General features: G+C 35.8%; 2 protein-coding genes across 2 annotated transcripts; one reads left to right on the top strand and one right to left on the bottom strand.

Moving 5' to 3' along the window:
• Positions 1-31882: 31882 nt before the first annotated feature.
• On the bottom strand, positions 31883-67716 carry LOC121391356 (titin-like). Its single transcript, XM_041523015.1, has 5 exons — positions 67686-67716; positions 66289-66585; positions 49798-50445; positions 47878-47984; positions 31883-32104 (listed from the first exon to the last, which is right to left on the bottom strand). Exons 1-5 carry the CDS (start codon positions 67714-67716, stop codon positions 31883-31885), a joined length of 1305 nt encoding a protein of 434 aa, XP_041378949.1.
• A 93-nt stretch (positions 67717-67809) lies between these two features.
• On the top strand, positions 67810-71009 carry LOC121391357 (putative nuclease HARBI1). The gene is made up of 4 exons (XM_041523016.1): positions 67810-67986; positions 68109-68335; positions 68512-68778; positions 70904-71009. Exons 1-4 carry the CDS (start codon positions 67810-67812, stop codon positions 71007-71009), a joined length of 777 nt encoding a protein of 258 aa, XP_041378950.1.
• Positions 71010-72089: the final 1080 nt, after the last annotated feature.

Raw genomic sequence — 72089 nt, 5'->3', positions numbered from 1 at the left:
CCTTGAGATGTGTCATAGAACTCATTGTCCTCCAACACTGGAAACAACACAAATACAAACCTGGTTCTTTTTGTCCCTCTACACCACTGCCTTGAGATGTGTGATACAACTCATTGTCCTCCAACACTGGAAACAACACAAATACAAACCTGGTTCTTTTTGTCCCTTTACACCACTGCCTTGAGACGTGTAATACAACTCATTGTCCTCCAACACTGGAAACAACACAAATACAAACCTGGTTCTTTTTGTCCCTCTACACCACTGCCTTGAGATGTGTAATACAACTCATTGTCCTCCAACACTGGAAACAACACAAATACAAACCTGGTTCTTTTTGTCTCTTTACACCACTGCCTTGAGATGTGTAATACAACTCATTGTCCTCCAACACTGGAAACAACACAAATACAAACCTGTTTGTTTTTGTCCCTTTACACCACTGCCTTTAGATGTGTAATACAACTCATTGTCCTCCAACACTGGAAACAACACAAATACAAACCTGGTTCTTTTTGTCCCTCTACACCACTGCCTTGAGATGTGTAATACAACTCATTGTCCTCGAACACTGGAAACAACAAAAATACAAACCTGGTTGTTTTTGTCCCTTTACACCACTGCCTTGAGATGTGTGATACAACTCATTGTCCTCCAACACTGGAAACAACAAAAACAAAACCTTTAGAAGGTTTATATCATAACAACTACAAAACATTCCTCATTGATCGAGGGTAAAATACAAAGACCTGTCACTCAATATGTAAGAAACAAGTATTACTATGATTCTTTGAGGCAGTTTCCACAAATTAATAGAAATATTTAGCAGTCCTCTATGTTAACTGTTCTGTCAGTGTCTACAGGAGCCTACATGTACTTCTATTTTTTAGGTGCCAAATAACAAATTTAAGAGCCATACATACACACACACACACACACACACACACACACATGTATATACAGTATATACACGTACATACGAAGGGCAGTCCAAAAATAAGTTTACATGACACACAATGTCACTAAAACAGAGCCTAGACAATTCGGATAATGGCTGAGGAATGATTACTTTTAGTTTAAAGACTTCGCATCAGGTAGCAGCACTGTACTGCACCTGATTGGTGACGGTCATTAGTTAAAAATGTTGGGTTAACTGAAGCAGTGTCCAAAGATGACATCATGTCGTGATTCGTTTGTCGATGAGCATTGTCAATGGAGATGAGACATGGGTTCACCAAGACGTCTCAGAGACGAAACATAGTGTGCAAACATTGTTGGTCCGCATGAACGAAGAAATTTAATATTGTCATGTCTGCTGGTAAAGTTACGGCTACTGTGTTTTGGTACCATAAAGGTGTGTTGCTGGTTGATTTCATGGAATGAAGAATGACAATCAATGCAGCTTCATACTGTGCAGCATTAGCTGCCATTACAAGAAAATGCACTGGGCTGCTGACGGAAGGACACACATTTCAGCATGATGACATGAAGAGAGCTGTGAGATGGTGGTTGAACTGGCAGGACACTGAATTCTGATATGAAGCAATCATAAAACTAGTCCAACATTGTGGCAAATGCCTCAACTGTAGTGGGGACTATATTGAAAAATAAAGATACGAGCATAGAATAAATGTGTATTGCTTTTGTTAAAATTTGACATATATATATACTCCAGAATATGTGTCTTTTAAAACTTACTTTTGGACGGCCACTATTATATATGTGTGTGAGAATGTGACACTATGTAAACCAATGGTATAAATATAAAAAGTTTGTTTTGTTTAATGTCACCACTAGAGCACATTGATCAATTAATCATCAGCTATTAGATGTCAAATATTGAGTAATTCTGACATGTAGTCATCAGAGAAAATCTGCTACATTCTTCCTAAAGCAGCAAGGGATCTTTATATGCACAGACCACGGCCTTTGACCATTTGTGGTATACTGGTTGGAACGAGAAAAAACCCAATCATTTGAATGAATCCACCAAGGTGGCTTGATCCTGTGATGCAAGCACCTCAGGCGACTGAGCTAAATCCACCCCCAAATATAGTGAGACCATATTGTTCGTTTCTCTCAGAGACATACATGTAATTGTGCAATATGTACTTAATGAGTAGCATGTCTATTATGTCAGGACAGTGATAGAAATAAGCAAAACTTTCACTTGTCCACCGGACAAGTACAGCTAAAAATCTGCTTGTCTATAAATATTTCCACTTGTCATAGGTGTTGGAAGCAGGGGTTGGGGGTGGCAGGGGTGCACAGGCCCGCTCCCAATGGAAGTCCCCTCACCCCCGTTGAAAGGTGGTCTAAATATGGATTTGAATTGATATATATTTTAGAAGGGTAAACATTTGTGTTGTTGTTGAGCCATTTGCATTGAGCTGGCTCGGGTCTGTTAATATGTGTATGTAAACAGGAAACCTTCCAGGGCAAAGAATGAATGAATGTTTAACGACACCCCAGTACGAAAAATACATCGGCTATTGGGTGTCAAACTATGGTAATCCAGGGCAAAGAAAGCGAAGGCGTTCTAGTAACAGTTCTTGTATAAGAACGTGCATACTGCATGCTATGGTCAAAATATGATTTTAATTATGTATTTCATAATGTACTGCATTGCACAGCTTCAATAGAAAATGATTGTTAATATTAAGTTTGTGACTGTCAAAGTTTGACAAATGACAAACTTGTAGAAATCACGATTGGCCTTTAGCCTGTTTTTTGTTGATCACTCGTAATGTTGTATTTTCATCGATCAAAATTATGAATCTGCTTTATAATTTTTTGCTTGTCTACAGAATAACCAATGAGTTATATTATGCCTGTCCGAGTAAATTTTCACTTATTTCGATCGCTGCAGGACAGAAGTAGATTCTACCATAATTACACTTTATGAAAGCCTTCGTGAGGGCATGATTGTAATAATCCAGATGACACAACTTTACTCTAATGTCATAATGGAGAGTGGCAGTCTGCCCATATATGAAACATATCAGTATTTCATTGATGTATGCTGTTGTAACCTTAAAAATGTCTCAAGTCGGTGTTATGCAGAAATAAAAGTTTCAAAATGAATTTTTTTTCATGTAATTAGAAAATTAAAGAATATTATTTCCCAGTTATCAATTTTTCTGTTTTTTTAATCACTATGACATTGTCGTAATGTTTTATTTGCAATGATTATTTGATTTTAAAAAAATGTTTAATTAAAGGTGCAAAGAAAAAAGTTACCCAGTTTATTTTGATATTATTATTTTGTTAAAATTTGACTTAAAGTCATTTGACAAACACGTCATTGCGATGTTTTGTTAGAAATGATTTATCGATAATTCCTATAAGACTGAAATGAAGGTTAATAAGGTGCACAAGTGTTCTACAAGATATAGTTTAGTGGTATAGTTTCTTCGCACAAATCATACATGTATGTGACCCTTGCTGATCTGTTTATATTTGACTTAGTGATCGTAAAACGGTTTTAGTCGCAAACACGTCATTGCGATTTGTTGAAGTGGGTGTTGTTTATGAAATTTACAAATTTGAATTATCGATAATTTATAAAATTTAAATAGAAATCTAACCATGAAAAATTGAAAGTCTATTTTCTTCTAGAGTTTTGATTAAGATACATTGTAATTCTGAAACTCAATACAATGATTCAAACAGAAGTCTGTCTTCTAGTGTTTGAATTGGATAGTTCTGAAACTTAGCATAATGATTCTCATATGAAGTCTTCAAGAACTAATAGAGAGATATTTTGGAAATTTTGAATTTGGGAATTGTCATTAAAAAAACAACAAATAGAAATTTAGTTTGATCAGAAAATTGTATGTGCTGATCGAGCTAAACATTATTGGACAAAAAATTACGAAATAAATTTAAAAGTTAAAATACTTCAGTGTTCATGCCAAAGCCTCTATCATTAAACTTATTCCAAAGTAAAAGTGGATTTATGAGGAAAACATTCTTAATGTTGACATTCTTTAAGAATGCTATACATACAATGCATTTCAGAAAAATTGCAGTTGCTACTGGCCAACCATCTTGATTGTTACACATACAATATACTGACCAAACTTGACAATCTTCTTTCACCAAGATAAAATTTGTTTGTTAAAGTTTGTTTTGTTTAACAACACCACTAGAGCACATTGATTTATTAATCATCGGCTGTTGGATATCAAACATTTTTCCATTACTAGCAAGGGATCTTTTATATGCACAATTCCACAGACAAGGTAACATATACCACGGCCTTTGGTATGCCAGTCATGGTGTACTGGCTGGAATGAGAAATAGACCAATGAGCCCACTGACAGGGATCGATCCCAGAGCACTTTACCAATGGGCTACGTCCCACCCCTTCACCAAGATATTCCTACAACTAATTGTTAATGCCTGATGTAGTGCTTTATTTTTTTTGGGGGGGGGCAATATATATTAGTTACTTTTTTAAATACCAAACCAATGTATGTTTAAATGTCTATTCACCAATGCCTGATTGAAAAAACAGCATACATACATGTACATGTACCTGTCCCTTACAGTTACATACCTGTCCCTTTATGCCTTCACAAAGAGAGTACCGGCCTCGGTGGCGCTGTGGTTAGACCATCGGTCAACAGGCTGGTAGGTACTAGGTTCGGATCCCAGTCGAGGCATGGGATTTTTAATCCAGATACAGATTCCAAACCCTGAGTGAGTGCTCCGCAAGGCTCAATGAGTAGGTGTAAACCACTTGCACCGACCAGTGATCCATAACTGGTTCAACAAAGGCCATGGTTTGTGCTATTCTGTCTGTGGGAAGCGCAAATAAAAGATCCCTTGCTGCTAATCGAAAAGAGTAGCCCATGAAGTGGCGACAGCGGGTTTCCTCTCAAAATCTGTGTGGTCCTTAACCATATGTCTGACGCCATATAACCGTAAATAAAATGTGTTGAGTGTGTCATTAAATAAAACATTTCTTTCTTTCACAAAGAGAGCACAGCTACACACGTGTCTCTTTATATCTTCACAAAGAGGCCACAGCTACATATTTGTCCCTTTATGCCTTCACAAAGAGGGCACAGCTACACACTTGTCCTTTATGCCTTCACAAAGAGGGCACAGCTTCACACCTGTCCCTTTATGCCTTCACAAAAGAGGGCACAGCTACACACCTGTCCCTTTATGCCTTCACACAGAGGGCACAGCTACACACCTGTCCCTTTATGTCTTCACAAAGAGGACACAGCTACATACCTGTCCCTTTATGTCTTCACAAAGAGGGCACAGCTACATACCTGTCCCTTTATGTCTTCACAAAGAGGGCACAGCTACATACATGTCCCTTTATGTCTTCACACAGAGGGCACAGCTACATACCTGTCCCTTTATGCCTTCACAAAGAAGGCACAGCTACACACCTGTCCCTGTATGTTTTCACAAAGAGGGCACGGCTACATACCTGTCCCTTTATGCCTTCACAAAGAGGGCACAGCTACATACCTGTCCCTTTATGTCTTCACAAAGAGGGCACAGCTACACACCTGTCCCTTTATGCCTTCACAAAGAGAGCACAGCTACACACCTGTTCCTGTATGTCTTCACACAGAGGGCACAGCTACATGTACATACCTGTCCCTGTATGTCTTCACACAGAGGGCACAGCTACATACCTGTCCCTTTATGTCTTCACACAGAGGGCACAGTTACATACCTGTCTCTTTATGTCTTCACAAAGAGGGCACAGTTACATACCTGTCCCTTTATGTCTTCACAAAGAGGGCACAGCTACATGTACATACGTTTCCCTTTATGCCACCACAAAGAGGGCACAGCTACATTCCTGTCCCTTTATGTCTTCACACAGAGGGCACAGCTACATACCTGTCCCTTTATGTCTTCACAAAGAGGGCACAGCTATATACCTGTCCCTTTATGCCTTCACAAAGAGGGCACAGCTACATACCTATCCCTTTATGTCTTCACACAGAGGGCACAGCTACATACCTGTCCCTTTATGTCTTCACAAAGAGAGAACAGCTACATACCTGTCCCTTTATGTCTTCACAAAGAGGGCACAGCTACATACCTGTCCCTTTATGTCTTCACAAAGAGAGAACAGCTACATACCTGTCCCTTTATGTCTTCACAAAGAGGGCACAGCTACATACCTGTCCCTTTATGTCTTCACAAAGAGGGCACGGTTACATACCTGTCCCTTTATGTCTACACAAAGAGGGCACAGCTACATACCTGTCCCTGTATGTCTTCACAAAGAGGGCACAGCTACATACCTGTCCCTTTATGCCTTCACATAGAGGGCACAGTTACATACCTGTCCCTTTATGTCTTCACACAAGGGCACAGTTACATACCTGTCCTTTTATGCCTTCACAAAGAGGGCACAGCTACATACCTGTCCCTTTATGTCTTCACACAGAGGGCACAGCTACATACCTGTCCCTGTATGTCTTCACAAAGAGGGCACAGTTACATACCTGTCCCTTTTTGTCTTCACACAGAGGGCACGGCTACATACCTGTCCCTTTATGTCTTCACACAGAGGGCACAGTTACATACCTGTCCCTTTATGTCTTCACAAAGAGGGCACAGCTACATGTACATACCTGTCCCTTTATGCCTTCACAAAGAGGGCACAGCTACATACCTGTCCCTTTATGTCTTCACAAAGAGGGCACGGCTACATACCTGTCCCTTTATGTCTTCACAGAGGGCACGGCTACATACCTGTCCCTTTATGTCTTCACAAAGAGGGCACAGCTACATACCTGTCCCTTTATGTCTTCACAAAGAGGGCACAGCTACATACCTGTCCCTGTATGTCTTCACAAAGAGGGCACAGCTACATACCTGTCCCTTTATGTCTTCACAAAGAGGGCACAGTTACATACCTGTCCCTTTTTGTCTTCACACAGAGGGCACGGCTACATACCTGTCCCTTTATGTCTACACAAAGAGGACACGGCTACATACCTGTCCCTTTATGTCTTCACAAAGAGGGCACGGCTACATACCTGTCCCTTTATGTCTTCACAAAGAGGGCACAGCTACATACATACCTGTCCCTTTATGTCTTCACAAAGAGGGCACAGCTACATACCTGTCCCTTTATGTCTTCACAAAGAGGGCACAGCTACATACCTGTCCCTTTATGTCTTTACACAAAGAGGGCACAGCTACATACCTGTCCCTTTATGTCTACACAAAGAGGGCACGGCTACATACCTGTCCCTTTATGTCTTCACAAAGAGGGCACGGCTACATACCTGTCCCTTTATGTCTACACAAAGAGGACACGGCTACATACCTGTCCCTTTATGTCTTCACAAAGAGGGCACGGCTACATACCTGTCCCTTTATGTCTTCACAAAGAGGGCACGGCTACATACCTGTCCCTTTATGTCTTCACAAAGAGGGCACGGCTACATACCTGTCCCTTTATGTCTTCACAAAGAGGGCACGGCTACATACCTGTCCCTTTATGTCTTCACAAAGAGGGCACAGCTACATACCTGTCCCTTTATGTCTTCACACAGAGGGCACAGCTACATACCTGTCCCTTTATGTCTTCACACAGAGGGCACAGCTACATACCTGTCCCTTTATGTCTACACAAAGAGGGCACAGCTACATACCTGTCCCTTTATGTCTACACAAAGAGGGCACAGCTACATACCTGTCCCTTTATGTCTTCACAAAGAGGCCACAGCCACATACCTGTCCCTGTAGGCCTTCACAAAGAGGGCAGTTACATACCTGTCCCTGTAGGTCTTCACAAAGAGGGCAGTTACATACCTGTCCCTGTAGGTCTTTACAAATAGGGCACAGCTACATACCTGTCCCTTTATGTCTTCACAAAGAGGGCACGGCTACATACCTGTCCCTTTATGTCTTCACAAAGAGGGCACAGCTACATACCTGTCCCTTTATGTCTTCACAAAGAGGGCACAGCTACATACCTGTCCCTTTTTGTCTTCACACAGAGGGCACAGCTACACACCTGTCCCTTTATGCCTTCACATAGAGGGCACAGCTACACACCTGTCCCTTTATGCCTTCACATAGAGGGCACAGCTACACACCTATCCCTTCATGTCTTCACACAGAGGGCACAGCTACATACCTGTCCCTTTATGTCTTCACAAAGAGGGCACAGCTACATACCTGTCCCTTTATGTCTTCACAAAGAGGGCACAGCTACATACCTGTCCCTTTATGTCTTCACAAAGAGGGCACAGTTACATACCTGTCCCTTTTTGTCTTCACACAGAGGGCACAGCTACATACCTGTCCCTTTATGTCTACACAAAGAGGACACAGCTACATACCTGTCCCTTTACGTCTTCACAAAGAGGGCACAGCTACATACCTGTCCCTTTATGCCTTCACAAAGAGGGCACGGCTACATACCTGTCCCTTTATGCCTTCACAAAGAGGGCACGGCTACATACCTGTCCCTTTATGTCTTCACAAAGAGGGCACGGCTACATACCTGTCCCTTTATGTCTTCACAAAGAGGGCACAGCTACATACCTGTCCCTTTATGTCTTCACACAGAGGGCACAGCTACATACCTGTCCCTTTATGTCTTCACACAGAGGGCACAGCTACATACCTGTCCCTTTTTGTCTTCACACAGAGGGCACAGCTACATACCTGTCCCTTTATGCTTTCACAAAGAGGGCACAGCTACACACATGTCCCTTTATGCTTTCACAAAGAGGGCACAGCTACACACATGTCCCTTTATGCCTTCACAAAGAGGGCACAGCTACATACCTGTCCCTTTATGCCTTCACAAAGAGGGCACAGCTACATACCTGTCCCTTTATGCCTTCACAAAGAGGGCACAGCTACATACCTGTCCCTTTATGCCTTCACAAAGAGGGCACAGCTACATACCTGTCCCTTTATGCCTTCACAAAGAGGGCACAGCTACATACCTATCCCTTTATGTCTTCACACAGAGGGCACAGCTACATACCTGTCCCTTTATGTTTTCACAAAGATGGCACCATTACATACCTGGCAACTCAATTTTCTTCGCACCACCTGATGAGAAATACAAGTCGTTGTCCTTCAACACTAAAATAAAACCACAAGATGAATGTCTATATTAAAATGAACATGGAACTGTTCAAATTTATGGTGCATAGTAATAGTTTTAAAGGTAATACACATACATGTAGCTGATAGATACATTAACAGATTTGTTTTAAAGAAGAAAAAAAGAAACCTCAATGTTTGTTGTCAAACTTTTTTAAAAGAAACCAGACAAAAAGAAATCATCAGGTGTTGACTTTAAACGAGGCAAAGTATGCACTGATCACTTTAACACTAACAAAAATATTACATATCACATGAACCCACAAAGAATCTTTGCATACTTAATTCAAGAAAATCAAATTATAAGAAGCTGCCAAGATATATAATGTACACAGAAAATATTCATCATGCTTCCACTAAAATATCGACCAGTTTATTTTAAATATAGAAATGTAATTCAAATTCAAATTCAAACTGTGATGTCACATGTCAGTCACCCTTAATGGATTTTGCAATAATATAAAGTTATAAAATAATAGTAAATGAAATTACCTTGATATAATTTTTGCAGACATAATCTTTACATTTCACAAGAAAAATTGATAGACATTTTACATGATTATGGGTGTATACTACCAAATCAAATCCAATAGACGACAATAGTAACATATGTGGCTAAAACTCTTACCTACAGTGTATCAATCGGCATAAATGCCACAAATATAAATACTACCACCCTTCATCCTTAAAGTGAATCAGAAACAAAATGGGGGTCAAGCTCCTCATTTTTGAGATAACGGGTAGCGTCTATGACTACCCTAGTTCCACACAAAATTAGAGTACTTTTGTTTTTTACAGGTACCCCATACATGTTTCAAGCACAAAGCTACTTGACACAGTGATACTAGATGAAATAATATTGAATACATTTTTTGCCCAGATGAAACTAATTCTTTTTACAATCAACACACTCAGATTTATCACCAATCACAGGACTTGTGGTGTTTACTTCTCTATCAAAAGTTGGGTACACCTCGAACTATGACCCAGCCGGAAGTTATTTGGTTTAGTACTACCTTATGCAAATTTGAATCAACCCGTTAATTTAAATGTACATAATCTAATCTTTATTTAAACAATGTAGTTTGGCTGAACAAAATACAATGTATGTCTTCAGACAAATGTTGTGATATAATTATCTGATATGATAGTTGTAGAAAACATCTGGGCCGGTATTTATAAAGATTCTTAAATGCTTAAGAATTCTTAAAAGTAAGAAGATTCTCAGAATTCCTAAGAATTACTCTTAAATATAAGAATTTTAAAATAATTCTCTTTCAAAATTCTACGAATCTTTATAAATACCGGCCCTGGCCACTGTACTAAGAAAATCTGAGACCACTAATCTGGTACTATTGCACACCAGTGGTGGGGAAAAGCCCTTTTTTCCCGGTCTGGGGCCGATTCTCGATCTCTGAGACCGAAATTATTTTTTTAAAACGTGTGTTTGTCGGTCCCACTTTTGTCATTCTTGTCGGTCCGAAGCACCCGTCCATTTCTATTATTGGAACAAATTCTTATCAGTCAAGTAGACCGGCCTGCCCAGACATCGATATCTCATGCATGATTTAAAATAATAAATAAATGGTGGCTGGTGTTTCAGACATCTGTGATTTTAAAGTCTGTCAAAGGATTATGGCCAGTCACTGAAGTCGGACCTACAGTAGTGTCAATCCACTGCCACTAGGCTAGACTGTAGGCATTTGTCGAAGTCGCTGAGGCGGTCAAGAGATACGTAGGCCTAAACAAAAACATCATTCTTGGTGAGAGAGCCATCAGGGTATTACACTCCAATTAAAACAAAGGACCCAGAGTTTGCAACTGGTTACAATCAAAACCTGTCAACACCTGTGTACGGAGCTCTGTTGGGTCGACTGTCCTAGTCCGAAGCAACAGGTTTATGACAATTATGTGCAATACAAACTGCTTGAAATAACAAAATATACTATAAATAATCTATAAATGTATTTATTGTTGACTGTTCAATGTAGTGTATCCAATAATTATAAAGTATTTTAAAATTAACAAAAGGTTTCCACTTTTTTTGTTAAGAAGTGGGAGTGAGCAGAATTAATAGCTCCACGTACTGGATATCTCTAGAGCCAGTAGAGGTCAAATTTTATCCAATCAGTGATGACGTTATTAAGCTCTTTGTCTAAACATGTACAAGCTCAGGCTGTCAAACACTTCATCGGTGCATCTTTTATTAATTTTCTTCAGGACACAGTACGGAATACTCGTACTTTTTATACAAATATGGGAATTAAAATTCATAACTTTTATTCCTTTTTTATATTATTTATTCCATTATGTAAAATATATACAATTTATGGGGTTTTTTTTTTCACTGTGATCAAAAAAAAATTGTTTCATGTTTATTGTTCATGATTCAAGATAAAACTATACAAAGATCACTTGATTTTTAAAAAAAATATTTGGCAAATAACGTCCCCCCGGTAGTGATGACATCGAGTGGGACCGATTGACAATTTTGTTTTTCCCCCACCCCTGTTGCACACACAAAATATTATATCATGGATTTTTTTTTTTTTTTTTTTTTACATATTTTCACAAACAAATATATACCTGGCAGCTTTGGTTTACTTGCATCATCACCACATTTTTGTGCTTCACCACCACCAGACATGAAATACAACTCATTGTCATCCAACACTGAAAAAAACCCCAGAATCAAATAAAAAATCTATGATATCAACTTTGTCCAAACGTTAATGTACATGTACATACAGGCAATTCTTACAAACTTTTAAATTTCATAACAATTCACAAACTCACAATTTCACAAAATATTTATTAATTTGAGAAGACAGCCCTTGAGAATCATTGTATTGAGCTTCAGAACTATCCAATCAAAACTCCATAACAATATAAATGTAAGATGGACTTTCACATTTTAAATGTTAAACTTAGATATACATTTTTATTATTTAATAAAAATTCACAATTAAAAACTTCCATATCTGACTATAAGTTTGTGGAGACTGCTCAAGCTAACCAACCAAGTTTCAGAACTATCCAATTAAAACTCTAGGAGACATTTAAATATTATGTCATGGGGTTGGGAGGATTTAGGGGGAGTTGGGTTTTGTTTTTGTTTTTTTGTTCTTTGTTTATTTCTGTTCTTTTGTTTACAGACCTTTTTCATAAAAAAATACATACCTGGCAGTTTTGGTTTACTTGCATCACTACCACCACCACCAGACATGTAATACAACTCATTGTCGTCCAACACTGAAGAAAACAGAATCAATTGAACATTTTAACAATAAACTTTGTCCAAAAGTTAACATATATATGCAGGTGATTCTTAGAGGCTTGACTTGAACAACTTTAATATTGAAAAATGTAAAGCTGGTCAGAGCTGTAAATGTGATACTAAATTATTTCCTGTAAAATCTACTTTATTATTATTAATTTTTAATACACTTCTCCCTTTTCTATCTCCTTTGAATTCCATCTTTTGCTGACCAGCTACTATTTCCCCTCAACTTTAGATTGTGGCTTTATCCGACAACTTCTGAGAGTTTTCAGTGGTTATTTGTGGCATTGTAAAGAGGCTACAGCTTACAGGCAATTGTTTCTTAATGTTTTATTAGCTTTATTAGTGGCAGAGGACAGGTAGATGCTGGGAAGTACACAGATACTACACTCATGGAGAAAGTTGAGACAGGTATGTGATGGTGTGGACATTTCAGAAGACATTAGAGGAAACTGGTAGATTACAGGCAATTGTTTCTTAATGTTTTATTAGCTTTATTAGTGGCAGAGGACAGGTAGATGCAGGGAAGTACACAGATACTACACTCATGGAGAAAGTTGAGACAGGTATGTGATGGTGTGGACATTTCAGAAGACATTAGAGGAAACTGGTAGATTACAGGCAATTGTTTCTTAATGTTTTATTAGCTTTATTAGTGGCAGAGGACAGGTAGATGCTGGGAAGTACACAGATACTACACTCATGGAGAAAGTTGAGACAGGTATGTGATGGTGTGGACATCAGGGAAGTACACAGATACTACACTCATGGAGGAAGTTGAGACAGGTATGTGATGGTGTGGACATCAGGGAAGTACACAGATACTGCACTCATGGAGGAAGTTGAGACAGGTATGTGATGGTGTGGACATCAGGGAAGTACACAGATACTACACTCATGGAGGAAGTTGAGACAGGTATGTGATGGTGTGGACATCAGGGAAGTACACAGATACTGCACTCATGGAGAAAGTTCAGACAGCTAGGTATGTGATGGTGTGGACATCAGGGAAGTACACAGATACTGCACTCATGGAGGAAGTTCAGACAGCTAGGTATGTGATGGTGTGGACATCAGGGAAGTACACAGATACTGCACTCATGGAGGAAGTTCAGACAGCTAGGTATGTGATGGTGTGGCATCAGGGAAGTACCCAGATATACAGCACTCATGGAGGAAGTTCAGACAGCTAGGTATGTGATGGTGTGGACATTTCAGTAGACAATAGAGGAAACTGCATGATAGGACAGTGTTGAAACAGATTGAAATTGTAGTAAAAATAGGATACTTTTTTAGTATTAAAATATTAAGAATGATGGGAAGGGGTTAAAAAAAAAAAAAAAAAGATTAGTGTGGGCCTTGACAAGACAGAACTAGCAGTACTAGCTGTCATCAGCTCGACAGTCCACTGAACCATGGAAAATCTTACTTCTTCAAAATAATTAATATACTTTCACATTTACATTAAATATTCTAAAATATATAGTTAAAGTTATTTTTAAAATGTACATAAATTTTAAAATACCAATTAAATATTTTTGTGTAAAATTTAATAGAAAACCTTTCAATATTGAGGAAGAATTTAATAATAATGTATGTTGCAATAAAACATTTGCTGTATGCTTGTTGAATGAATCCTCTCTTTTTTTGTAATGTGCATATATTTTTAGGCTATTTTTAAAATCTCTTTTATGAACATGCACTAAGCTATGGCAACAATATGTAATGTACATATAGGTACATGTAGTTATAGACAAATGTATACATGAAATAACGACTATAAATCTCGAAGAGTTGAATTTCGGAATTACATACCCACATATGTTTCTAGATATAAATGGCATCATATTATTATACCCATCCACTTAGGACCCAAACTTAATTTCCGAACTGTCATGATTTAGAGAATGCCGCTGAATAAAATGTCTAAGTTCAAGCTCTGCCCATCAAATACAAATGCATTGTTTGTAATGTGGCTTATTTTGTAAAGGTTACATATAATTGAAGAATACAAACTTACCAGGCAGAGCTGGAAGATTTTTAGAATCTCTGTTCGTATGACTGTAAAACAAATCACAGTAAATTATTCCTTGATAAATGTAGTATTATTACATACTTGTAATAACTATAACCCAGGCTAATCAGTTTGAAATACATTGTATCCCAATCTTAACAAAGTTGAAACAGCACAGCCAACAATAACAAGCAATACATGTACAGCAACATGTATTATTAAGAATTAAATTAAGAGAAAAAATTGATTTAGTGTTCCACTATGGCATTCACCTGTGTCAACACATGACAACTGGAAACCATAATCTTTCAAAGTTAATGCAACATACAACAGCTACAACTAAATGATGTCCATGGAGACTTATAGAAATCATAGGCAACTAAATTAAGTTACATCAATGAAAAAAAAAAAAAAAATAATAATAATAAATAAATACATGTATAAGCCAAAATTCACCATTTCCTCATTTAAAGTGTCATTGTTCAGGCTGCTGAAAATTGTGTAAACAATTTTTCATTCCCGCATTAAAGGGACATTCCTGAGTTTGCTGCATTGTAAGATATTTCCGACTAATAAAATATTTCTACAATTAAACTTACATATTAAATATATTTTCTTGTGTCTCTATATTCAATGTGTTTCTGGTCATTTTAATATTTGTAAGAAGCCCAAACTGGATTCTGTCTTCAAATAATTTTGTATGTACGAAAAAACTATATTTTAGGAAATAAGATGAAATTTAACCTTAGTACAAATATTAGAACAATCAGAAACAATTTTAATATACATGCAGCCATTAATATTTTATGCAGAAAAAATATATTTGATATGTAATTACAATCGTTAAAAAGTCTGTTAGTCGATAACATCTTAAAAAGTGCAGCAAACTCAAGAATATCCCTTTAAAATTTGGACATGATACATGTATTTATCATATAATATCTTACATTTTCAGTGCAATCAAAGTATGTGATATTTTTCAGATCACATACTTTAAGAATTTGATAACTTTGCAAATTAGATGTAAATTAGTAAGGTCTCGGCACTAGGTTTATTGACATTTAACCTTCTGACTACTGCAGGCGAGATATCTCGCCCGACGTCACGTCAGTCGATATACTGTACACTGTATACAGTGCATTCCCCAATTCATATTTCCCGCCGTTTTGCACACGACACTCACCGGAAACGGAAATATAATTAAAGAAAAAAGATTTTTTTTTTAAATGGTGGTTTTTGTTTTGATTTTTTCAATTGAAAATACCTTGAAATTTTGAGTGCAAAAAGTGGTTTTCAGCAAGTATTTTCACTTGACAACAATGGTGGCACGTCGCAGTAATTTTCAGGGATCGATAGCTGATTGTAACAGCTAATTTGATAATAAATTTGATCGTTTTACCAACAACGAAAATTACCAAATATTGCAATATGAATCGTAGTTCGGGTTTTAACCTTCTGACTACTGCAGGCGAGATATCTCGCCCGACGTCGCGTCAGTCGATATACTGTACACTGTATACAGTGCATTCCCCAATTCATATTTCCCGCCATTTTGCACACGACACTCACCGGAAACGGAAATATAATTAAAGAAAAAATATTTTTTTTCAAAATGGTGGTTTTTGTTTTGATTTTTTCAATTGAAAATACCTTGAAATTTTGAGTTCAAAACGTGGTTTTCGGCAAGTATTTTCGCTTGACAACAATGGTGGCACGTCGCAGTAATTTTCAGGGATCGATAGCTGATTGTAACAGCTAATTTGATAATAAATTTGATCGTTTTACCAACAACGAAAATTACCAAATATTGCAATATGAATCGTAGTTCGGGTTTTAACCTTCTGACTACTGCAGGCGAGATATCTCGCCCGACGTCGCGTCAGTCGATATACTGTACACTGTATACAGTGCATTCCCCAATTCATATTTCCCGCCATTTTGCACACGACACTCACCGGAAACGGAAATATAATTAAAGAAATTTTTTTTTTTTTCAAAATGGTGGTTTTTGTTTTGATTTTTTCAATTGAAAATACCTTGAAATTTTGAGTTCAAAACGTGGTTTTCGGCAAGTATTTTCGCTTGACAACAATGGCGGCACGTCACTGTAATTTTCAGGGATCGATAGCTGATTGTAACAGCTAATTTGATAATAAATTTGATCGTTTTACCAACAACGAAAATTACCAAATATTGCAATATGAATCGTAGTTCGGGTTTTAAAAACAATTCTGGTCAGAAAACCACTGTTATCGGGAATAATGGACATAAATACTGGACAGCTGGCCACAAATGCCCGTAAGAAAACGCAACTTTTTCGATTTTTTGCCTAATTTTAATCACCATTAGCCGATCTAAAATAATAAAAATTACAAAAAAAGACACGAAAATAATACTTACCGATTCATATATGAACTTTATTTCATGTATTTATGAAACATTTAAGTGAATATATGTGAGTAAAAATTATAAACTTGTACCCACTCAACGTGGTTTTTGTTAAAAATTAATCCAGTAGTCTAAAGGTTAAAAAAAATTCTGGTCAGAAAACCACTATTATCGGGAATAATGGACATAAATACTGGACAGCTGGCCACAAATGCCCGTAAGTAAACGCAACTTTTTCGATTTTTTGCCTAATTTTAATCACCATTAGCCGATCTAAAATAATAAAAATTACAAAAAAAGACACGAAAATAATACTTACCGATTCATATATGAACTTTATTTCATGTATTTATGAAACATTTAAGTGAATATATGTGAGTAAAAATTATAAACTTGTACCCACTCAACGTGGTTTTTGTTAAAAATTAATCCAGTAGTCTAAAGGTTAAGCAAACATACTTGGGTGACACTCCATGATTGACGTATGCATTCATAGTCATCAAATAAAAACATTTCAATGGCAATTTGACACTGAAAACTGTCCAGTGTTCAAAAAACAAAAAACGTTAGGCAGAACTTTATTTTGATGTAAGGACATCCAAAATGATGTCATTGAGTTTGACGTCATTTCCATTATCAAAAATACACTGTGCCACATATTCTTACATCATTTGAATATCTAGTAATGGCGGACTGGAATTAAAGTTGCGTGTACAGTTTACAAAAACACGTTGTATTAAGCTCGAGCTTATACATGTATGATAAATAGATTATTACCCTAGTGTATTTCAGTATCGTCAATATCATATATTAGGAATAAAAATAATGTATTATGCTCGCCAGATACAATTTTTATTCCCAATATATAATATTGACGATACCGAAAAACACTCTGGTAATAACCTCTATATATGATCATAATAATTTACACAAAGTGAAATGGATTACCTGAAGAAAACAAATTGTATTGGCTGTAAATGGGTTATACAAATTTAAAATTCTCTGAGGCCTGCCATTGTTCACTATACATGTGTACTTACAGCCATATTATGATAATAATGACTACCAAAATCATAAAATCAGTAATGAAAGTAACAATAGTTTCCAGATTGCCAAACCCACCTACATGTACATATATATAATAAACACTACCAAACTCATAAAATCAGTAATCAAAGTAACAATAGTTTCCAGATTGCCAAACCCAGCTACATGTACATATAATAAACACTACCAAACTCATAAAATCAGTAATGAAAGTAACAATAGTTTCCAGATTGCCAAACCCAGCTACATGTACATATATATAATAAACACTACCAAACTCATAAAATCAGTAATCAAAGTAACAATAGTTTCCAGATTGCCAAACCCAGCTACATGTACATATAATAAACACTACCAAACTCATAAAATCAGTAATGAAAGTAACAATAGTTTCCAGATTGCCAAACCCAGCTACATGTACATATATATAATAAACACTACCAAACTCATAAAATCAGTAATGAAAGTAACAATAGTTTCCAGATTGCCAAACCCAGCTACATGTACATATAATAAACACTACCAAACTCATAAAATCAGTAATGAAAGTAACAATAGTTTCCAGATTACCAAACCCAGCTACATGTACATATAATAAACACTACCAAACTCATAAAATCAGTAATCAAAGTAACAATAGTTTCCAGATTGCCAAACCCAGCTACATGTACATATAATAAACACTACCAAACTCATAAAATCAGTAATCAAAGTAACAATAGTTTCCAGATTGCCAAACCCAGCTACATGTACATAAATATAATAAACACTACCAAACTCATAAAATCAGTAATCAAAGTAACAATAGTTTCCAGATTGCCAAACCCAGCTACATGTACATATATATATAATAAACACTACCAAACTCATAAAATCAGTAATCAAAGTAACAATAGTTTCCAGATTGCCAAACCCAGCTACATGTACATATATATAATAAACACTACCAAACTCATAAAAACAGTAATCAAAGTAACAATAGTTTCCAGATTGCCAAACCCAGCTACATGTACATATAATAAACACTACCAAACTCATAAAATCAGTAATGAAAGTAACAATAGTTTCCAGATTGCCAAACCCAGCTACATGTACATATAATAAACACTACCAAACTCATAAAATCAGTAATGAAAGTAACAATAGTTTCCAGATTGCCAAACCCAGCTACATGTACATATAATAAACACTACCAAACTCATAAAAACAGTAATGAAAGTAACAATAGTTTCCAGATTGCCATACCCAGCTACATGTACATATTGTGACCTTCCCGATCCACAATAACCACTAACTGGATTAAAAACTTTAATAGACCGCAGAAGTCACGTGTACCAAGATTGATAAATCCGAATTATCCAATCATGGTACTAAACAATTGCCATGTGTACAGGTTATCACATGCAATTAAATACAATTATTAGATATAGACTGTGTGATATTTAATATCACATTATTCAATGCAATAAACTAATTGCCCGATTAATAAATTGACTAAATAGCTAAAACATTGAGCACACACGTTCTTGACAAAATTACATAACAAGTAGCAAGTGTTTAAATGTTTTTATATAAAATATATATGTTTAAATACATAAAGTTTTCCCACAGAATTCTGGCGTTTAAGTTATTAACTAATAGTCACCAAACGAAAATCAGTCCATCACGAAAAGTTCAATGCACGACTGCCAAGGGCTGCTAAACAAGATGACCGGTCGCCGCTCCTTCATGCTTTGTTGACGTGGTAACTTCTGACGGTGCTGGACAGGAGATACTCTAACTTCGAGTTCTGAAGATTGTGCGTTGATTCCCAGTTTATATAGGCATCTGAAGACGTGGGCAACAGAATGCACTCCACAAGAACATCGTGCAGAACTCATAACTTACGATGTAAATTAATTCGCCGACCAATCAAATCATTCCAAAAACGAAAAGCCACCAGACAGGTGCTCCACAGATCACGGTCTGGCTATACGAACAGACAAAAACAAAATGTCAGCCACCTTGCCGAACACATGTTTGCTCTCCAGGTAAGTCATTATTTTATTATTTCAGCACGCCGTCGTTGTTTAAACACATGATAGGACATAATGAGATATGTCCGCCACAGTTATATTTTATTTTCTCCAGCCAGCGAAACACATAATCTTCCATATTTTTACTTGAATTTTCACCCGACGATAAAAACGTCCATATTACATAACCCAAAGCCAGATTTAACTTAAAACCAGATTATCATAACATCTCCCCCCAATTTTTCAAAAATATTGTTTTAATAAAACAATATTTTTTATTCATTATACACACTTGGGAACACATTCATATGGTCAATATTATAAATACCATATCATAAAATAACTATATACACATTCCTACAGTAATTCTTATCTATATACAAAACCTTACACACTATAGGAATTGCATAACACTAATCTTCTTAATGCTTATATTTTCCACTAACCTAACAATTATCTCAATTATTTATTCCATTCTAGATAAAGCATCTGCTACCACATTTTCCTTTCCCTTTATATGGCATATCTGAAGATCGTATTCCTGTAACTGCAAAGACCACCTTAACAATCTTTGATTTTTATTTTTCATTTTATGTAAAAACACAAGGGGATTATGATCAGTCCAAACGATAATTGATTCAATTGGGTTACACACGTAAACCTCAAAATGATCCAAGGCCAACAACAGTGATAATGTTTCCTTTTCAACAGTTGAATATTTATTTTGATGACTATTGAACTTTCTAGAAAAGTAAGCGACAGGATGAAATACTCCTTGTTCATTGCATTGTGACAAAACTGCACCAGCTCCAATATCGCTAGCATCTACAGTCAATTGAAAAGGTTTCCTAAAATCGGGTGCCATAAGCACAGGTTTACTTTTCAATATGTTTTTCACACTATTGAACGCATCTTGACATTCTTTGGTCCAAATGTATTTAACATTTTGTTTGAGTAAATTTGTTAAAGGGAAAGTAATTATACTGAAATTTTTACAAAATTTCCTATAATACCCAGCCATTCCTAAAAATCTCATTAACTGTTTTCTTGTTTTAGGTACGCCGAATGCATCAATGCCTTCAACTTTGGCCTCAAGTGGCCTTACTTGCCCTTGACCAACCACATGTCCAAGAAAAACAACAGTAGCTTTAGCAAAATCACTTTTACCCAAGTTCACAGTCAACCGGGCTTTAGAAAGTCTACCAAACAGTTCCTTGATTTGACTAATATGCTGATTCCAACTATGACTATAAACAACAATATCATCAACATAAGCCTGACATTGTTCTACTCCAGAAATGACCTGATTAATCATTCTTTGGAATGTAGCCTGAGAATTTTTCATTCCAAATGGACAAACCAGATATTCGAATAACCCATCAGCGGTTACAAACGCAGAGATTTCTCTGGCCCGTTTAGTTAATGGTATTTGCCAGTAACCTTTCAAAAGGTCAAACTTGCTAATATACTTAGCAGTTCCTAATTTATCAATGCAGTCATCAATTCGTGGGATAGGAAACGAATCTGATTTGGTCACAGCATTAACTTTGCGAAAATCTGTACAGAACCGTACACTACCATCAGGTTTAGGAACAAGTAAACAAGGAGAACTCCAGTTACTAAAACTAGGTTGAATAATGCCGTTCTCAAGCATATAATCTATTTCTTTTCGGATAAGTTCCTGTTTTTGTGGATTAACTCGATAAGCATGTTGCTTAATTGACTTGGAATCACCAACATCAACATCATGTTTAATAACATTTGTTCGACTGGGAACATCTGGGAAAATTTGGCTAAATTCAGAAATGATTTGTTGAACATCACTTTGTTGTTTTTCACTTAAATGGCTGATTTTTAAATGAAGATTAAACAATATCCTCGAATTTACCAATTTCGACTCAACTGGATTAAAATTATCATCTTTCATCTTAACATCAGAATCTATCCCTGAAAGAATTATTGTATTAGCCAAGACGTTTTCCCGATTATAATATTTTTTAAGCATATTAACATGGCAAAGCTGAGTTTTCTTTTTACGATCAGGAGTACGGATGACATAATCAACCGCACTGATTTTTTTTTCAACAATATACGGTCCTTGAAATTTTGCACTTAATGGTTGATTAACCAAAGGAAACAAAACTAACACTTCTTCCCCGGCATCGAAAGATCTATCTCTAGCTCTTTTATCAAACCATGTTTTCATTTTATCTTGACTATCGGATAACACATTTCGGGACATTTCTCTAACTGTTTGAAATTTTTCCCGCAAATCAATCGCATATTTCAACACACTAGTTTCACTTTTTACCTCCGAGTTTGTCCAAAACTCGTGTAACATTTGTAATGGACCACGAACTGAATGTCCATATAACATTTCAAAAGGAGTGAATCCCATGGATTCGTGATAAGTATCTCTAATCGCAAACATCAGCAAATGAATACCTTCATCCCAGTCTTTACCCTTTTCCAGGCAAAACTTTCGAATCATGGATTTCAAAGTTCCATGAAATCGTTCCAACGCACCTTGGGTTTCAGGATGATAAGCAGAAGAAAAATGATGTTTAATGGCCAATTCATCCATCACTTGCTGAAACAATTTCGAAGTGAAATTGCTACCTTGATCAGTTTGAATGAATTTCGGAAATCCATATCGAGTAAAGATTTTAATCAATTCCTCAACAACTGTTTTAGCCCTAATATTGCTCAGAGGTATGGCTTCAGGAAACCGTGTATTTTTGCAAAGAACGGTCAATAAGTATTCTTTACCATGAACAGTGCGAGGTAAAGGACCAACGCAATCAACTATAACCTCACTGAAAGCTTCATTAACTGCGGGAATGGGTATCAAACTAGCTGGTTTAATACTTTGATTGGGTTTACCAACAATCTGACATGTTTTACAGGTTAAACAATACCTAACAACATCACGATGTAAATGCGGCCAATGAAATTGTTTCAAAATCCTTTGATACGTTTTACGTACCCCTGAATGCCCTGCTAATGGACCATCATGAGCTAAACTCAACACAGTTTTCCGACAACTTTTAGGAACAACGATTTGATGCATCACCTGCCAATCATTATTCTGTGAATGTTTATCTCGAAACTTTCTCATTAAACACCATTTTCGAAATAATAGCCAACTGGTTCTTCATCCAACTCGGATTTTTCTAACACTTCCTTTGAAAGGATTTGTAATTCACTATCAGCTTGTTGCTCAAGAATAAACTGATCATGGTTAAGATTTAAAATTAACCTATCATTGTCATCTGGTAACTGTTGCAATATTTTTTCTTCTTCTGGGTTACCTACTTCATGGTCAAAACATTTTTCCCGATCTGAACCATTTTCCAGATTTGAACCTAATTCGGGCGCAGAATCATGACCAATAAAAGTATCACCTAAATCAGAAATATCCCAATTTTTATTGGCAACCTCATTCTCAACCCTAATTTTCCTGTGCAACTCTTTGTTTTGAGACCGAGTTGTAACACATGCGGGAAAGATGTTATCAATCACATCAGATAACTTTTCTGTTTCAACATCAGTTTCAGGAATTTCAGTCATAATGGGTACAGGAATAACCCTTTCCTGAGCTACATCATTCCCTAACAATAATGATACACCCGCAATTGGTATATGGCTAACCGCTGCTACCACAATACTGCCTTTAACCAAATCACTATCCAACTCGACAGTATGTAACGGACTAGATATAGTACCTTCAACTGTGGACAAAGTAATATACTCGCCCAAAAATGTGTTGTCCTTATCTAACAATTCTTTTTCAAGTAAGATTGTTCGTTCAGCACCAGTATCTCGCAAAATCACTATAGATTGTTTCACATCACCATCGTGTGATGTAACCACATGACCAGAAGTCAGAAATGGTTCAAACCTTGGATTTCTTTTCTTAACCCTAGATAACGCATCTTTAATTTGACATTTTGAATTCAAAGGTTCAGACAACTGAGATACAAAATGTGTGTGCCCAGAACGATTGCCACTTCCAAGATCATATTTCAATTTCCGGCAATCACGTCTAATGTGACCCATTCTTTTACAATAAAAACACTGGAGTGATCCCGAATTTTTCTGATCTTGAGATTTACCCATATCTCGCGGTGTATTATTATTCCTAACTGAACCATCTCTACTGCTTCCACTTTGTTTGAAAGTATAACTTTGTGACTTCGGTTTATTACTGAAATCAGGTTTACGGTTTGCTAAAACAAATTTATCAGCCATTATAGCTGCCTCAGCTAATGTACTTGGTTCAAGCACCTGTAAGTGAATTACCACTTCTGATGGCAAACCTCTCATAAACTCTTCTATAAGAATGAGTTCTTCTAATTTCCCACAATCATTATTCACAGACTTTGAACTACACCATTTCCGAAATAACCTTTCTTTTTCTTTGGCAAACTCTAAATAAGATTGTCCACCTGAAATCCTAAGATTTCGAAAATCTTGTTGGTACACCTCAGGCACCTTTTCATAAGCTCTTAAAATAGCAGCTTTAACTAAGTCATATGACGAAGAATCATCAACAGAAAGCGCTGCATAAGCCATTTGTGCTTTACCTTTCAAAGCAGATTGCAACAATAAACACCAATACCGTTTTGGCCATTCAGCCCCAAGAGCTATCTTTTCAAAACAATCAAAAAATTCATCAACTTGATTTTCATTAAAAATAGGAACCATCCTAATATATCTTTGTGGATCAAACTTGCTATAGTTATCCAACTCTCTACTTTTAATATCCCTATCGAGAGATCTTTGTGTTGTCTCCCATTCTCTATGTTTTTCTCTATCTTCTCTCTCCAAATTTCTTTGTTCCCTCTCATTTTCTCTCTCCAAATTTCTTTGTTCCCTCTCATACATTAATTGTTCTCTCTGAAAGTCCAACTTAAGTTTCAACATAGCTAAACTATCTTCATTATCAAGTTCAACACTACCAATTTCCCTACCAGTATACACCTTTGAATCTAACTGAATTTTACTTTCTGCCATATTTCTTAAGAAATCTATCACCAACGATTTTATTTCAGCTTTCTTCAAACCAATGTCCAACTCTAATCCTACGTGTTCAGCAATTTCTTTCAACCGTGCTACAGTTAAATAATTTATCTCAGTTTCATCTAAACTAGATATAAAATTATCAACTACTTGTTCTACTGACCATATGCTATCCATGTGAACTTGATTATGTAATTGTCAAAACGTGTGCTCAAAATAAAACTCTAACTAGTCAACTATTATCATCTATTCTAATAATCAAAATAGATCAATTTGTAATCTCCTAATACCATCCAAGGACATATATTACAAAAAAGATCCCGGACGAGCCCCCATTTGTGACCTTCCCGATCCACAATAACCACTAACTGGATTAAAAACTTTAATAGACCGCAGAAGTCACGTGTACCAAGATTGATAAATCCGAATTATCCAATCATGGTACTAAACAATTGCCATGTGTACAGGTTATCACATGCAATTAAATACAATTATTAGATATAGACTGTGTGATATTTAATATCACATTATTCAATGCAATAAACTAATTGCCCGATTAATAAATTGACTAAATAGCTAAAACATTGAGCACACACGTTCTTGACAAAATTACATAACAAGTAGCAAGTGTTTAAATGTTTTTATATAAAATATATATGTTTAAATACATAAAGTTTTCCCACAGAATTCTGGCGTTTAAGTTATTAACTAATAGTCACCAAACGAAAATCAGTCCATCACGAAAAGTTCAATGCACGACTGCCAAGGGCTGCTAAACAAGATGACCGGTCGCCGCTCCTTCATGCTTTGTTGACGTGGTAACTTCTGACGGTGCTGGACAGGAGATACTCTAACTTCGAGTTCTGAAGATTGTGCGTTGATTCCCAGTTTATATAGGCATCTGAAGACGTGTGCAACAGAATGCACTCCACAAGAACATCGTGCAGAACTCATAACTTACGATGTAAATTAATTCGCCGACCAATCAAATCATTCCAAAAACGAAAAGCCACCAGACAGGTGCTCCACAGATCACGGTCTGGCTATACGAACAGACAAAAACAAAATGTCAGCCACCTTGCCGAACACATGTTTGCTCTCCAGGTAAGTCATTATTTTATTATTTCAGCACGCCGTCGTTGTTTAAACACATGATAGGACATAATGAGATATGTCCGCCACAGTTATATTTTATTTTCTCCAGCCAGCGAAACACATAATCTTCCATATTTTTACTTGAATTTTCACCCGACGATAAAAACGTCCATATTACATAACCCAAAGCCAGATTTAACTTAAAACCAGATTATCATAACAATATAATAAACACTAACAAACTCATAAAATCAGTAATGAAAGTAACAATAGTTTCCAAATTGCCAAACCCAGCTACATGTACCGTACATATAATAAACACTACCAAACTCATAAAATCAGTAATGAAAGTAACAATAGTTTCCAGATTGCCAAACCCAGCTACATGTACATATAATAAACACTACCAAACTCATAAAATCAGTAATGAAAGTAACAATAGTTTCCAGATTGCCAAACCCAGCTACATGTACATATAATAAACACTACCAAACTCATAAAATCAGTAATGAAAGTAACAATAGTTTCCAGATTGCCAAACCCACCGACATGTACATATATATAATAAACACTACCTAACTCATAAAATCAGTAATGAAAGTAACAATAGTTTCCAGATTACCAAACCCAGCTACATGTACATATAATAAACACTACCAAACTCATAAAATCAGTAATGAAAGTAACAATAGTTTCCAGATTGCCAAACCCAGCTACATGAACATATAATAAACACTACCAAACTCATAAAATCAGTAATGAAAGTAACAATAGTTTCCAGATTGCCAAACCCAGCTACATGTACATATAATAAACACTACCAAACTCATAAAATCAGTAATGAAAGTAACAATAGTTTCCAGATTGCCAAACCCAGCTACATGTACATATAATAAACACTACCAAACTCATAAAAACAGTAATGAAAGTAACAATAGTTTCCAGATTGCCAAACTCAGCTACATGTATATATAATAAACACTACCAAACTCATAAAATCAGTAATGAAAGTAACAATAGTTTCCAGATTGCCAAACTCAGCTACATGTATATATAATAAACACTACCAAACTCATAAAAACAGTAATGTAAGTAACAATAGTTTCCAGATTGCCAAACCCAGCTACATGTACATATAATAAACACTACCAAACTCATAAAAACAGTAATGTAAGTAACAATAGTTTCCAGATTGCCAAACCCAGCTACATGTACATATAATAAACACTACCAAACTCATAAAATCAGTAATGAAAGTAACAATAGTTTCCAGATTGCCAAACACAGCTACATGTACATATATATAATAAACACTACCAAACTCATAAAATCAGTAATGAAAGTAACAATAGTTTCCAGATTGCCAAAGTCAGCTACATGTACATATAATAAACACTACCAAACTCATAAAATCAGTAATGAAAGTAACAATAGTTTCCAGATTACCAAACCCAGCTACATGTACATACAATAAACACTACCAAACTCATAAAATCAGTAATGTAAGTAACAATAGTTTCCAGATTGCCAAACCCACCGACATGTACATATATATAATAAACACTACCAAACTCATAAAATCAGTAATGAAAGTAACAATAGTTTCCAGATTGCCAAACCCAGCTACATGTACATATAATGAACACTACCAAACTCATAAAAACAGTAATGAAAGTAACAACAGTTTCCAGATTGCCAAACCCAGCTACATGTACATATAATAAACACTACCAAACTCATAAAATCAGTAATGAAAGTAACAATAGTTTCCAGATTGCCAAACACAGCTACATGTACCTATAATAAACACTACCAAACTCATAAAATCAGTAATGAAAGTAACAATAGTTTCCAGATTGCCAAACCCAGCTACATGTACATGTATATATAATAAACACTACCAAACTCATAAAATCAGTAATCAAAGTAACAATAGTTTCCAGATTGCCAAACTCAGCTACATGTACATATAATAAACACTACCAAACTCATAAAATCAGTAATGAAAGTAACAATAGTTTCCAGATTGCCAAACCCAGCTACATGTACATGTAATAAACAGTACCAAACTCATAAAATCAGTAATGAAAGTAAGAATAGTTTCCAGATTGCCAAACCCAGCGACACGTAGATATAATAAAGACTACCAAACTCATAAAATCAGTAATGAAAGTAACAATAGTTTCCAGATTGCCAAACCCAGCTACACGTACATATAATAAACACTACCAAACTCATAAAATCAGTAATGAAAGTAACAATAGTTTCCAGATTGCCAAACCCAGCTACACGTACATATAATAAACACTACCAAACTCATAAAATCAGTAATGAAAGTAACAATAGTTTCCAGATTGCCAAACCCAGCTACATGTACATATAATAAACACTACCAAACTCATAAAATCAGTAATGAAAGTAACAATAGTTTCCAGATTGCCAAACCCAGCTACACGTACATATAATAAACACTACCAAACTCATAAAATCAGTAATGAAAGTAACAATAGTTTCCAGATTGCCAAACCCAGCTACATGTACATATAATAAACACTACCAAACTCATAAAATCAGTAATGAAAGTAACAATAGTTTCCAGATTGCCAAACCCAGCTACATATAAACACTACCAAACTCATAAAAACAGTAATGTAAGTAACAATAGTTTCCAGATTGCCAAACCCAGCTACATGTACATATAATAAACTGAAAAGATAAACATATTGTCAATAATTATTAACACATGAAAAAACTCTGTGCTTCATAATTAGCAAAATGAGGTGCCAAGACTGTACAGTTAAAACAAACAAACAAAAACAACAAAACAAAAGAACCCCCCTCCCCACACCATTTAAGCAAATCATATCATTGATAACATTTTGAAAAATTGGAGCCTTGTAAAACATCTTGACAGTGTCCTATATATATATATGTATTTTATGTATTATATTTTTTTAACTAAATAAAAAAAACCACCCCTACTAAAAAATAAGAACCCCCATCAAACATGCAGGGGACAATGGTCCTCCCCAACTTGGAAGATTAAAAATTGCCCCTGCCTTAGCTGAAAGGCAACTTAATAAAAAGCTGGCATCTTCTTTTGCTATGCTATAAAACTATCACCAGAAAAACATGCTAAATACTACATATATACATGTACATGCATAAATCATGCCAGTCACATTCTGAGTGAATTGTGTTTATATAATTAGGGGATAATTATGTTGTATTTGACCATTTGCGGATGTTCATGCTGGTTATACAATTGAATTTTACCAGCAAACATATATATATATTTTAAAAAGGTGCCAGTATCCTGCACAAACCCATGAATCCAGATAAATAAAATAATGCATGTACCCAATAATTACTAAAATTTCAATGTTTGTGGAGAAATGAAAACCTCCAAAAAACCACAAACAAACAAAAACAACCACCACAAAACAATAAATATATTTTAAAAAGAACAGACAAATGTAATACCTGAATGAAGAGAGTTCCAAATTATGCTGCATTTAAACAAATAGGACATCATGGCATTTACATGTAGTGATACCGGTAAATGTATTCATTAACAGATATTTTTATTTATTTCAGATTTACTGGGTAATAAACAAGTCACAGTTTGTGTATGTTTAATTGTGTTCATAATCCAGCACATACAGTGACAACAAATAACAAGAAATACATGTCCCCTTATTGGGCCCCAACACATTTTCTTATCTTCTAAATTCAAGGGCCATAACTCTGTGAAAAAATGGGTACATCATCATGAAAGTTAAACTTGATCTTAACAGTACAAGAGTAAAGCTATATACAAATTTTCATATCTCCTAAATTCAAGGGCCATAATTCTGTGACAAAATGGGTACATCATCATGAAAGTTAAACTTGATCTTAACAGTACAAGAGTAAAGCTACCGTATATAAAAATTTTCATATCTCCTAAATTCAAGGGCCCTTAAAAAAATTAGTAAATTTCCATGAAAAGTTGAACATGATAAATAAAGAATACTAACGAGCTTGCCTGTCATACTATTTTTATGAAACGAGTTAACAGTTTTGGTATCTGATGAGAGTCATGCAGATACCAAAACTGTTCATGAGTTTCATGAAAATTGTATAACAGACAAGCTAGTTTAGTATTTTATTCATTACAAACCAACTGCAAACAAGCCGCAAGTTCAGTATTACAGTAGGTTTTATTATGACCACCAAAGATCTTGAAGGACGATTGGGGTCAGTAGTGAAATTTGAAAGTTGACGTTTTTTTCTTCAGTAAATCGCAAATTAAAACAATAAAAATGACTAAAAACAAAAAAATAGCAACTGTATGATCAACAGAATGAAAAATATTGACAGAATTAATGTTCCACAGTGATTAATGGACCTTCCTGGAAATTGTCAAAATCGAGAATGACAAAGTATGGAATGTGTTTTCTTTACTAGGATGTCTGTGGTCAAAACATTTTTGAAGAGTATATATTCTGGACAGCACTGACAATTGTTTAGCCTAAAACATCTCATTTGATTTATAATAAATTTAAAATGGGTACTGGCAGGATCAGAATCTACTGATTAATATGAAAATGTTCAAGACTGTAATATCTTGATATACCTCATCTGATTCTTGAAAGGACTCATGATATTATCATCAGCTAATATTATATCAGATAATATAAGCAGATGAAAGTGGGTTATGGGGGGAAATCCAGAAATGTTAGTACTGATGGTCAGATACTGTGATTGGCCCTAGGGTTATGGTTGCACAATGATCTAAACTGGTGGCCTCCATTCACAATGTATGCAAAGTTTGGGTTGGAGAAGATGACAAATTTTGGACAGAGAGTGATAAACTTGAAAACACTAGAATGAAGGTGAAAAATAATGGCTGTATACTGTGGTATCAGTTACATATAAATAGTTGTTTAACGAGTAGTATAGATTGTTATCTCTAAAGTATATGACGTCATGAGGAGACACGTCATCCTAGCCAGCATGGCCGCCGCCTGTACATTAATTATCAATTTAATAAATCATCTCGTGTTCATCTTCGACTGAACATATACGTATGATAAGTGTCACCAGCGTGATATGTTAAATTTTCCTTTTTATAGCATGAATCAGTTACATCTCTGTTTTGACAATAATTTGTGACATCATATACCCTAACACAGTATATACCTTTGTGTTTGGTTAACTTCAATGATTTGCCCAAAAAAAACAATTTCTAAGTATTATATTTAAATAACAATCATGAATTTATTTTGCATTAAGATTGAAATTGCATAATTTAATTTAACCTTACTAAGCTCAAGTAATTAAAATTTGTAGGAAAAACTTACAGTCCATTTTCAGTATCCTTTTCTGAAAAAAATAAAACAGAATAAAACAATAAGCAAATATTAATACTCAATGTTGATTAATCTTGTTACAACTACCCATATGTAGTACCTATAACTTATAACATTTTCAGAAGAAACACAGGCTACAGGTAGTTAGTATTGTTTACACATGTAATTAATGATGGTTGTTAATTACTAACTGGACTGCTGTCTTGGCATGTGAGTGACATCGCAAGTTTTTCCCCATCACAAAAACCGATATAATGCAAAAAAATATACTAAAAGGCAAAAGTTATTGTGACACACATAAGACAAAGATAATTGATGATAAGTTTTTACTGCCATGTATGAAACGGTATAACATGGAAAAAGAAATGTCCGAAGGTATGGAAACGAGCAATAGTCCATGAAAAGGGCGCACCTGTCATATGCAAATGAGCCACATCACTAGAGGGGGTCCAGAGTGTGTCCACCTTGAGCATTGATACAGGCCTGGCATTGTCGTCTCATTGAGGCCACTAAATGCTGGAGAAAGTTCCTGGGAATGCCATTCCAGATCTTAGGAAGGATCAGCCGGAGTTCCTGCAGTTTTGTTGGGAGGATTTAGAAGATGGCGCAAGCGTTGTTCTATTTCATGCCAGACATGTTCAATTGGTGACAAATCTGGGGACCTGGCAGGCCAGAGTAGCACATCAACATTGTTCTGATTCAGATACTGCTGCAGAACTCTAGCAATGTGTGGTCTGGCCTTATCGTGTTGTAATGTCATCCCGGGACCATTCTGTTGCAAAAACGGTAACACTTCACAGCATTCAAACTGCCTTCAATCACAACCATCTGGGTCCAGCCTGTGGCTGTAATTCCACTCCATACCATAACGCCACCATCTCCAAAACGATCCCCTTCAAGAACACATGGCATGACATAACGTTCACCGTGACATCTGTAGACACATGTCCTGCCGTCAGATCTGTGAAGAAGGAAACGGGATTCATCAGTGAAGAGGTCACGTCTCCAGTCACGTGCTGTCCATCGCAGGTGTTATCTGCACCACTGAAGATGTCAACGTTGATGTTCTGGCATCAGGATTGGCCTTCTGGCTGGGCGTCTTGCAGAGATGCCGTAAATGTGTAGACGTCGTCGGACTGTCCTAGCTGATACACCTCTGTTGCCAGGGATGGTACAGGCTGTGAGGGTTGCTGGATGGAATCTGTTTCGCAGATGCGTGGTTCGGATCAATGTGTCTTAGCGAGAGGTTGTCACGGGTGGTCGGCCACTACAAGGACGGTCCCTGACCTGGTTGTTTTGTTGATATCATTGCCACAAGTGCTATATGGTGTTGCTGTGGACGTTAAATTGACATGCGAGGTCACACTGCGAGGTCCCAGATTCAAGTATCCCTATGACTCGCCATCTGTCATTTTCACTGAGGCGTGGCATGATGAAACTGCATAAAACAGTTCCTTAATGGGGGGTTTTCTGACTTCTGGACTTCTGAAGGCTGCACAGAGTGGCAATGATTTGCGACTGAATGTCTGGCCTTTTATGGTGAACACTGACAGCATTTCTCCCGAATATTCCATGTTTCTTGCACAAAGCATGCAATCGCTGCAACAACTGCTTGGTTGCATTTTTTCGAGCTGTTTCGTGCACATTTTCTCTGGTTTACATCCATAAATCCATTCACAAATTTATTATTCCAAACAATCCATGTCACAATAACTTTAACCTTTTAGTATAAGTTATAAAAACTTAATTTCTCAAATTAACATATCTGAGTATAATTAATAGAAGGCATAATCCTACAATAAAACTTGCAAAATTATCACCAAAATGGTAAAAAAAAAATGGTAAAAATTTCTGACCCTCTTATAAGTTGCCCCCCCCCCCCCCCCCCCAAAGTTACAAAAAATAAATTTGGTGAAAAAAAATTAACTTATAGGTGTAGATATATGGGTAGTTGTAACAAGATTAAACAACATGGCAGTAATAGTTGTTCAAACAATCTTTTGTACACAGTCCCTGATTAGCTTCATGAATATTTGACCGGCCTCGGTGGCATCGTGATTAAGTCATTGGACTACAGGCTGGTAGGTACAGGGTTCGCAGCCCAGTACTGGCTCCAACCCAGAGTGAGTTCTTAAGGGCTCCATGGGTAGGTGTAAGGCCACTCTATAGTATAAATGGGTATTTCGAACTAATCGTTATATAGCAGACTAAGGTTTGGGTCACCAAATAGTAACATATTATATAATTAAGATTATGGTAATCTGACAAATGGGTATTTCGAACTACGTTATATAGCAGACTAAGGTTTGGGTCACCAAATAGTAACATATTATATAATTAAGATTATGGTAATCTGACAAATGGGTATTTCGAACTACGTTATATAGCAGACTAAGGTTTGGGTCACCAAATAGTAACATATTATATATATATTAAGATTATGGTAATCTGACAAATGGGTATTTCGAACTACGTTATATAGCAGACTAAGGTTTGGGTCACCAAATAGTAACATATTATATAATTAAGATTATGGTAATCTGACAAATGGGTATTTCGAACTACGTTATATAGCAGACTAAGGTTTGGGTCACCAAATAGTAACATATTATATAATTAAGATTATGGTAATCTGACAAATGGGTATTTCGAACTACGTTATATAGCAGACTAAGGTTTGGGTCACCAAATAGTAACATATTATATAATTAAGATTATGGTAATCTGACAAATGGGTATTTCGAACTACGTTATATAGCAGACTAAGGTTTGGGTCACCAAATAGTAACATATTATATAATTAAGATTATGGTAATCTGACAAATGGGTATTTCGAACTACGTTATATAGCAGACTAAGGTTTGGGTCACCAAATAGTAACATATTATATAATTAAGATTATGGTAATCTGACAAATGGGTATTTCGAACTACGTTATATAGCAGACTAAGGTTTGGGTCACCAAATAGTAACATATTATATAATTAAGATTATGGTAATCTGACAAATGGGTATTTCGAACTACGTTATATAGCAGACTAAGGTTTGGGTCACCAAATATAACATATATATAATTAAGATTATGGTAATCTGACAAATGGGTATTTCGAACTACGTTATATAGCAGACTAAGGTTTGGGTCACCAAATAGTAACATATTATATAATTAAGATTATGGTAATCTGACAAATGGGTATTTCGAACTACGTTATATAGCAGACTAAGGTTTGGGTCACCAAATAGTAACATATTATATAATTAAGATTATGGTAATCTGACAAATGGGTATTTCGAACTACGTTATATAGCAGACTAAGGTTTGGGTCACCAAATAGTAACATATTATATAATTAAGATTATGGTAATCTGACAAATGGGTATTTCGAACTACGTTATATAGCAGACTAAGGTTTGGGTCACCAAATAGTAACATATTATATAATTAAGATTATGGTAATCTGACAAATGGGTATTTCGAACTACGTTATATAGCAGACTAAGGTTTGGGTCACCAAATAGTAACATATTATATAATTAAGATTATGGTAATCTGACAAATGGGTATTTCGAACTACGTTATATAGCAGACTAAGGTTTGGGTCACCAAATAGTAACATATTATATAATTAAGATTATGGTAATCTGACAAATGGGTATTTCGAACTACGTTATATAGCAGACTAAGGTTTGGGTCACCAAATAGTAACATATTATATAATTAAGATTATGGTAATCTGACAAATGGGTATTTCGAACTACGTTATATAGCAGACTAAGGTTTGGGTCACCAAATAGTAACATATTATATAATTAAGATTATGGTAATCTGACAAATGGGTATTTCGAACTACGTTATATAGCAGACTAAGGTTTGGGTCACCAAATAGTAACATATTATATAATTAAGATTATGGTAATCTGACAAATGGGTATTTCGAACTACGTTATATAGCAGACTAAGGTTTGGGTCACCAAATAGTAACATATTATATAATTAAGATTATGGTAATCTGACAAATGGGTATTTCGAACTACGTTATATAGCAGACTAAGGTTTGGGTCACCAAATAGTAACATATTATATAATTAAGATTATGGTAATCTGACAAATGGGTATTTCGAACTACGTTATATAGCAGACTAAGGTTTGGGTCACCAAATAGTAACATATTATATAATTAAGATTATGGTAATCTGACAAATGGGTATTTCGAACTACGTTATATAGCAGACTAAGGTTTGGGTCACCAAATAGTAACATATTATATAATTAAGATTATGGTAATCTGACAAATGGGTATTTCGAACTACGTTATATAGCAGACTAAGGTTTGGGTCACCAAATAGTAACATATTATATAATTAAGATTATGGTAATCTGACAAATGGGTATTTCGAACTACGTTATATAGCAGACTAAGGTTTGGGTCACCAAATAGTAACATATTATATAATTAAGATTATGGTAATCTGACAAATGGGTATTTCGAACTACGTTATATAGCAGACTAAGGTTTGGGTCACCAAATAGTAACATATTATATAATTAAGATTATGGTAATCTGACAAATGGGTATTTCGAACTACGTTATATAGCAGACTAAGGTTTGGGTCACCAAATAGTAACATATTATATAATTAAGATTATGGTAATCTGACAAATGGGTATTTCGAACTACGTTATATAGCAGACTAAGGTTTGGGTCACCAAATAGTAACATATTATATAATTAAGATTATGGTAATCTGACAAATGGGTATTTCGAACTACGTTATATAGCAGACTAAGGTTTGGGTCACCAAATAGTAACATATTATATAATTAAGATTATGGTAATCTGACAAATGGGTATTTCGAACTACGTTATATAGCAGACTAAGGTTTGGGTCACCAAATAGTAACATATTATATAATTAAGATTATGGTAATCTGACAAATGGGTATTTCGAACTACGTTATATAGCAGACTAAGGTTTGGGTCACCAAATAGTAACATATTATATAATTAAGATTATGGTAATCTGACAAATGGGTATTTCGAACTACGTTATATAGCAGACTAAGGTTTGGGTCACCAAATAGTAACATATTATATAATTAAGATTATGGTAATCTGACAAATGGGTATTTCGAACTAAGGCAGGATGATAACAATGTCTAAAATAATGCAACTAATTAAAAATAAATATGTCCCAATGTGACATCCAGTATAATATCAGATAATGTATGCTGAACTTAGTCAATAGAGCAATTCGAATCTTAATCAAACCACCTCAGTCCAAGTCATCAAGTTATATGGTATCTACACACATATTTTGGCAACTGACACATGGCTCTGCAATCACCACCTGCATTAGATTTGCATTGTGTAAAGTCACAATCCTGTTTTTATACTGACACTTTTATAAACTTCAGACTGGTTCTTGTGAGGAGATACTTTGGATAAAACTAGGTTCATATATGTTCCCCATTTGAACAGCTAATATGCCAAGATTTTTGGCTTCAGGTCAACCTCCTTTCCCATCTATATTTGAACCTGAATATACCAGTGTACAAGAACAGTGTGATACAAGGCTGCATCTAACTATACATTTAAATATCATATCTGACCAAGCACAAAATATTCCCTTTTCTTTATTTTTATGGCAAATTGGATCAGCAGTAAGGAGGGCATGCTTATTGTTTTCCATGAATGTCCTTGTGTATGTGGTGATTTCAAAGGTGTCAGTAACTATTTTGGTAGATACTAGAAAACTAGATGACCTGGAACCAGTTGTGTAATTATGATGATTTGAATTGCTTTGTTGATAAAATGCAACATAAATTGTCTGATATTATTTTGGATAGCACATCAGGAAATATGTAAACTTTGTGGCATTATTTTAGACATTTGTTTTCCTCCATGACAATATGTCTGAACCTGACAGTACATGATATCATCCTGCCCATCACTTGTTTTTCTCCGAGACAACGGCCCGAATTTACGAAAGGTGATCATCGCTCGTTTATCTTAGATGCGTGTAAGTCTTAAACGCAGCTAAAATCACACTTGTACGCGTGTGGCTAAACACCTGCGTTTATCATACATTATGAAACTAGTTTGCTATCCGCGTGTAACTTGTACGGGTTATTCTTTAATTGGAGGCACAAATGTCATCCGAAAATTTTGATTGGTATAAAATGATAAAAAATATTTAATAATTAAAACATTTTTGTTGTTGTTGTATCATTATTTATATTAACTATTTTAATAAGACTCTTTAAACATCCAAAACAGTTAAACTCTTTCTATGTGTCCGAATTCAAGATGAGTAAATTTCAATGCCTCTTACATACATTTGAAGTAATGCAAATTTAATAAGCAATGTATTTGTTATTGGAAATAATTATTTTGTTTCTTTATATTTGAAAAAAACCAAATAAACATTTCCCAGATATAATTGTCATTACAGTTACAACCTCTCTTAAATATTGTAATCATTTAAGAAAGATGGATAACTCTCAATAAAAAAAAAATCACTATTTAGCACGATAACATGTTGGCAACACTGAAAGACATGTTTAAGTATGAGGTTTTTTTCTGAAATAAAATGTTTTGCCAGTTGGACAACCTAATTGTCATGAGTATGTTTATTGTCTGTCATTACCAAACACTATTTTTAAATAAATAAATGCATTTGCAAACTAATTTTGAGATATTTTGCTAAAATAGTGTGTCGGTAATAATACATTTACAGACTTTCAAAACAGCTTTATTATTATGTAAAATTAAATAAAAGTATCATTTCATCAGTACTGTCACATTTTGGGTGTGTCAATAATGGTAATGACATTTACTGAAATGTCATTTTGTGCAATATTAAACTTGTAATTACTCTTTTATACACACATATACACACATACGCACACGTACACACGCACATATATATATATATATATATATATATGTATATGTATATATGTATATATGTATATATATATATATATGTATATATATATATATATATATATATATATATATATGTGTGTATGTACACACACACACACACACACACACACACACCGCCTTCTCTTGCCCCGTCTTGTACGTTTACATGCTCGTCTTTAGACATAATTTCTATGCTCTTTGACATCTTCTTGAGCAATTTCGAGCACTCATAATGCATCCATCAGCACGGTTCAGTTCGTTTTGTTGATGAAAAGTGTCGATTACTTTGACTTAAACAACCCCTTTCATGCGTTTAAGTATTTCAATGCATTTTAAACGCAGGTGTATAACTTGGTGATCTTCATTGTACGCGCATAACATAGACGTGCTTCATAATTTGGTTACTAAAATACACACTTCTGTTTTAGATAGTTACACGTGGTTAAGGGATAAACACCTTTCGTAAATTCGGCCCAATATGTCTGAACCTGACAGTACATGTTATCATCCTGCCCATCACTTGTTTTCCTCCAAGACAATATGTCTGAACCTGACAGTACATGTTATCATCCTGCCCATCACTTGTTTTCCTCCAAGACAATATGTCTGAACCTGACAGTACATGTTATCATCCTGCCCATCACTTGTTTTCCTCCAAGACAATATGTCTGAACCTGACAGTACATGTTATCATCCTGCCCATCACTTGTTTTCCTCCAAGACAATCTGTCTCCAAGAGACAATATGTCTGAACCAAGACAATATGTCTGAACCTGACAGTACATGTTATCATCCTGCCCATCACTTGTTTTCCTCCAAGACAATATGTCTGAACCTGACAGTACATGTTATCATCCTGCCCATCACTTGTTTTCCTCCAAGACAATATGTCTGAACCTGACAGTACATGTTATCATCCTGCCCATCACTTGTTTTCCCCCAAGACAATATGTCTGAACCTGACAGTACATGTTATCATCCTGCCCATCACTTGTTTTCCTCCAAGACAATATGTCTGAACCTGACAGTACATGTTATCATCCTGCCCATCACTTGTTTTCCTCCAAGACAATATGTCTGAACCTGACAGTACATGTTATCATCCTGCCCATCACTTGTTTTCCTCCAAGACAATATGTCTGAACCTGACAGTACATGTTATCATCCTGCCCATCACTTGTTTTCCTCCAAGACAATATGTCTGAACCTGACAGTACATGTTATCATCCTGCCCATCACTTGTTTTCCTCCAAGACAATATGTCTGAACCTGACAGTACATGTTATCATCCTGCCCATCACTTGTAATATTACAACATTAAGGAATAAGCATTATTAGTAATTTCATGTTTAAATTTATGAGTGTATCTGCTGGAAACTATACATTTTTATATGTATCTTAAATATGAGCCATGTTGAGTGTTGATGACGCAATATGACATCATATGTGCATCACACTATATTTTAACAAGATATTTTCATTATGTGGCATGGGCAGATATTAGTGTTTGCATGTGCAAATGCAGAACATTTGTATGCAATTTATGGAGTGCTCTAAAAACAACAGTCAAGTTATTTTTAACAACCATAAAAGGCTGTTGTTTCAGTTTTGCTCGATTGGTGGAATTTTAATAATCGTTCCCACTGAATACCGATCACCTAATTGACACTCCCAATGTAACTGCATGCTGGTAAAGGTAATTGGTCGAAATGTTCTGAATTATATAAATACCTTATATACATTATTTACCTCAATTTCCCCAGAAGACACATATTGGTGTGGATGCATATTATACATACCAGAGAACCAGTCAATTTTGTTGTTGTTTTACAAACATAACATTTTGATCATTCCACCAAGTTTTGATTCTAAAATCCAAGCACTTCTACCAGTTAACTGAGCCAAATCCCAGCCAGCTTTCCAAACAAGTGATTTGTAAAGTAACCACATGTCTTTCTGTGATAGGAAGGAAGGAAATGTTTTATTTAACAACGCACTCAACACATTTTATTTACGGTTATATGGCATTGGGTTCTGTGATAGAATGTTGAGGTGAATGTGTTAAATGTATATACTGTTAAAAAATCCAAATTAAGAGCACATAATGGGACCAAGAATTTTGTCTGGTTTTCAGATGTGTCAGGTTTTCTGGGGTTTGCATTGATACAAAACCTTTTGTTGTACTCTGTTGTTTGTTTCCACTGGTGTCTTTTTCACATTCGGCCTTATACATTGTATATGTATTAAAGATGAATCAAACAGTTAATAATCCAAAAAGGAATCTTTGACTTAAGATATTTTGACGTTTGCTAATATATCTTTAACACTTTTAATGATTTTAAGTTTATCGTCGAGTGATAGTTCAATATGGCGAAGTTTAGCTGGATGTTAAATACTGGAAATCGATATGGCAATGAAACGCTACTGACATCTTTTCGACACCAAAAAGGCAACATTACTTTTGCCAACTCTTTATTTTGCTAAATAACAGTTTTGAAACAAAATCAAATTCAAACAATAGAAAGACAGTGGATTAAATTTGTTGATTTGTCAATCCTTGAAGTAAACTATAAATTTGTTTGTTATGAATATCAAAGCTGTCACTTGATCTTTAATTGCTTAATTGTCAACTGTACCCAGTCATATGTAACGGTGATCACACAACTAATGGCTAACCTCAGCTAGCATGTGTATATTGCACCAGGATAAACAGAAAGAAGGAAACGTGAAAAATGTAAGTCTGGAATCGACTTGGATCCATTTGCATGGTCCTGGCAACTAGAGGCTTTTGAGTCTCTTCAGGAGATGTACATTTCCCTGCTTGGCACCCTTCTTTGGACAACACCTTGTAAAATGCCTTACATTGCATTAATTTGAATCTGCACCATGTACCAATATGATCAGTATTAATTTGGACATGTATTTTTAATGTGAACTTAACATATATGAGATGTTTTTTTCTTTCTGTTTCTTTTAAAAAAAAAATCCTGCTTTCTTTTTTCTGTTTCTTTTTTTCCTGTTTTCTTCTTTCCTACAACCGTTCGCAGTCATGTAATTTGGCCGAAGACAGTGAAGTGACAATAAACGAAACAATTAGTGACTCCATAATAATTGACAACAGTCTGGTAGTTCGTTTTTCAGAGGCACACATTGCACTAAATAAAGAGTTTGGGACTGAAATATTCGTCCGGTGTTCAGTTTAGAGAGGTTTCTGGTTTAGAGAGGTAATCATGGAACTTTGGAAAATATCCAGTTTTGAGAGAATTCCATTGTTTAAAGGGTCCAGTCGTGAGGGGGAGATTTTGTCAAAAAGCAGGAGATTTTTTAAATGTACATGACTCATTACTGACATCGTGTGAAATTTCCGTGAGTAACTTTATGTCAAACACAACATTTATTCATTATACAAAAATAGTCCCTTGAAATGTACTCTAGTTACCAACATTTTACTGCACAAACATACCAAGCTAACTGATACAAGTATTGTTTATATAGCTAATTGGTCCTTTCGTTATATTGCTTTGACATATGAACCGGCCTTGGAACTGAGAGCGAGTTCTTAAAGGAGGGGACAATTAAGGCATTTGGCCTGGTATGCATATTCAACGATATATAATGCACATTATTGCTTAATATCAACAAGTATAATCGTATACATGTAGTTAATTAATAAAACTGTTAAATGTGACGGCTATTATACATGTATATATAACAGGTGCAGCCATTTTGTACCATCCCAGTGAATACACCCTCTGGCGAGCTGGTGGTTACGTAATACCTAACGCGTCACGTCAGGAATTAGTCTTCGAACTGAAGAAACAAAACATACCTGATTTTTGCAGATGAATCGCAATATTCTGTAATAATAGCCATCCCAGTAAGCCAGCAACGATTATATATTATAAAATATAATAAAAGAAAAAAGTTTTTTTTTTCCAAAATATGGTGGCTTTTGTTTTGATTTTTTCAATTAAAAATACCTTGACATTTTGAGTTCAAAAAGTGGTTTTCGGCAAGTATTTTCGCTTGACAACAATGGTGGCATGTCGCGTCATTTTCAGGGATCGATAACTGATTGTGACAGCTAATTTGATAATAAATTTGATTGTTTTACCAACAACTAAAATTACCAAATATTGCAATATGAATTGTAGTTCGGGTTTAAAAAAAAAATTCTGGTCAAAAAAGCACTGTTATCGGGAATAATGGACATAAATACTGGACAGCTGGCCACAAATGCCCGTAAGTAAATGTAACTTTTTCGCTTTTTTTTGTCTAATTTTAATCACCATTAGCTGATCTAAAAATAATAAAAATTAAAAAAAAAACCACAAAAATAATACTTACCGATTCATATATGAACTTTATTTCATGTATTTATAAAACATTTAAGTGAATATATGTGAGTAAAAATTATAAACTTGTACCCACTCAAGGTGGTTTTTGTTAAAAATTAATCCAGTAGTCTAAAGGTTAAGATCCAGGGATGTGAGTGACCAAATGTTAAAAACTCTCAAAATTGTTCGGTGGCCGACAGGCCCCGACTATGGTCCAGGGGCAACGCCCCGGTGGGGGGATCAGGGGGGCAACGCCCCCCCCCCCCCCCCCGAAGGAGGAGCTATTTTTCCTATTTAGATCACAAAAATGGTCATGTAATGGAACTTAACAACAAATTTATGAAGTGTGTTAAATCACTGTGTTAAGACTTTATTATTCATATTTACCTACAAAAAGTGAACTTTTTCAATACCTACTTAGCATGGTGTCTTTCATCCATTTCAAATCTTTCATTTCTTGTAGATAAAACAGTAATGTCACAACTTATGTACAGTGCATTTAGTAATTAGTATGCACTATTTACAATGACAGTACACAATAATGTCAAATACTGCAATAGGCTTTCCCACTTGCCGACAGTTTCTCAAAAACGCTTTCTAACTGAACACCGTCCACCTGTTTCTCTAGCCATTCCCATCGCCAGGGATTTTTTTATGTTTACGTCAAGTTTTAATTTATCTGATTTCTTCACGATATCTTTGCGTCGTGTTGCCATTGCCGCTTCACAAAAGGCGGGCTAATTGTCTAACGCTATGCACGGTTGGCGAAAACGAACCAATGAAATGTCACCTAACAACAGAAAACCTCGGCAAACCTCGTTACTGTTCGGTGCGGGAAGGGAGATAAGTCGAATGACTTCCATGTTGATTAAAAGACGGAAATACCGGTAAAAAGCTTAAAAATCGGACAAAACCGTTAAATTTATATTTTTATTTATTTGCGGAAAAAATATAAAAATGCGGAATTTGGTCATGAAAACTCGGAATTCCGCGAAAACTCGGAAATCTCACATCACTGAAGATCACAGGATATTGTGTGATAACCGCACACGGATACCCCTCAAATCGTAATGGGCATTATCAGCCGTCCAGCTTTATTACTGCAAGTAATTCCGTAAAACCCTTGAGTAAGTAGACTTTCCCATCTAAAATCACAAAACTGACCATTTACGTCCCAAAGAAACTACAGTTGACACATCTCCCATTGATAGGTCAGTTCTTTCAGAAGACCAAGTTCATGATATGAATTTGGAGCCCGTCAAGTTACTGGAGGAACATCCTAAGAGAACTCGGAGACTACCTGACCGATATGGTCAGTGGGTTTGTACTCAGCTGGTTTCCAGTGAAGAAGTTTTTGTGTAACTTTGAGCAGTTATTTAAGTGGTATATATTTTTGCATTGTTTTTAAAAACCTCTTTGCAGTTGGGAGTCTTAATAGCTGTCATGTGAGTTGCACAATAGTTTCCTGTAGCAAAATGGGATGCAGTTAGAATCTACATGGTGTATAGTTGCAATTACTATATAACAAGAGTGTATAGTCTTCAGACTCATATTTGAGCTAATTACAGATTGGCTTTATAAATACACGTAGTTCTCAAAAGAGAATGACTTAACTGATTTTTTAAAAATATATTTCTATGTACGTATATAATATTGTATTGGTTTCTATTTCAGGGACATGGAACCAGTGCCATGCTACGATGGTGTGGTTATAGGGTTCAGTGTGTAATCACTATCCATATTACTTACCAAATGTTTGATACATGTATACCAGTATTTAACTCATGTTCTTATAATATTTAGATGGTGATTGACGAAATGCCAGGAGACATTTTCAGCAAGGGGGGGGGGGGGGGGGGGGGGGGGGGGGGGGGATATGTAACCAGGTGTTTATCTAGCAGTTTAACTAATTGTATATTTTCAGTTTAATTATTCAGGATAAAAGTTATTATTGAACTAAACATATACATTGTGTTCAGTATATCATATTATTAACTTAACAATTGTTTACAGAAACCCCTTAATTTATTAACTTAATTAGTCTTATATTGATATCCAAAGTAGTCATATTATTATAGTTTGATTAACTCTAAGTTGACATACAAGTATGACATGACATGACCTGACAGTGACCACCTGACTGACCGGGGTCATGCATGCTTTTCCTGCTCCTTGCACTTCCTAAGATCTCAGAGAGAGGGAGACATATCTTTTGTATATGGTCAACTTAGCTACAGGCTGTGTTTTTCGAGGTTGGTGAAAACCACTTTGAGATGTTGCTGGTGAGTAACATTATAAATATAATAATGTATACATATATTTGCTTATACCAACTATATTTAATCATGTCGGCAGTTATCGCTTAAGAAGTTATTGCTTGAGATAACTTCAGTATTTTTCCCTATTTTTTATGATGGATATATTCTTGTTTTTAGGTTTGATGGAACGGAATGAATAAACAACTTGTATCAATGTGAATCCACCAGGCGTTGTTTTATTTTTGGACAACCATCCCGAGGTTACATATATTTAGTTAAATAGTTTACTATACTATCAAGTCATTTATGTTGTTTTACAAGTCAGGTTGATGAAAGCGAAACGCCTTGTCGTAAATTAGAGCGTTTGTTTACACTGTGCATAGAGGAGATGGACGGAGCTGACGTCACTTTGCCCCAAGCTATATCACCGGACGTCACAAAAATGAAACAAAATGGCTGCCCCCAGTTAGCAGGAATAATCATGGTTTTTTATTAACTCTAAAATTATGCGCTTTTCATTTGTTAAAGTGTCAGTATGTGTTGGTGGTCTGGGTATGCATCTTTCCAACACATAAGGCTCTTGTTCGAGTTGACCCTACTTTTAAGGGCTCAATGGGTAGGTGTAAGGCCACTACACCATCTTTTCTCTCACTAACCAACTAACAACTAACCCACTGTCCTGGACAGACAGCCCATATAGCTGAGGTGTGTGCCTGGGACAGCGTCCTTGAACCTTGATTGGAAATAAGTACAAAAATAAGTTGAAATGCATTGACATGTGATTTTGACATTGGGTGTATTGATGCACTTGTTGCATCATGTAATCCAGTGGGAAGACATTTTACAAGTTAGAGCCGTTACTAGGAGAAAATTAAATAGTTTTATATATGGAAACATGTCAATACACAGCCAAGGTAGCTGAATTTTTTTCATACTTGGAAAATAAGGATTTCCCGGGAGAAACATTTTTCCGGGCAGGTTTTCGGGAGACTTGATCAAATACCGGGAGTCTTTCATGGAATCCAGAAAGGTTGACAGGTCTGACCCATGTGCATGTCTCTGTGTGTGTGGTGTATACGGTTATGTGTGTGTGTGTGTGTGTGTGTGTGTGTGTGTGTGTGCATGCGTATGTGCATTTTTTTTTTTTTACAAATAATTAAATATACTGTATCTATACATATTGTTATTTAACATAGAGTTGTTAAATGCAGTGGACACTATGGGCTGAAACCAGTATATGGTAAAATTAACAAAAATGAGAGTTGCTAATGAGAACATTTTAAGAATATTTTACCATGTTTTTTTGGTTAGTTTTTTGTATGTTAATTACATGTAAATGTGAGATGCTTACATTTTGTAAATAATATTTTGTTTTTAATAAAGTCCATAAACATTAATATATAAAAAGGTTAAACTCCAGAGTATATGTTTTAAAGCAGTCCTCCATTTTAATTCTAGAATGAATTTCTGTGAGTGTTAATCACATTTTACTCTGCACAGATCACTTACTAAAGTTACTGTGCATGTATGTGGCAATATCGAGTTTTATCTGTATATAATAGTATTTTATAATATTTGTAATGTTTCCTGTAACTAATTAAATTGTTATTTACAGGGAGTCATGGTATGTTATGTTTTTTTAATGTTTACTATATCTAATTAATCCAATGTCTCTTTCAGGTAATTCTGAAAAGGATAGTGCTCCTTTAATTTAATCATTTACTTTTAATACAGCTTCTTTATTCCAGGTGCTCTTATTTCAGTCAGCTTGTTAACTGGTGATATGTTGTTGATTAAAAACACAAGCATGAATCTTGCACAAGTACCTAACAATAGCACTTGCATTCTTGTGCTGAGTCTGTCCTTTGTTCTAAACTTTCAAGCTTGGGTGTACTGTAAGCTGGTATTTTGTCTTGGCGGTTCTGTCCAGCTTCTAGTTATATAATCTTCAGCATAAATACTGAGAGCTCTTGTTCTCAGTGTGGAAATGATATTGTCACTATTACTGTGATATCGTATTCTTAGAGGATTTCTAAGGTCAGTTATTTGTATTTGTTATTTGTAGTATTCATGTTTCTTATCTAGTGTATTTGTTTACAGGCAGGTACTAAATGTAAATGTTTATGGATTAAGTCGGTACATTATAATATAATGTATTAATACGTAAAATAACTCTTCTGCAAATATATTTGTCTAAAGTAATTAAATGACAGATGAAGTATATTAAATTAAGTTCTAATGTCTAAATGGTAATGTAATTAATAGTATGATTTCTTATCACTAAATACTAATGGGTTTTAACGTTAAATTAATTATGGTGTGAAAGTTAACTGAGAGTAAGATGTTTGCACAGTTTGTATTATCTCAGAAGAGAGTTTATTTTATGCTATGACTATTATTGCTATTAATATAATTATGGACTTTGGATTATAGTGTTTCTACGATACTTAGTGCATTTTATTATTTTGTTTAGATCGCTATTTCTGAATGCGTGTGTCAGTTACCGGCCAGGTGTTACAACCTTAGTTACACACACTTGGTATGTACATGACTGTGTTGTTTTATGTGTATATTTTTATGACGTTGTAATGTACATGAATGTAAACATTAGTAGTGAATGTATTAGTAAAGTATGGATTGTATAATTGTATTAAGGATTAACATATGGTGTTACGTCATGTGTATTGTGAATGTATTGTTTGGTAGGAACCATGTATTAGTGATATGTGATTCGATATATATGTTTGTCATAGTAGTCTAGGAAATGTCATGTCGTATATGTGTATTTATTATCGTAATGTCATGTATTATATTCTTGTATTTTAATTTAATGTTTTGATTGTTTCAGGGTTTTAAAAATACATTGTGTGATATTGAATAAAATGCCATTGTCCTGAACCATGCAGCTGTTTGTCATCTATTTTGGAACAAATCAAATGCTGTTACATATACATTCCACACAAACTCACATTTGCACCACAATATCTTACTGTTTTTGCTTGATAATCGTGAACGTCGTACATGGAACACAACAAGCACCACTATAACGGCAACTACAGCAACAGAACCAACAGCACCTCCAACAGCTGCGCCAATCCCCAAACCAGATCCAGTTGGTTTCTCAGCCTCTGTCATATGAGAAATATTACATTTTAATAACAACTCTAATATTGTAAACAAGATTAGAATTCCGCAGAATTAAATGTCTCGCCTTCAATAAACTTATTTAGTGTCACTGATAGTTGCATCCATGTCCATGTAAAATGTTTTATTAAGTTTGAATTCCTTTCACAAGCATTGTGATGAACATCTATAGGAACAACTATAAAACAAGTTTCATCCATCTAAGACTTATAGTTTGTGTGTCTAGACACAGTGTGAATTGGAATGAACCGCAAAATTTTAATGTTCAGCTAAACGCAAAAGTATTTTCATAAAAATGTTTAATTTTTAATTCTTTTCTATGGTGAACATCCATAGGTGAAACTGTAGGACTTACAGTTAGTGTGGAACGGAACGGAACTAAACGTAAACTTTAACATTGAGCAAAAAGCAAATATATTTTAATTAAAAAGAGTTAATTAATGAATGTTTAATTCTTTTCACATGAATTCACTTGTTAATTTTACTAAGTTGTTTTTGTTTATTCCTTAAAATTACAGATATCAGGTCCATCGTCCACTTGATTCATATAAATTGACTTAAAATGGAGGAAGATGAATTAACATTCGATGCGTGTCACATAACCTCACACTTAATTGCCTGATCAACAAGGCAAAACCATTTACTTAATTTTTATGATTTTCATCGCACCTGTTGTTAGAATTTGTTTTCAATTATTATATTCAATCTGTAAAATGCATGCTACATTTTTGTACCTCTACTGTAGTGAATAGTAGACATAATCCATTCGTAACAATTGTAAATAATTATGAGTGTATAACTTGTTAATTAAGAATAAATTTATTAGAAAATTGATATTTTACAATCTATTCACAGGTATGAATTTAATGCCTATCTGTATTAACATCACGTTTTTGCAGTGAGCATTGATAAAACACGGACCGGACTGGAACATTTGACAAACTGAATTTTTCCTTTTAGAAAACTAATTAAACAAAGTGTTTGTCCACTGTGCACAGATGAGTGGCTTTAAAAATTAAAAATGACAAACTGCGCATGCACAGAAAGGATATTTTCCCAAATGCATGAGCCTGAACGCAGTTAGAATTCAACTACCACCCTTTCCTGTTTGCTGTATGCATGGTGTTACACTTTTATTTACCAGTATGGATTCGTTTTATGTCCATGGCTTTTTTTTCGTTAACTGATTGGAATATAATTTATTTCATGTAGCTGTTATAGAATACTCTTTCCACCAGTATTTGTGTTTTTGTTGTCAGTTAATAATATTTTTCTGTTAATGGGTCATATGTTTACAGCCAACAAGACTTGTATACCTGAGCGTATAACGTTGTGCTGAGATTTAGTTGAAGTGTGCGATGTCAAACTACATTTGTGCTAATCGCGATGACGTCATATTACTGGTGAGGGGACTTCAAAACTTTAATTTACTAAACATCAAATTAAAATGTTATTTTAGAAATGTTATAGGATAAATAGAATTCACCATGATCGTACGAGACAGGGGACAGGGGGTGCAACTGCTCCCCTAGTGCTGGAGCAAATCCTCAAAGGGCACCAACGGTACCGATACTCGGGCAAAATGTGCTAACCTGAGACCTTAAATTTTTACCATGTAATTTAATCATTGTACCCATAAAATTAGTTGTAATCCACAGGGAAATGTGTAGTTATTTGTTTGTAACCCTATATAGCTGTTTGGTTGTAATGCTTACATAAATAAACATTGTTATCCAGATTCGGGCATTTTTGTATAATTTTGGGCAAAAACTAATACACACACATACACACACGTACCTTTTCGTGTCACTGCTGTTACTGTGACAAACACACTAACATTGTCTTTTGGGCGGTCATTCTCAGCTGACAGTCTGACGTAATACACCTGGCTAGCCTCGAGGTTTGTGATGTTGTAAAACATTTTCTGATCTTGAGGTAAATCTTCAAACCAGTCACTTGTCCACTCAGTCTTCCATTCAGACTCACTTTGTAGTTTGTACTCCAAAACAAATCTTTGTTTGTAATTTCCGCCTGGATAGTTAGGTAACCATGACAACCTTACTGTGTCAGATGATTCCCCTTCTTGTTGGAACTCTTTTGGAGGACGAGGTGGTCCTGCTGCTGTTAGGTTTACAGAAAACTGAGAACATCCAACATCATTACAGACATTCAGTGTGTAGGTTCCAATGTCTTCCTGTGAGAATGAGCTGATATTGAGTGAGATTCTGTAGCCTGAGTCGTTTACTGTTTTACTGTGTATGTCCAGAGTAATGTTTTCTGGCTCAATACTTGTATAATTAACAGTTGACTTGTTATCAGATCTGCTCCAGTTGAAACCAGTATAATCTGGTCTGGAAAACACAGTTTTCTGTAGTATTGCTGGTTTTCCAATTTCTGTACCCACAAGAATATCAAACTCAGTTTCCTTAGTAATCTTTGGTGTTGCTACAAATGAAAACAAAAAGAAAGAAAAAGAAACAAATTAGGTTTTTCAATCCAGCCTGAACAGGTGATGTGTTTAGTTTGAAGACATGCTATGGCTGGTGATAATGATGAAATTATTGAGAATGATCGATGTCCCTGGAACCAAAAACATTCATGAATCTATTGAAGAACACATGAATTTTCTAAAGAGAACTATATGACAAATGTCCACAATTAATAAAACCTTACACCTATCCCCTTTTTTGTTCTGGACTCAGTCACTGGCTATTTCACTGTTTTGAGTTGGATTTAATCCAGTGACATCTGTTTTCCTTACAAAAAAGATGGGCATGTTCTTTTCTATGTAGAGACTGTGTATATAGTGCCTATATCAAAACCAGAATGTTGCAGTAAAATTTGAGAGCTAATACTTTTTCCAAACAGAGCTCATTATTTCTTTAAAATAACATTCTTTGTCTTGGTTTGGATTGCTTTATATTATTGTTATTATTATTATTATTTAGAGTATAACTAACGAGGGACAAGGAATTATGAATTATTTAGAGCATAACTAACGAGGGACAAGGAATTATGAATTATCTGAATGAGGGACAGATAATTCATAACTCCTTGTAGTTATTCTCTTTTATTACCCATTGTCAATTTTAACTGATTTACAATGTAAAAATTCCTCTGCATTCTACAACAAAGCCATCAACCATTACATCATATAATATTACGTGCATAACGTGATGTAATGTAAGTGATTTTATGCCATAACAGCATTTTTCTACAGCCAAATGTTTACAGTACAAAATAATATGTCTGTATACATTGTAGTTCCATTAGAAAATATAAAAAAATTCTGTGCTACTAAAGCCGCTGCTTATTAAAATATACAAATGAAACAATTAAGTAAAACAAATCCAGTAAATCTTTGTAGATGGTATAAGATATGTATAATCTGACTCATGAATGGGGAACATTATACGAATGAAAGTGAAGCTCCAGCTATAGCAAGCAAGCAACCAAATGTCGTCATTTTTAAGCCAGCTAATTAGTGGCAGTATAGAAACAATCTGCACACTGCAGAGATTGAAAAAAATATTACCCCGTATATTTGAGCCGATATGGGTAATAATTTAAATTAACCCATCAATTATTCCCCACCCCAATAATTTCGTAATTTGCACCATGTTGTTGCTGTTGTCGACTTCAGTGCTAGCTGTGAAATATCTAGACTAAGAAAACTGACTTCACATATGTTATTACAACTATTCCCTGATGATTAATAAATCAATGTGCTCTAGTGGTGTCATTAAAACAAACTTTAACTTTTTACTTGTAACTATTCCACTTTTGTCAGTTGTTTTTGATATAAAAAAAACAAACTCAAACAATAATGAAATTGAAATTTCTAGTCTTACTTGAAATCCAGCTAACTTAATTTTGAGATGTCACCTCTCAGTCTTACAAATATAATATTTTATCTAACAAATATCATGATTATTGCAAATTAATTTTATTCAGTGTACGTTTAACTGCAATTTGTATAAATACTGCATGGCATGTTCATTTCTCACAATCATGATCTGCATCTGTGCTCTTGACCATGGGTGAGAAATGAACAAAGATAAAGAAAATAAATGAAATTGTAGTTAAGTATTCATGCAATTGATGCAAACAACTATTGTTTTGTTGTTTGAACAAATTTACATCAAGATTTACTTGTGTGTAATCTTATTGTTAATGGCCGCAATGATGTATCTTGAAACATACAGTCTCAGTTGACTATGAAGCCTGATCTATATTTACACTGACAGGTTGGGATAGCCCATACTTATCGTTCAGACCTGAACAAGCATATATTGAAATTAACACGCATTGTTGGACAGTGTTTAATTACTTTGTTTCGATGACTTTACAAAGTTAGAATATCAAGCTAGTAGTCAGATCTTTGCTTACATGCATGTTGAATACGTACCGTTAAAATTAATAACCGTGATTAAACATCATTATGCTGTATTCTGGATGACACCGTTTTTCGATCATTACCGGTTGCGAGATCACTATTATGCTAATTGAGTATTTGGTATTATTATTATGTTTGAGGTGTCAGATAGATAATGTAACGGTTACCATTTTGTCCACATTAGAAGATAGAAACTGGCTTAGCCAAACTTTTAGCTACTTGCAAATTTTATAGCCTTTTTTAAAAATAAAAATGAGGCAATATGGCTAATGACAGTGCGAGCCCTGCCAAACAAAAATGCATGCTTGTGGCTAGGTTGTTGCAAAGTTGTTACAAGGTAGTATAAGCAATGCAAGCTATTTGCAAGCTAACATTTAGCTCGCGTAAGGTAGTCAGTAATTCTGCAAGCTTGCCGCATGCATGTTTTCATTTGTGAAAAGCGTGCACAAGCTTGCTGCATGCATATCTTCAACTGTGAAAGCTTCCCGCAAGCATGTTTTCATTTTGCAAGTTTGCTGCATGCATATAATCTTCAACTGTGCAAGCTTCCCACATGCATGTTTTCATTTTTGCAAGCTTGCTGCATGTATATCTTCAACTGTGCAAGCTTCCCACATGCATGTTTTCATTTTTGCAAGCTTGCTGCATGCATATCTTCAACTGTGAAAGCTTCCCACATGCATGTTTTCATTTTTGCAAGCTTGCTGCATGTATATCTTCAACTGTGAAAGCTTCCCGCAAGCATGGTTTCATTTTGCAAGCTTGCTGCATGCATATCTTCAACTGTGCAAGCTTCCCGCAAGCATGTTTTAATTTTTGCAAGCTTGCTGCATGTATATCTTCAGCTGTGAAAGCTTCCCACATGCATGTTTTCATTTTTGCAAGCTTGCTGCATGTATATCTTCAACTGTGCAAGCTTCCCACATGCATGTTTTCATTTTTGCAAGCTTGCTGCATGTATATAATCTTCAACTGTGAAAGCTTCCCACATGCATGTTTTCATTTTTGCAAGCTTGCTGCATGTATATCTTCAACTGTGAAAGCATGTCTACACTTGTGCAAGCTTGCTGCATGTATATCTTCAACTGTGAAAGCATGTCTACACTTGTGCAAGCTTGCTGCATGTATATCTTCAACTGTGAAAGCTTGTCTACACTTGTGCAAGCTTGCTGCATGTATATCTTCAACTGTGAAAGCATGTCTACACTTGTGCAAGCTTGCTGCATGCATATCTTCAACTGTGAAAGCATGTCTACACTTGTGCAAGCTTGCTGCATGCATATCTTCAACTGTGAAAGCATGTCTACACTTGTGCAAGCTTGCTGCATGTATATCTTCAACTGTGAAAGCATGTCTACACTTGTGCAAGCTTGCTGCATGTATATCTTCAACTGTGCAAGCTTGTCTACACTTGTGCAAGCTTGCAGCTTGTCTACACTTGTGCAAGCTTGCTGCATGCATATCTTCAACTGTGAAAGCATGTCTACACTTGTGCAAGCTTGCTGCATGCATATCTTCAACTGTGAAAGCATGTCTACACTTGTGCAAGCTTGCTGCATGCATATCTTCAACTGTGAAAGCATGTCTACACTTGTGCAAGCTTGCTGCATGTAGATCTTCAACTGTGAAAGCATGTCTACACTTGTGCAAGCTTGCTGCATGCATATCTTCAACTGTGAAAGCATGTCTACACTTGTGCAAGCTTGCTGCATGCATATCTTCAACTGTGAAAGCATGTCTACACTTGTGCAAGCTTGCTGCATGCATATCTTCAACTGTGAAAGCATGTCTACACTTGTGGAAGCTTGCTGCATGCATATCTTCAACTGTGAAAGCATGTCTACACTTGTGGAAGCTTGCTGCATGCATATTGTTAACTGTGAAAGCTTGTCTACACTTGTGGAAGCTTGCACAAGGTTCCACACAAGAAAAGCTTAGTTTGTGAAGTTGAATTTGAACAGAAAAAGCTAAGTCCAAATCATTTTCATGGTTATTTTTTGTAAATTCATATCTTCTCATATGATTTATCAAATTCAGTGGGAACAGTGGCTAAACAACCAAACATACATGTAACAGATTTAGATAGTATTTACAATAATAATTAAAACAAAATTAATATTAATACATACGAATGATAATACAATATGGTTAAAACAGAATCATCTTGTAATGATTGGATTTTCAATTGGCCCCAAAAATAACAACATATGCATGGCCATGAGAGGAAGACATGGGCCATGTTTGGTTGAAATTAGCCTGGTGGAACTTGAGAAGATGTTGAAAATGTCTGAGCCAATCAGAGGCCAGGGTGGCCATCTTGGATTTTGAATCAGTTCCAAAAATAGCAATACTTTGTCAGGTCCATGAGAGGATCGTTTCAACCAAGTTTGGTTGAAACCTGGATGGTGGACCTTGAAAAGAAGTTTTAAAAATGTCTCAGTCAATCGGAGGCCAGACCAGCCATCTTGGATAATTTGGAATAGATTTGGTTTAAATCTGCTTATACGTGGACCATGCATGCATGAGAAGTCAAAAACTCAGTCAATCAAAGGCTAGATTGGCCATCTTGGATTTTGAAACTGCCCCAAAAATAACTACTCTTGGGAAGTGCCATGAGAGGATCACTCGGACCGAATTTGATTGAAACCTGGCTGGTGGAACTTAAGAACTAAAAGGTCTCAGCTAATCAGAGGCCAGGTTGGCTATCTTGAATTTTGAATCAGCCACAAAAATAACAACACTTAGTCCAAATGATTCTCTTTCTAAGTTTGATTGAAACCTGCCTGGTGGACCTTGAGAAGAAGCAAAAACATGTCTCTGTCAATCAGAGGCCAGCGCAATTATCTTGATTTTAAATCTGCCCGCAAAACAACAAACTTGGTCAGGGCCATGAGAGGATCATTAGGAATACATAGGGTTGAAATATGCATGGTGGAACTTAAGGAAAAGTAAAAAATGTTTCAGTTATTCAGAGGCCAGGGCGGCCATCTTGGCATTTAACACTTGGTCAGGGGCCGTATGCATGAGGAGCGGATAAAACTAAATGCGGATAGCGGCTAAACGTGGATTGCTAATCGCGTTTAAATTTATTCGCTTTTTGGTATGCATAAACGTAAATGACGTCGCAAATAGCTATACGGCGGGGTTATTTTTAGATTGAGGGAATTCCTCGCCGCGCATGGCATTCTGGAACCTAACGTTGCGCTTACAATGTACTTTTGTAAACAAAAGGAACAGTGTATTGTTTAATATTTATAAATAAATAAAATATATAAATACATTTATTTATAAATACAATAAAATAAATTAAAATAAAATTAAACTAAATAATAATAATACAAAAATAATAATGAAAATAAATAAAATTAAATACATACATGTAGTTATAAGAAGAAGAAGAAGAAGAAAAAAATAAAAATATATAGCAATCCAGTTATTGACAGTCATTAACAGTGCAGTATACATTTAGGAAGGGGTGCAAATTAAAAACAAATAATAATAAAATAGAGGCAAATACATGTACATTGTAGTCTTGCCAAATAAATAAATAAAATGGGGGACCAAGATATAACACCCAGCATACTAATAAAATATAGAAATGCAAATATAGAGGGAGATAACTGGAAAACAGGTCAATAAATAAAATAGTTTGTTTTGTTTAACGACACCACTAGAGCACACTGATCTATTAATCATCGGCTATTAGATGTCAAACATATGGTCATTTTTGACAGTGATAGAGAGAAAACCCGCTACATTTTCCCATTAGTAGTAAGGGATACTTTATATGCACCATCCCACAGACAGGATAGCACTTACCACGGCCTTTGATATACCAGTCGTGGGAACAAAAAAAAAAAATACAAAAAATAGGTCAAACACCAACCATAAGTGTCCAGGGGTGGGGGAGGCAATCTTCGAATTCGGGTAAAAACTAATAAGACATTCGGGAAAAATGAGCTGGCCTTAAAACTTCTCTCTGTGTTTTTCATTCATTTTACTGACAGTATTATTTTTAACGTAACCCATGTAAAAAGGAAGGAAGGAACTGTTTTATTAACAATGCACTCAACACATTTTATTTATGGTTATATGGCGTTTCGATTAGTACCAAGGGATCTTTTATATGCACCATCCCATAGAGAGGATAGCACATATCACAACCTTTAATATACCAGTCCTGGTGCATTGGCTGGAGCGAGAAATAGCCCAATGGGTCTACTGACAGGGATCGATCCCAAACCGACTGCGCGAGCACTTTACCACTGGGTTACATCCCGCCCCACTCCCCCGTGTAACAATGTGTGGTGATTCTTATACAGGCGTGTATGCAAAGAGAGAGAGAGAGAGAGAGAGAGAGAGAGAGAGAGAGGGGGGGGGGGGGGGGGGGGGGGTGGGTGGAGAGAGGAGAGGAGGGGAGAGGTAGGGAGGGGTAGATGGAGAGAGAAATTCTTTACTCAACTTGATTACCTGCACTTGATGACGATAATATACTTTTTGTCCAAATTTATACAAATAAAGAATTGTTTTTTCATATGGATTATGAGCCCCACACCTACCCACACCCCCAATCCTACCACCACTGCAACAGTTTTCTTTTGGTTCAGTAAACAAAATGGACTGAACATTTATGAAAATAAACACCCAGTGAAACACACTTGGGGTTTTGTTAAAATGAATTATGGCACGCACAGTCATAGTCTAAAATATGTAGCCAGAACCCTCAAAAGAGAAACGGAAACTGCTTTTAATACAGGGGCAATTTTCCGTTATCATTATTTAATAGCCATACAAAAGTAATAATATTAAAAAACTAAATAATATTTTTAAAATCCAAATGCAAATATACAATTTATAATCTGGAATAAAAGTTAGATTTTAAAATGTCATCAGTATTATTTAGCACACATAAACAACTTTTAGAGGCATGTCCAAGACATAGAGGAGAATGGAGTGCTCAATTATGGACACCACAAGAATGGAACTTTTAATTTTAGTTTTTCATTAATTTGTCATTGCTGTCAGTCAGCTCTACAAAGATTTGATTTCCATTATTGTACCAAATGTAATAACATTAGTCCGTCAAACCAACTGTATCTTAAATAACTAGTGATGTTAACTACTAGTATTTACACTTTTAATACATAGGGACTTAATTCCATGTTACACGTATATATACTCTATTCCATGTTGAAACTTAAAATACCATAAACTTAAATGACGTTTTGTACATGATATACAAAATATACAGAGAAAAAATAAGGGAACACTTAGTATTGAATACTATTATCGTCCTAATGTCTGTATAAAGTACGAAGATGTAATGTGGGAGTCACTGAATGACAGGAATGTAAGACTGGATGACAGTAACATGGTTAACTTCCTGACACAATAGATGAGTGTTTTTGTTGCAGTCACTATCTCCTGTAAGTGTTGGTGTGATCCCTTATTTCTTTCAATCAGTACATATTGCTAAACAGGACATACACTGAAATACACAACAAACAACAACAATTCGAAGTAATATTTATAATTTATTTCACCTTACAAATTGTGAAGAGTGAAGCAAGTGTAGTGTAGAAGTAAATAAACCAAGTGTAGATAACTTAAAATAAACACATCTTAAATTGTTAATTAAACTGGGTGACATGTCAGAGGGAACATGTAATTAAAGTTACTCAGTATTGTACATGAACTAAAATTATTACTTAAAATTATTTCTTATTTGTTATCAGATTTTAAAACAATTTCATGTATTTTTCATAATTATTTTGTTATTTTGTCTTTATTTTATGAATTGTTTTGCATTGAAGTTCTCAATTATAAACATCTAACTGTAACATTATTTTCCTGTTGCATATTGATTTAAATTCAAAATGAAGATGTATGAAAAATGTAAAATATGAATATCATTTTGTGTTAACAGAGCATGTAAATTACTTTGTCATCATCTACAGCTGTCTTTAAGAGTAAATGTATTACTAGTAAATAACAGCTCTGCTATCAACATCATGAACCACTGGATTGAAATCTCTGGATGTACCTGGAACAAAATGTTACAAATATGACATTTATGATAATAAGGTGATCTGGGTAATAACAGGTGGGTTGTTGTTGTTTTATTGTTGTTGTTTTGTTGGGGTTTTTTTTGGGGGGGTTAAAAGAAAAAGAACAGATCATCTGCTTCACCAAGGTAAAAAAAAGAAAGAAAAGAATTTTACAGCATGTCTCAATATATGTTTATAGAGCACTGTTTTAAATTTTTTGTTTTTTTTTACAAATGATAGATTTGTTATGTAACTAAATAGTTTTACTTTTATCAAATCTATGCTTCAATAATAGTGAAAAATTGTATCTTATGTTTAGTGGTTAAATTATCTTACCAAAGCCATATTTTATGCTTTAAAATAATTACTTCAGCTAGTTCTCTCTATCTCTGTCTCTCTGTCTCTATCTGTTTGTGTGTGTGTGTGTGTGTGTCTCTCTCTCTCTATCTCCGCTATCTATACACACACACACACACACACTGTCTGCATTACCTGCACATTGACAGAATGACACCATTTGCTACAGAATGTCACCATTTGCTACAGCCATGTTCGTTTTGTGGTTTGGCACCTGCTGAAGAGTGTTGTCAGTCCTCACCAAATTGTTGACTGATGCATGCCTATAACATAAAATGAACACATACATAAATAAGTGAAATCAATGAAAATAGCTTATATAATTATTATATATCTTGTACATGTTTTCCATAAAAATTAAATTAAACTACTTGTTTCAGTTACGAAAAATATGTTCCGCTAAAATGGTAGCCTACACTACACAGTCTACAGTACTGTACATGGCCATTTCAATCATCCGGTGCGTTTAATATTATTTACGCTGACAATTTTGTAAAAATTTAAAACCTTTATTTGCTTACCTTAGGCTAGTTGTCTGACAAGCCGTTGTCTGTGTTCCCAGGTATACCCACCCACAATAAAAACATACAGATTAATTTCTATATTTCCATTTTTGTATATTTTCCCCAAATAACCTTCCCATTTTTGGATAAGTTGTCGACGTGTTTTCGTGAACAACATACATGTATGACGTAATCAAAGTTCGTGCTTACGTTGTTTGAAGTTAAACAGAAATAGGAAGTACAATGCCAATGGGAGGGCTTTTGATGGGGGACGGTTTTCGATAGGTTACATTAAAACATTGAAGACAATGCATGGCGATGTGGCAAATACAAACAGACTGAAATAAATATGTAATAATTGTTATATAAAAACAAGTTCCTCACTGATCAGATACAGTAGACATATTAAAAGTGTTGCAAACTTGTACTTTTGTAGATTTTTGACAGCGACGTTAACAAGCCCAACCGACTGGACACTTCGATGTTTCCCGCTATTTCATCTGTGATCTTCAGAATATCTTGTTGTTCAAATTTAAATTCTTCATGTTTTTCCACATTATAAAAAGTGTCAAACTGCTTTGTTCGATCAAGAAATAACCAGTTTTGTCGACATATTTGCCTGTTTCTGAATCGCAACACACCGGCGCGGCCATTTTCCTTTCAGACTTATCCGGCGGATAGGCTGTTATACGCAGAAAATGTAGCGAATAGCGTTATGGCTATTCGGGTAGCTCTACCCTGCAGTCATGCATACCAAATTTCCCCACTTATCCGGCGGATATGCACTATTCCTGGATAGTGGACTTATCCGCCCCTCGTGCATACGGCCCCAGGTCTATAAGAGGATCATTTGGACCAAGTTTGGTTGAATCCTGCTTGGTGGAACACGAGAAAAAAGAAAAGAAGAAGAAACAAACAAATGACTTTACACCACAGTGTGGATCTCCAGATAGTGGAGGAATATAACCTAAAACAAGAAGAAGAAGAAGAATATAGGACCAGGAGCTTTTTAGCATATTAGTTTAGTCAAGACTATCCCACATACATGGAACATGTCTATCATACAGGCAAACTAATTTTGTAGCCTAAGTATCTGACAACATGTAGCACCTATTTTTGTTTTGTTTTAACTGTTCATGTTTTTCACTTTAAAACCATTGTTGTTTTTTTAAAGAATTATACAAGATGCAAGATGGCTGCCACTGATGATGGTGCAAGCTTGTAGGTAGATCGTCGCAAGCTTGCGGGAAGCTCATCGCAAGCACGCGGGAAGCTCGTTGCAAGCTTGCAGAAAGCTTGTCGCAAGCATGCAGGTAGCTTGCTGCAAGGTTGCAGGAAGCTCGTTGCAAGGTTGCGGGAAGCTCGTCGTAAGCTTGCGGGAAGCTTGTCACAAGCTTGCGGGAAGCTCGTCGCAAGCTTGCGGAAAGCTAGTCACAAGCATGCAGGAAGCTTGTCGCAAGGTTGCAAAAAGGTTCCAAATACTAGCTTAAACTGAACAAGCTTGCGGGAAGCTCATCGCAAGCGTGCAGGAAGCTAGTCGCAAGCTTGCGGGAAGCTTGTCGCAAGCGTGCGGTAAGCTTGTCGCAAGCGTGCGAGAAGCTTGTGAGATGCTAGTTGCAAGTATGCAAAAAAATGGTGGGAAACTTGCTGCAAGCATGCAACAAGCTGGTCGCATGGTTGTAAAAAGGTTCCAAATACTAGCTCGAAACGCGGTAGTTACTACTGTGTAAAATATGCTTGTACAACCTTTTCACAAGGTAGTTACCAGCTAGTTACCAGCTATTTATTAAGCTTACAATTTTTGTTTGGGAGCGCTAGCTGTAAGACATCCTGTGGTATTCTTAAAAATAAACCTCCTGCATATACAGTCGAACCCGCTTATTTGCATACCCTCGGTGCTGCTCGATTTTGTGCAATTAACCGGGTTAGTCGATTAACCGATAGAGTACCGACTTTCACTTTGTAACAGCCATCCAACTACAAAGTGGCATGGGAGACAGTCTAGCATAATGCGGTACTTCATACCGGAACTATTACAGTTAACACGTCACATGCAGTTGGATATATATAAATGTAAACAAATATATCGATCGATATATATATATAATTAGCATGACGTTTTTGTTTTAATCTGCCAGACCAGAAATCATTTAAAAAAACACACCCCAACAACGTCCGTCACTGGGCGTCGTTTTCTAAAAACAGAAACTTTGTGCATTAAAAAAAAACCACTGACCATCCACTAGTGTACACAAAGTGTATTAGCCATGTAGTTAATGAGATAAACTTGAAACAACAGAACCATCAAAAAGTTCATGTTTCATCGGTGCACGTGTTTACAAAATGACGTCAGTTTCCGGAATTACCGGGCTGTTGATTGACCGAATGCGCCTTACCATAGAATTACGTGAACTTGTATGAATTTGCTGGTATGGTGTTCTTTCCCTCCTAAAAGATATGGCAAGCTTTGGTATTATTTGTGATCCCCAAATAATGACTTTGCTATTGTTAAGCAATTAAAGTTAAGCTCGGCTAGTGAGTCGTTATCAGTTCCAGCAGTCTGCATTGCATGCATGACCGGTCTAACACAATTGACTGACCTTCATGGTGCGGTCCGACTGATTGGTGTCTAACAATATAGCAGAAACTTAGGGACGATCCATAAATAACGGTCTTTGTTATGTTTGTTTTTTGACGACCTCCCCCACCAGTCTTTTTTTTTTCCGCTACATTTTCTGGGAAGCAAGTGATAAATCGTTTCTTTTGCGTTTAACAGATATAGCGTACACTGCATCTAATGAATAAGTGAACAACAACCCTTTCTCTGTCACATTTATTAAAAACATAACCGCCTAGGACGATTGATCTGTAATCTTTTAATTACTAACAAGGCTTCTCAACATAACGTAATTGACACAGAACAATGATTGCCCTGAACACGTCAATCGAATAGGGCCCGAATAGTTGAGTGCGCATGCGTACAAGCGCACAGGCGGTACTTCTAAAAATAATAGTCGGAGAGTTACCTGTTATTGAGATGGCCTCTGATTAACAGCAATATATTGCAAACAAAACATTAGGTCTTAGGTTTATTCAACTTATTTATGTCATTCTTAAATCTTGTAGTCGGGTATTGTGATTCACCAGTAGTAACGTGCACACTATCTCATTTGCATGTCACACATCGACTCTGTGAGCTCAAACAAAACAGATTAATCGGTGATTTATTTGAGTTTTTTTGCCAAAGTTTGATAGACTTTCTCAGTCATTTGTGACATTAATTTAGCACAAACAAAAAAAACAACGTTATTTATATGTGCAAATAACCGATATATAGCCTGTAGTCTGTGCAATTAACCGGATGTTTTGTAGTGTTATACGGGCAAATGGTTCCGTGTTGGGTGAAAATAGTCGATTAACCGAATTATGCTATAAACCGATGTGCAAATAAGTGGAGATGACTGTATATCCATCATGAACTCACTGTTTTATACAGTGTACATGTATGTAATTGTAATCGGGAGAGCAACTAAGTGAATATCGTCCAAGTGTAACATCAACATGCAGAAGAATTTAAGACATAATTTAGATAAATGGGAAATATCTAATGAATAGATTTAACCTTCTGACTACTGGATTAAGTTTTGACAAAATCACATCGAAGCAGGTACAAATTTATAACTTTCACTCTCATATTTTCACTTGACATTTTTATAAATACATAAAATAATATTCATATGTGGGGTTTTCTAATTTTTATATTTTAGAGTTAGTGTTGATTAAAATCAGGCAAAAAATCAATAAAGTCATGTTTACTTATGGCCAGATGGCCAGTATTTCCAATAGCTGTTTTTCTGACCAGAATTTGTTTCTTGAAACGATCTATGATTCATATTTCGTGATTTTTGTTGTTGTCGGTCAAATTTACCAACAAATTAGCTGTCACAATCAGCTATCAGGGGCGGGACGTAGCCCAGTGGTAAAGCGTTCGCTTGATGCGCGGTCGGTCTAGGATCGATCCCCGTCGGTGGACCCATTGGGCTATTTCTCATTCCAGCCAGTGCTCCACAACTGGTGTAACAAAGGCTGTGGTATGTACTATCCTTACTTATAGTTTAGAGTTAATCAGGCATCGAAATAAGTCGAGAACGGTCGTTCAGGTTACCGGGAGGTTACCACATGTTAGAGAAGTCGAGAACGGTGTTTTGTTCTCGACAAAAATTTCAACGAACGGTAGTTTCGTTTCCGAACGTAAACCAGGCAATGCATTCAGGACTTCTGCGTTTCATTATCTCGTCAGGAATTGCATCGATGTTTGCGCGCAAGTCACTCCGCGTTTAAGCAGCGTCCACTAGATGAATTTATGTCCGCGTTTATTTTTCTCGTACAAAATTGCACCGATGTTCGTGCGCACTTGTGCAATTGCAAAGCAAATTTTGGCAATCCGCGTTTAAGCAGCGTCCACTAGATAAATTTACTTCCGGATTTCGTTTCTCGTACGGATGTTCGCGCGCACCGTTACAATTTCAGAACGACCGCATAGTAGTAACAGGAATTCAATTCTAACTTTCATATAGTTGTGGAAACCTATAGGTTACCAGGTTATATTTTGTGGTAACCTGTAAATGGGTTACCAGACACAATGCTTATTTCGATGCCTGGTTAATGTCGATTAAAATCAGGCAAAAAAATCAATAAAGTTGTGTTTACAGATGGCCGGTATTCCCAATAACTGTTTTTCTGACCAGAATTTGTTTCTTGAAACGATTTATGATTCATATTTTGTGATTTTCGTTGTTGATAAAACGGTCAAATTTACTAACAAATTAGCTGTCACAATCAGCTATCAATTCCTGAAAATGATTGCCATTGTTGTCAATTGAAAATACTTGTCGAAAAACACTTTTTCAACTAACAATGACCATGTATTTTCATGCAAAAACTAAAAGTTAAAGCAGCCATTATCAAGATTCATCGGAATCGTTAGAACATTTATTCTTCACTTGCTATCACACAAGACCGTTGTGGATAAACTTTAAAAATTGGTTTGAGATCAAAACAGGTACTATATATATATATATGGATCAATCAAATACTTACATGTATTTACCGCCTATATACATTTTTGCTGTGTTTATAGTCCGTCCTCGTTAGCGGAGGCCATATATAGCCACTTCGTATATAAACACCGTCTAGTTCACAGTATTCTTTAAAAATGTAATAATTCCTATCCCAAGCCAGCTGTAATTATCCATGGGGTTATGGCATATTTCATATAATAATAAATTTGACAAAGTGAAAAATCAATGCAGTGTTTAGATTTTTCCGTGTACAACAAACGATAAATTTACCTGTACATGCAAAGGCCTAACTAGTCGGGATCTTCGCCGTTTAAAATGCTTTTGTTGCTAAAATAAATTAATGTATAAGCTTATTACCATTCAGTACATGTTTATATAATTTTGTATAACTTATTTTCATTGTTTTTCTCTCAATTTACCCTATGTCGCAGAGGACAGTCAAGCGTTCTCGTTATAAGAGCTTGGCAAATCGTTTTGATACTGCGGTTATTCCAGGGTTGCCCATCACGTGACTACAAAAATAATACGTCACACCTCTTCGCTCCAAATAGCCGTTATTTTGTCCTTAATTATGTAACATCGACATAATTCAATTATTTTTACAAAATATCAGTAATAAGGGGGTTATGGTACATGTAGTTACATAGATGGTTAAATAAAGTACTTTTAGCAACAAATCAAATGTATATATTTTCAGATAATACTTTGTCAGGTCATTAATTAGGTCAACCATCTGTGATAGAGTGCCTTTAACGGCAGACGGAAGGAAAGAATTTGAAAACAGTTTTGTTCAACAAAAATATGTGTGCAGATCATCTGCACTACATGTACATGTATGATAAGGATTTATTTCAACAGTAGAATGCGGTAGTTTTAATGTCAAGAAGGTGTGTGGCAGTTTATTTTTTAGTTTGTACATCATGCAGTTTTTAACGGTAAGAAGCCAGTTTCCTTATATATTTGTCTTGACCCACAGATTATTCAAAAAACAAAACAAATATGGATTAATGCTTGTGCAATGTATGACAACAAATGAAATGAATATAACTACCATATATATCATATCCTTTTTGATATATGTTTACATGTGTATATGAAATATAAACCATTTATCTTACAATTAGTTATACATGTGTACACACACAATCGTGTTATAATTTTATTATTGTTGTATATTATAAGACTATAATTCAAAGCACCCCAACTTTGACATGGTCAGTGATCTGGGGTAATAAAGGGTTTAAAAAAAAAAAAAAAAAAAAGTGCCGTGTGCAAAATGGTGGAAGACATGAGTGAATGTACTGTATGCGATATAAAGATATAAAGTGTGTCAGCCGGCTTGCAGTAGTCAGAAGGTGAAACTACAGAACACTGAGTCAACATATTTTTGATGAGCTGTTTTTGGTCAGTTAAAACAGCTCACCTAGACCTTAAAAAGGTGATTTAAGTGGGCCATTTTTAACCCACCTGCAAATTTTAAATCACAAGGCCTGCTTTTAAACATTTACTAATTAATTCAGCATTAACGACTAACATAAACAGTCATTTTATTAATCTTAAATAAAGAAAATATCTGAAACAATCTCTTTTGTTATTTAAGAATTGTTGAAAGTAGTGTAAAATTGAGATTCACTCAGTTATGATCATCTGTGTTTTTAAGTCACATGATGTTAGATGGACCAATCCAAGCATTCATAACAAAAGAGTACGTACATATTGCAGCTACATGTGTATAACTGAATATAACTTACACAACAACCTCTCTACAAAGGACATTTCATACATATGCATGCAGGTGCAAGTGCCTTTATGTTGTTAATTAGTAGTTAGGATAGATCAATATTTTGGGTCACTTTTATAAACAGGTTTAAGTACAGTGATACCCTTTTTAGAAGATCACTTACCTTCGATGTAGACATTACTGGTTGCTGTCTGTGATATATTCCCCGACCTGTCCTGAACTCCATTATCAACAGTACAGTAGTACGTCCCGCTGTCTTCATATGTAGCACGATTAAATGTCAGTCTGGTTTCATTATGTTCAACAAGTCTACCGGACACATTCCTAATAAACACGTCATTCCAGTAATGTTTGAAACTTGTGAAGGTCATGTTTCCCGGGCGACCATCAGCAGAGCACGTTATACTTGATGAGTTATTTTCAGTGGAATTCAAAGAAGTGAGGGTGACATTAGGAGCATCTACAAAATACAAATAAAAGAAATCATTGTGTCTAATATTTTGAAATAAAAGTTGAAGAATAATTTGTTATAAAAGTACATTACATTATAATAATAATAATAATAAATTCTTTATTTAGTGAGGCCCTCACATTAGTGTTTGCACCTATAGTTCCCAATAGTTGTGGACATCCTAACCAGTGCCACTCGACTGATATATTAAAAAACATCATGGTATGTGTTGCCCTATGTGAAAGTCCATATAAAAGTTCCCTTCTTGCTAATGATAAAGTTTTGTTTATAATGACACCACTAGAGCACATTGATTTATTAATCATCGGCTACTTGATGTCATATTTGGTAATTTTTGACATATAGAATTAGGACAAGGAGAACTTTCCAGGACAGAATTATGGGGGAGGTGAAGTCTCAGGTAGGCGGAAAGTTAAGTCTAGAACCTATAACCAAAACAGAAACAGTATTCTATTCAAGTCTGGAAAAATTAGAGACAAAAATAAACTTTGACTGCTTGGCCGAAAACACTTCAGGTGATTTGAGCAATTTTGACAAGCTGCCAAAATAAAGTGTGTCATGCTACTCGCCCACTTACACGATCTGGCTGCCGATTTTATCACGATATGTGAAATATCGTAGTAGTATAGATATTATTATTTACACAAGACACTGTAACGATGTTGTACGATCACATCACGAGCTTACTAAGAATATGATACGACATTTCTGCGATGTTAAAGATGATAAAGAATAGTTCTGCACGTGTTGTATACGAGGTTTTTACGAGTTTACTAAGACATTAACGCGATCTCTACGAGTTTGTCACAATGTAAATACGACTCTATTGGGTACAAACCGGAAACCGGAAAACATTGTATTTTGGCGCGTTTTTCAAATCGTCACAACACCGTTAACTTTTAGCAAAATGGCATATCAACAGCAACATGATTTGCTGTATAGAAGTGTTATAGTTGGGGTAGTGGCGGCCACCACACTGGTTGTACGCAGATGTCGACGAAGGGCGGAGGGCTACTGCCGTCAAGTCCTGCGAAGGTTTTGGTCAAGGACCTGCTTCTTAGTCGGCAAAATTACGGGTTTTATAATACCCTGCAGCAGGAGCTGGCGCGAGAAGACCATACTGGCTTCTAGAATTTCCTACGGGTGGACTCGGCCTTGTTCCAAGAGATTCTGGATCGTGTTGGTCCTAAAATTGAAAGACAGGCGACATTCATGAGGGAACCACTTGAACCCACTCTACGCTTGGCCATCACTCTTCGTTACCTGGCGACTGGAAACTCATACAAGACCCTTGAGTACGAATTCAGGTTGGCTAACAACACAATTTCCCGCATTGTACCAGAAACATGCAACGCAATCAACAATGAGTTTGCAGAGGAATTTCTGAAGGTATGAATAAAAAGTAAAGAGTAACATGCATGCAACTGTTTAATTGATTAATATATGGCAATCTGTGCGTATACCATAATTTGGTAATTGATATGACCAGATTATACTCTTTACTATTTCAGTTTCCATCAACACCAGATGAGTGGAGAGCAGTGGCTGAAGGGTTCTCAAACAAGTGGAACTTTCACAACTGTTTGGGGGCTCTTGATGGCAAGCATGTAGCGATCAGAGCGCCCAGTGCTTCCGGATCCGTATATTACAACTACAAGGGATTCCACAGTATTGTACTCATGGCCCTTGTGGACAGCCAGTATCGCTTCCTATATGTGGAAGTGGGTGCAAATGGCGGGCAAGTACATTTTACCGAATTGCATTTAGTGTTGTTTTGGTTTGTTTAATAACGCAATGGTGTACTGATTTCAATGCATATAAAACAATTGTTTGACACTAATAATATTGTGATAAAGCAAAATGTTTTGTGAATGATCACACATTCTTATCGTACATTCATTCATATGATTTCAGAGCTTCGGATGGTGGCCTCTTTGCGGGGATGCCATTGTGGGCTGCGCTGGAGAACAACACCCTTGGCGTACCCCCTCCCACACCTTTTCCCAGAGACGACCAACCTATGCCATACTCCATAGTGGCAGATGATGCCTTCGCCATGCGTACCTATTTGATGAAGCCTTACCCCCAGAGAGGAATGTCCCGGGAACAACGTCTCTACAACTACAGGCTGTCGCGCGCACGACGCGTTGTGGAGAATGCTTTTGGCATTCTTGCACATAGGTATTGTTACTACTTAATCTACATAATATGGCTAATCAATGTGTATCGATTCTTGGAATATTCTATAATTCATTACACATTGTATGATAATAATGTAATCATATTTTGTGTTTCACTTGATATTTTTAGATTCAGATTCCTTCTCGCCCCAATGGCCCAAAGGACTGAGAACGTAGAGACTATAGTCCTAGCAGCGTGTGTCATCCACAACATACTGAGGACTAGGTTCCCGCGCATTATTGACGGTATTCATGAAAATGAACATCAGCTCTAGAAATAGAAAATAGAAATACATATATTTCGCGGTATTTTCATTACCTGCACGCGCTCACGTGACAAATCTGGCATTCGTCGTAAGCTCGTTTTCAGTACGTGGCTATCATACTAAGCTCGTATTACTGTCGCAACTAGCTCGTGTTCTGCACGTGTTCAGCTCCTGTCATACACGTTTCAAGGACGCAGTCAGCTCCTGTCAATCGTACACAAATCGTGTCTATCGTGTTTATCGTGTTCAATAACCGATTACGTGCAAACTACGATCAATGCCGAGCACAGCACGAGCATAACACGTGAAAAACACGATGTCATACGAGCATTGCAAAAGTTTTCAACATGTTCAAAATATTTTTTCTATCGAATCTACGACCCCTCACGAAGTGTCGCGTCTACATACATATGTAAGTAGCTCAGTACGAGTACGTTGCGAGTTAATGAAGAACTATGACGAGCTTACACACGATATTAATAACGTGATATATCGTAGCTCACATCGTGTAAGTGGGCGAGTAGCATCAGACTATTTACAAAATAAAAATAAACATAAGAATTTTGATAAGATGCCAAACATTTTTAATCTGACTAAGCCCTAAGACAGCAACTCTGGTTGATCTACAGAGAGGTTATCATCGGTACCATCCTGAAGTTCTATAGCTTCTGTGCAAGCTATCCACAATGTGGTGTCATGTTTACATAGTCCACCATGAATATCATTTTCAGGAGTCGATGGATGGTGTTAACACTGCCCGATAGTACACTGGTGACACCTAAGCATCTGTGTTATATTTTAAAGTTAAAATCTTTCTTTAAAAATATTTGTTTCACCACCACAGTACAATGGAACAATAAATGTGTTACTACTGAAAGTTATTTTAATTTTTTTTTTTTTAAACTCAAGTAACGAGCGCATTTTTAGTGCCACCCGCCTGTATTTACTGGCCTGCATGACGGCACATAAGTCTGCGCAGCAAACATTAAAACCACCACTTCTGTCGCTAATACTCACAGAAACAACAGGTAATGGATCTGACGTTTGTAAGTTCTAGACAACAAACACTTCCTATTATAGTCTGTTTCAGGAAAATTTAGATTATGCAAATGAGATCAATATAAATAGTGTTCCATGCTCTTTAGTTTGGATAACACAAAATGACAATATTAAAAAAGGCCAATGTCAAAATTTATGATCATTATTCAACAAAAGTTGTCTGTTATTAACTGTGTAAATGAGCACAAATAGTGTTCGTTGGAAATATATATAGCACTATCAATGATAATTTTAAACAAACTATAGCTAAAAATAGGCAGTGTAAGCTTGATAGTCTCTACAGCCATATTGCTTGTGTTGTGTCACTCAAAGTATGCTTGGATTTTTACATTAACAGATAAAATAAAACATTGATTTCATTTATGGATTCATTAATTACAGTAAGGTATGTATTGAAGCTTCTATGTAAACTTGTGTAAGTTGATATATACAAGGTTGATCATTACAGCGGTGACAGACACGTGTTGACAGGTGATACAAAAACACGTTGATCGAGGCTGGCATGCAAAAGTGTACATTTAGTGTATTAATTCAGAGGGGTTTTTTTTAATCAAATTGTTATCTACCAGTTTTATACATACGTTCACAATGTGTTGTTTTAACAATTGTTTTATGAATTAAATTAATGTTGTTTGTTTCTTTACAAACATAATGGAACACTTGTTTCAAGATGTAAAGTAACGTAATTAACATGCACAGACATTTGTGCGGTGCAGAGTAATGTGACGTGAGTATATATAGAGCCGTGCCAAATGGTTAGGATGAGAACCTCCCCTCACATCATCCTTGCTTCTGTTCCAGTTGGCAAGATAAGCTCAGCGATGTTGGTGATCTCGGTCTTAATGCATCGATACTTGGATCAGAGCTTGCCAAGGTTCATCTGCCAGACCTCTGCTGTCGACTCTGAAGTTGGCGCAATCCACCTCCTCTTCGGTTATTTTTCAGCCACTGGTTCCACACATGGTCTAGAACAGTAGGTAGTGAAGCCGAAGGACATGGTGAGTCTTGAACATGACCAACTGCTGGCTCAACAGGTTGACTAGGTGTTGGCGCCATAGAAGGCACTGCCTCTCATGCCTCTTCAGTCTTGTCAGGACGTGCAGGCTTCACAGGCCAAGTTTCTCTAGGTGTTGGAACGGGTGTGGTCACCTCCTCCTGTGCCACTTCTGGTGAACGTTTCTTCCGGGAACTGCCTCTCTACTTTCTCGTCGATGGATGTATCCCATAAACAAGGGTAACTGTCGCTGTATTACCGGTATGGGTAATACGGTATTCAACCATGTTTCTGAGCATGCAGATCACACAGCCACCCCAAATGATGATTGAGAGTAGCGTGTTCAAAACTGAACTTCATCCCCCAAGTGCTAGATCAGAATGTAGACTTAGGAAACGTGCTGCAGTTTTCCATTAGTAGGGTCATTCCATATCAAATCAAATTTTAAACCGCATCCAATTTGAGTTTCCAAACATTTTGTATATAAGGTTACTGTCACTGAAAAAGCTGATATTTCAAGTTTTAGCTTGATCAGACAAACGGTTTTGACCAACAATATTCAAATGACCATAACTCACCAGCTGTTTGGTTAAGCTTGCTGAATTTTTGTTTTAGACTGGGAATTTCACAAGCAACCCAAAGCTATAATTATATATTTTTTTTATATATAAGAGTGATTTGAGGAGTGACGACCTTTTGACCTTTACTTTGATGTTGAATTTGTATAATCTTTTTCATTAGCTAGCCTGTAATATCAGTTAAAAGTATGGGTTCCAGATCATGTACATATATACTGAACAGCATTGAAAACGCACCGCCAAGAAATGTTTAGATTTTGAAAAGAATACAGTGATAGATGGATGATTGATAATGACAACAAACAAAAAAGGATGCACAATCTTTGATTAGTTTTAATTCATCTACATATGAAAGACACGCGGGTCACAATGAAAAGTCAACAGCACATGTGACCACCATCTGCAGCAACACAAG

The sequence above is a fragment of the Gigantopelta aegis genome, unplaced genomic scaffold (genome assembly GCF_016097555.1).
Source record: "Gigantopelta aegis isolate Gae_Host unplaced genomic scaffold, Gae_host_genome ctg2196_pilon_pilon:::debris, whole genome shotgun sequence".
Taxonomy (NCBI): domain Eukaryota; kingdom Metazoa; phylum Mollusca; class Gastropoda; order Neomphalida; family Peltospiridae; genus Gigantopelta; species Gigantopelta aegis.
This window is presented reverse-complemented; position numbering and strand designations above follow the sequence as displayed.

Bases quoted from the DNA above. Each gene is read 5' to 3' on its own strand.
- LOC121391356 (XM_041523015.1), bottom strand. From the start codon at position 67,716: ATGGTCTTCTCGCGCCAGCTCCTGCTGCAGG. The intron at 66,586-67,685 runs GTATTATAAAAC...TGTATTTTGTAG, and splicing joins GCGCCAGCTCCTGCTGCAGG to ATGCTCCTAATGTCACCCTC. The intron at 32,105-47,877 runs GTACGACGTTCA...TTTTTGCAACAG, and splicing joins TGGTGCTTGTTGTGTTCCAT to AATGGTCCCGGGATGACATT.
- LOC121391357 (XM_041523016.1), top strand. From the start codon at position 67,810: ATGAGGGAACCACTTGAACCCACTCTACGCTTGGCCATCACTCTTCGT. The intron at 67,987-68,108 runs GTATGAATAAAA...TTACTATTTCAG, and splicing joins TTGCAGAGGAATTTCTGAAG to TTTCCATCAACACCAGATGA. The intron at 68,779-70,903 runs GTATTGTTACTA...CTTCTGTTCCAG, and splicing joins TTTGGCATTCTTGCACATAG to TTGGCAAGATAAGCTCAGCG.